This window comes from Eurosta solidaginis, chromosome 5 (genome assembly GCF_040869045.1).
Source record: "Eurosta solidaginis isolate ZX-2024a chromosome 5, ASM4086904v1, whole genome shotgun sequence".
Lineage (NCBI taxonomy): Eukaryota > Metazoa > Arthropoda > Insecta > Diptera > Tephritidae > Eurosta > Eurosta solidaginis.
The window spans coordinates 113,885,738-113,957,826 of record NC_090323.1 but is presented as its reverse complement, the minus strand read 5'-3'; the positions used below and the strand labels follow the sequence as shown (position 1 = coordinate 113,957,826).

General features: G+C 39.3%; 1 pseudogene; it reads right to left on the bottom strand.

Moving 5' to 3' along the window:
• Positions 1 to 54,863: 54,863 nt before the first annotated feature.
• Positions 54,864 to 56,339, bottom strand: LOC137254257 (aladin-like; annotated as a pseudogene).
• Between the last annotated feature and the right edge of the window lie 15,750 nt (positions 56,340 to 72,089).

Below are 72,089 nucleotides of genomic sequence, written 5' to 3'. Positions count from 1 at the left end.
ATCCGACTATGACCACGCTCACTTTTTACGAAATATGAAAAATATGACATAATTCTATACCAAATACGAGAAAAGGGATGAAACATGGTAATTGAATTGGATTATTGACACAAAATATAACTTTAGAAAAAACTTTGTAAAATGTGTGTGACACGTACCATATTTAGTAGAAAAAGTTCTGCAGGGCGAAATCAAAAGCCCTTAGAATCTTGGCAGGGATACTGTTCGTGGTATTACATATATAAATAAATTAGCGGTACCCGACAGATGATGTTCTGGGTCACCCTGGACAACATTTTGGTCGATATCTCGAAAACGCCTTCACATATACAACTATCACCACTCCCTTTTAAATCCCTCATTAATACCTTTATTTGATACCCATATCGTACAAACAAATTCTAGAGTCACCCGTGGTCCACCTTTATGGCGATATCTCGAAAAGGCGTCCACCTATTGAACTAAGCCCACGCCCTTTTAAAATACTCATTAACACCTTTCATTTGATACCCATATCGTACAAACAAAATCTAGAGACAGCCCTGGTCCACCTTTATGGCGATATCCCTAAATGGCGTCCACCTAGAGAACTATGGCCCACTCCCTCTTAAAATACTATTTAATACCTTCCATTTGATACGCATTTCATACAAACACATTCCAGGGTTATTCTAGGTTCATTTTCCTACATGGTGATTTTCCCTTATTTTGTCTCCATAGCTCTCAGCTGAGTATGTAATGTTCGGTTACACCCGAACTTAGCCATTTTTACTTGTTAAATTTGCTAGTGTCAAAGCTCTGTCATCATTTCGAACGTAAAAATTATAACGAAAATTTATCAAAAAAACTTGTCTCTGTTTAGCGTTTGAGTAACTTCAACAATTTGAATTTGACAAAACAACTTCTTTCGTTTGAAGTTCTTTTGTTAAATGCGTGCTTAAAAAAACTTCTCAATTTGAACAAGCTGATCATTCACTTTAGAAAAAACTTTGTAAAATGTGTGTGACACGTACCATATTTAGTAGAAAAAGTTCTGCAGGGCGAAATCAAAAGCCTTTAGAATCTTGGCAGGAATACTGTTCGTGGTATTACATATATAAATAAATTAGCGGTACCCGACAGATGATGTTCTGGGTCACCCTGGACAACATTTTGGTCGATATCTTGAAAACGCCTTCACATATACAACTATCACCACTCCCTTTTAAATCCCTCATTAATACCTTTATTTGATACCCATATCGTATAAACACATTATAGAGTCACCCCTGGTCCACCTTTATGGCGATATCTCGAAAAGGCGTCCACCTATAGAACTAAGGCCCACGCCCTTTTAAAATACTCATTAACACCTTCCATTTAATACCCATATCGTACAAACAAATTCTAGAGTCACTCCTGGTCCACCTTTATGGCGATATCTCGAAAATGCGTCCACCTATAGAACTAAAGCACACTCCCTTTTAAAATACTCATTAACAACTTTCATTTGATACCCATATCGTACAAACAAATTCTAGAGTCACCCGTGGTCCACCTTTATGGCGATATCTCGAAAAGGCGTCCACCTATTGAACTAAGCCCACGCCCTTTTAAAATACTCATTAACACCTTTCATTTGATACCCATATCGTACAAACAAAATCTAGAGTCAGCCCTGGTCCACCTTTATGGCGATATCCCTAAATGGCGTCCACCTATAGAACTATGGTCCACTCCCTCTTAAAATACTATTTAATACCTTCCATTTGATACGCATTTCATACAAACACATTCCAGGGTTATTCTAGGTTCATCCTACATGGTGATTTTCCCTTATTTTGTCTCCATAGCTCTCAGCTGAGTATGTAATGTTCGGTTACACCCGAACTTAGCCATCTTTACTTGTTAAATTTGCTAGTGTCAAAGCTCTGTCATCATTTCGAACGTAAAAATTATAACGAAAATTTATCAAAAAAACTTGTCTCTGTTTAGCGTTTGAGTAACTTCAACAATTTGAATTTGACAAAACAACTTCTTTCGTTTGAAGTTCTTTTGTCAAATGCGTGCTTAAAAAAACTTCTCAATTTGAACAAGCTGATCATTCAGTTGCCAAATGAAATTGTGACATAACATCTTGCATCAATACAGGTTATTTATTGCGAAAAAAAAGTGTAAAAAGTGAAATCTTATTTGCAGAGATGTGCTTTAGCCAAATTTATAAAAGTAGAATAAGCAATATTAAGCTACTTTTCGAAAGTAACACAATTTTATTGAAAAAAATGGGAAGAGGTAAAAATTAGTGGCTTAAGCCAAAAAAATAAGTGACCTCCAATATAAGCCCTAGTGAAAGTGTGCAAAATAAAAAAATAGTTCATCCGTTTAGCTTCGTTGATGGTGAAGTGTTGAATGAACTCCCAAATGAGTTCATCCTATAATGTGCAAATACTTCCCAATGTAGGAGCATTGAAAGCGACCACTCAGAAGAAGATATATTTCATGAAACTGATTACAACGAGCATTTCTGTTCATAATACTACATCGGAAAGTATCAGAATGATTGAAGACGTTATTGGATCAAACCTTAGCGATACAGCTTCACCACAATTTAATGAGGAACTACTTCTGAATAATCAAAAGCCAACAAATTTTAAGAAAACTAATAAACTAAACTAAAATGTGGGAAAAGAATATGTTACATGGAAGAATAAGACAATGCCAGCAAAGAAAACCGAAAAATTAGTCGATTGCTTTAAAATTTGTAATACAAAAATCACCGTGGACCAACAGGAAAAAATATTCAAAGCCTACTGGAAACGTGGGGATTATAACAAGCGATGCTATTATATTGCTCGTATGATACACATAGAGCCCAAAAAAAGTGAGACGCTTAAAAAAGTCCCAAATCCAAGAAATCTACAGTTTGTTTATTTTTATCACTTTGAAATTAATGGACAAACAACTCGAGTATGCAAAAAGTTTTTTTTTTTTTAAATATTTGCGGAAACGGATCAAAGTATTAAAACTGTATGTCGTCAAAAGATCAAAGGCCATTTTGGTGGAGATGTCGCAAATGATCAACGAGGCAAGCATTCTCCTAATCATAAGTTGTCAATCGAAAAATATAATGAAATACTTGCACATATACACAGTATACCTAAGTACCAAAGCCATTACAGTCGTTGTCACACTAGTTAGCTATACTTCCAACGTGGACTAAACCTTGTTCACTTATATAGATTGTATAAAGAAATGTACTCCGAACCGGTTTCAGAAAGAAAATGTCAAGAAATATTTCAACAATTAGATATAAAGTTTAAGAAGCCTCAAGTTGACCTTTGCAATAAATGTGAAACCCTAAAATCCCGTGTAGAAAACACGATGGAGGAAAATGAAAAGGAAGAACTCTTAATGGAACAAAAAGGACATCACGATGATGCAGATTTTGCATATAACTGCAAAAAAACCGACAAAGAGATGACCATTAACCATGGGAATGTAAAAATGTTTTCGTTTGACTTACAGCAATGTTTGCCAACTCCGTACCTAAATGCTTCAATGTTTTTTTATAAACGTCCATTATGGACTTTCAATTTAACAGTGCACGACGGAGAAACGAAAAAAACGAACTGTTACATACGGCAAGAAGTAATTGCAGAACGTGGAGCAAATGATATTGGCTCCTGCATTTTTATATGTTTGATGAGCCTGTCAAAATCTATTACTCATGTTATTATGTACAGATATTGTGCACAGATTGAAAGGAAAAAGAAAAATATGTCAGGAGCCATTCAGCATCCGCACTTATAGCTGCTACGAGTAGTAAATACGTCGTACATGAAATGAAGCAGGAAGAGTTTTTTCTTTCAGTGCCTTCCTTAAAATGAACTACACTTGGAGAACGACAAGCTCAAAAGGTAAATTTCAAATCATAACATATAAATTTCAAACTGTTTTGTTATTAAATATATAATGTTACTTATTTATATGTATATATTTAGTCTATTTATTTAATCTCGTCAATTTCAGGTGACAAGTTTGAGTGGAAAAACGTTCGCTGGATGCGCTATGAGAAACAAAAGCCTGGAGTATTACAATATAAGACGTCTTTATAACCAGAAGGGGAATTTAATAAGTTAAACATCAACCCACGTCGTCCAGGAAAGTCGAATTCCTCTATTGCCTACGAGCTATACATTTTTGTTGACTATAACAAAAGACAAAAAGCAAGATTTATTGGATATGCTGCCCATGACAACACCGATTTTCATAACTTTTATAGACATTTACGAGCAGAAGGTGAATGCGAAGTCGAAGCTGATTCGGACCTAGATGGTATAGAGCATATTTAATAATAATTATTATTATTTTCTATACTTATATGCAAATAATAATTTAACATTATACACGATGTTTTTGAATTTTTTAATTAAAAATAAATGGAATATTTTATTTTATCTTAAAACAAATTCATTAATAAAATTAATTCAAAGATAAGTGTCGCTTGAGAAAAGCTTGTTTTGGCTTTCTTAAATTGGCGTTCGTCAAAAAAACTTTTTTCGATATAAGACAAAAAAACCATGTCCTATTTTACAAAAATTAAATTTGAAAAAAAAAACAGCTTGTATGAGGTAGGATTTGACAAAACAGCATATTTATTTGTTTTGTATTTATTTAAAAATGTAAAAGGTTTAATATAAATCAACTGATTGAAGAATACTTCGTTAACTACCAGTATCCAGGTTTAAGTGATTTTTTCCTTTATATGTAAGGAATCTTTATAGTGGAAGGCCCGAAACACGGATTTTAAACGGTTTTATTTAGATTGACTTGACAGGCTGCACGGCCGTTGTGAATGAATTTTGTAATTAAAAGTTAAGTAACTTCCCGATAAGCTACAACCTAGAAACTTGGAATATAGTTCAGAGCCCGATGACAATGCAATAATAAGAAAAAATCGTCGCTAGGTGGCGCAAGGATCGAGATATTCACAAAAATCGCATTTGTGGTCCGATTTGGCTCATATTTGAAGCTCATAATATATACAAGAATAGAAAGCGATCTATGAAAAAATCTCCGCTAGGTGGCGCAAGGATCGAGATATTCACAAAAATCGTATTTGTGGTCCGATTTGGCTCACATTTGGAACACATAATACATACAAGAATATAAAGCGACCTATCGAAAAAAATCGCCGCTATGTGGCGGAAATATCGAGATATTCAAAGAAATCCTATAATACATACATGAATAGAAAGCGACCTATGTCCGATTTGGCTCATATTTGGAACAAATATTACATACAGTCCGGTAGAAGTGACATTAAACTATTTTGGACTTAGAGGAGGGACAAGCATACGTGGCGCAGAGTCGAGTAAAGTCTTTGGAAGGATTATGTATTGAGGACTTAGATTGTAAAAAATTTTCAGGAAAGAGTCCTTATAATAATGAGTCACTAAATGAACTAAATAGAATGAGAAATAATAGGCAATTAAATAAAGACTAAAAAGTTGAAAAAAAAATAATTAAAAACAAATTTTAAGTTAAACGGTTTTATTGAAAACAATACTTACATGAAATAATAATAATATTAAAAGCTAGAAAATAATTAGGTAGGTCCTAGGTACTAGTCATCACACTCCTCATCAATCTAGGGCGTTGATCAGACAATTAAATAAAAGCATTGGACGCGCCAAATTTCTATTGATAGTCATATATAAGACCAACTGAACCTTAATCAGGTTATGCTACGCCTCGCATTTTTAGAAATTTCACGCGCCCAACGCTTTTATTTAATTGTCTGATCAACGACCTACATTGATGAGGAGTGTGATGTCTAGTATCTAGGACCAACCTAATTATTTTCTAGCTTTTAGTATTAGTTCATGTAAGTATTGTTTTCAATAAAACCGTTTACCTTAAAATTGTTTTTTTTAATTATTTTATTTGCTCTCCTGAAAAGTTTGCATTTTTGAAACAGGTTACTTTGTCAAATGTGCACAGATATATATGGCCGAAAATTTTCACTGCCACGCTACATTCGTACATTGATTTTGTCCATATCTTTTAAACTATTTTTCTAAAGCAGAAGTTTCTAAGCGCCTTTCGAAATTATTCCAAAAGGCATTATATTTTTATATTTTTATTGAAATTTCGATGTTGCTTTAAAGTAATGGTGGATTTTGTTGCACTGTCACGCTACACAATTTTGGAAGGGTGATAAGATGTTACTACACTTTTTCGGAAAAATCTGCGAAATAGTACAAGGGATATGATTCCCTCTTCTGTATGCCGTAGACAAGATATCAAGCCAAGGCCAGAGACTTGCTATATCGTTATAAACGAGTTTCAGTATATCTTATGGGAGTATTTCTGGCCACTGCCACGCTACAACAAATCAATGTCATAAACTGTTGAGAACTATTTATTTATTAAAATAGCCGAACCTAAGGTTTGTAGTCTGACAAAACTTAAAATGACTATTCTTCAATTTCTTTTATTGACTACAAAATAAGTTTGTAAAATAAAAAAACACACTGATACACTAAAAACATATATTTTTTATTGGCACAACAAATGCATTTCGGACCGACCTGCTGGCCATCATCAGCGATGCGCTACTAAAACAAAAAAGTCAAGAATATAAACAAAAAACCTAAAATAGAAAAAATTTTCAAAATTATAAAAATTACAAAACAACGTACATATGTATGTATTAAATTAAAGAAAAAGGAGGGAATTTATGTTCCCGTTGTCAGCATTCATGGCGATCTTGGTTTTTGCAAATATTATCGAAAAGCAAAGATGTTGCAGGGACGAAAAATCGTGTGAAGTAAGCGTCACAAAACTTCTAGTAGGTCACATTCACCACTTACCACAGCAGAATTTGTTAACTACCACTGCCTGTATTGTTATTTAACTTCTACTCTCTAAAACTCCAATCAGTGTATTTCTGTGCTTAAATTATGTTAAAAATTGTGTTAAAGTTTTTGGTGTGGTGAAAGTGACCTACTAGAATTTTGTTACGCTCCGCCGCTTTCCACCGAAGTACTTCTAGTAGGTCACATTCACCACTTACCACAGCAGAATTTGTTAACTACCACTGCCTGTATTGTTATTTAACTTCTACTCTCTAAAACTCCAATCAGTGTATTTCTGTGCTTAAATTATGTTAAAAATTGTGTTAAAGTTTTTGGTGTGGTGAAAGTGACCTACTAGAATTTTGTTACGCTCCGCCGCTTTCCACCGAAGTACTTCTAGTAGGTCACATTCACCACTTACCACAGCAGAATTTGTTAACTACCACTGCCTGTATTGTTATTTAACTTCTACTCTCTAAAACTCCAATCAGTGTATTTCTGTGCTTAAATTATGTTAAAAATTGTGTTAAAGTTTTTGGTGTGGTGAAAGTGACCTACTAGAATTTTGTTACGCTCCGCCGCTTTCCACCGAAGTACTTCTAGTAGGTCACATTCACCACTTACCACAGCAGAATTTGTTAACTACCACTGCCTGTATTGTTATTTAACTTCTACTCTCTAAAACTCCAATCAGTGTATTTCTGTGCTTAAATTATGTTAAAAATTGTGTTAAAGTTTTTGGTGTGGTGAAAGTGACCTACTAGAATTTTGTTACGCTCCGCCGCTTTCCACCGAAGTTTGCGCCGGCAACATCTTTACTTTTCGATAATCTTCGGTTTTTGTGATGTAGAGAGCTGCGTAAGCGTATAACTTTCTGTTGTTTTGCACCGCTTTTCTCGAAGAGAGTAGATAACAAATATTATCGAAAAGTAAAGATGTTGCAGGCGCAAACTTCGGTGGAAAGCAGCGGAGCGTAACAAAATTCTAGTAGGTCACTTTCACCACACCAAAAACTTTCACACAATTTTTAACATAATTTAAGCACAGAAATACACTGATTGGAGTTTTAGAGAGTAAAAGTTAAAATTCTGAACACGTTACCTGAATAAAAAGTGTAGAAATAATTCTGCTGTGCTAAGTGGTGAATGTGACCTACTAGAAGTTTTGTGAAGCTTGCTTCACACGATTTTTCATCCCTGCAACATCTTAACTTTTCGATAATCTTTGTAGATAATAAGAGGCACCAGCTGATCATGTCGGGCAGAATTACAATTTGCCAATGTACCTATTTCTTGGGCTCGGCCATTCCGTCTCTTCATATTTTTCGTAAATTGTTGTCTCATATTTTTTGTTGTTGATTTATTTTTCAGCTTTTGAGCTTTTTGAAGTTTTGTTTACTTTTGTACAAACAAAATTTTGCAATTTTCATGCAAAATGATATGTTACTACTTTTGTACAAATACTACTTAAAATATTTATGCACAATTTATGCACAATATTTATGCAATAATGAAAGGTTTTATGACTTTAAATAAATAAATTATATAATAGGTCAATTTAAATAATCAGAGGGAGGTGTTGCGTATTGCCGACGGCAAACCATATTATTGTTAACTAAAATTTACATGCATTGCATAAAGTACATACATACATATGCACATATGTAGTACGTACATATATATATATAGGAAATAAAAATGTAATTATTTTATTCGCAAACAATACGAACTAAGCATTTCATTGGGATTGGGGGTGGTTGCAAGGCTGCATTTAAATCCATGGTCATATGGACATGCGTAAGCTGCCATTGAACATATATGCATGTGCAAAAACATATATCTAATTATAAATACAAATTTACGTATACGAATGGCGAAGTTGTCGGCTATCAAAAGTGTTGCCGTTTACAGCTTGGAGAAAATGGGAGACAAAAAAGGTAATTTAATATTTGCTAGAATTAACTAAATTCTAGCTGTTTTCATTAATAAGGCTATTTAAGTCATCCATACTATTCTGGAAAAACTGTTCGCAACCTTCTTTTGTATTTTATATTATAAAATTAGGGCAAATTTGCCCTTTAACGAAAAAAATAGCAACAAATGCAAATTTTGACATCGACGTGTCAGTGCGAATTTGTGCCATAACAGGGCAAACTAGAAATTCTTCAGCCGGTTTGAATTTATTTGAATGAAATGAAAATGGAATAAAAATTATTTGCGAAAAACGCTTTAAATATATTTTTTTTTATTCCTCAAATTAAAATAAGCATAGAAAAAATTAAAAAAACAGAAAATACTTAAACAAGTAAGGAAGGTTAAGTTCGGGTGTAACCGAACATTACATACTCAGTTGAGAGCTATGGTGGCAACATAAGGGAAAATAACCTTGTAGGAAAATGAACCGAGGGCAACCCTGGAATGTGTTTGTATGACATGTGTATCAAATGAAAGGTATTAAAGAGTATTTTAAGAGGGAGTGGGCCATAGTTCTATAGGTGGACGCCATTTAGGGATATCGCCATAAAGGTGAATCAGGGTTGACTCTAGAATTTGTTTGTACGATATGGGTATCAAATGAAAGGTGTTAATGAATATTTTAAAAGGGAGTGATCCTTATTTCCATAGGTGGACGCCGTTTCGTGATATTGCCATAAAGGGGACCAGGGGTGACTCTAGAATGCGTTTGTACAATATGGGTGTCAAATGAAAGGTATTAATGAGTATTTTAAGAGGGCGTGGGCCCTAGTTCTATATGTGGACGCCTTTTCGAGATATCGCCATAAAGGTGGACCAGGGGTGACTCTAGAATTTGTTTGTACTATAAGGGTATCAAATGAAAGGTGTTAATAAGTATTTTAAAAGGGAGTGGGCCTTAGTTCTATAGGCGGACGCCTTTTCGGAATATCGTTATAAAAGTGGACCAGGGTTGACTCTAGAATGCGTTTGTACAATATGGGTGTCAAATGAAAGGTGTTAATGAGTATTTTAAAAGGGCGTGGGCCTTAGTTCTATAGGTGGACGCCTTTTCGAGATATCGCCATAAAGGTGGACCAGGGGTGACTCTAGAATTTGTTTGTACTATATGGGTATCAAATGAAAGGTGTTAATGAGTATTTTAAAAGGGAGTGGGCCTTAGTTCTATAGGTGGACGCCTTTTCGGAATATCGTTATAAAAGTGGACCAGGGTTGACTCTAGAATTCGTTTGTACAATATGGGTAGCAAACGAAAGGTTTTAATAAGTGTTTTAAAAGGGAGTGGACCTTAGTTCTATGGGTGGACGCCTTTTCGGGATATCGCCATAAACGTGAACCAGGGGTGACTCTAGAATGCGTTTGTACAATATGGGTGTCAAATGAAAGGTGTTAATGATTATTTTAAAAGGGCGTGGGCCTTAGTTCTATAGGTGGACGCCTTTTCGAGATATCGCCATAAAGGTGGACCAGGGGTGACTTTAGAATTTGTTTGTACATTATGGGTATCAAATGAAAGGTGTTAATGAGTATTTTAAAAGGGCGTGGGCCTTAGTTCTATAGGTGGACGCTTTTTCGAGATATCGCCATAAAGGTGGACCAGGGGTGACTCTAGAATTTGTTTGTACGATATGGGTATCAAATTAAAGGAGTTAATGAGTATTTTAAAAGGGAGTGGGCCTTAGTTCCATAGGTCGATGTCTTTTCGAGATATCGCCATAAAGGTGGGCCAGGGGTGACTCTAGAATTTTTGTTTACGATATGGGTATCAAATGAAAGGTGTTAATGAGTATTTTAAAAAAGAGTGGGCCTTAGTTCTATATGTGGACGCCTTTTCGAGATATCGCCATAAACGTGGACCAGGGGTGACTCTAGAATGTGTTTGTACGATATGGGTATCAAATTAAAGGTATTAATGAGGGTTTTAAAAGGGAGTGGCCCTTAGTTGTATATGTGAAGGCGTTTTCGAGATATCGACCAAAATGTGGACCAGGGTGATCCAGAACTTCATCTGTCGGGTACCGCTAATTTATTTATATATGTAATACCACGAACAGTATTCTTTCCAAGATTCCAAGGGCTTTTGATTTCGCCCTGCAAAAATTTTTCATTTTCTTCTACTTAATATGGTAGGTGTCACACCCATTTTACCAAGTTTTTTTCTAAAGTTATATTTTGCGTCAATAGACCAATACAATTACCATGTTTCATCCCTTTTTTCGTATTTGGTATACAATTATGGCATTTTTTTCATTTTTCGTAATATTCGATATCGAAAAAGTGGGCGTGGTCATAGTCGGATTTCGGCCATTTTTTACACCAATACAAAGTGAGTTCAGGTAAGTACGTGAACTAAGTTTAGTAAAGATATATCGACGTTTGCTCAAGTTATCGTGTTAACGGCCGAGTGGAAGGACAGACGGTCGACCGTGTATAAAAACTGGGCGTGGCTTCAACCGATTTCGCCCTTTTGCACAGAAAATAGTTATCGTCCTATAGTCTAAGCCTCTACCAAATTTCACAAGGATTGGTAAATTTTTGTTCGACTTATGGCATTAAAAGTATCCTAGACAAATTAAATGAAAAAGGGCGGAGCCACGCCCATTTTGAAATTTTCTTTAATTTTTGTATTTCGTTGCACCATATCATTACTGGAGTTGAATGTTGACATAATTTACTTATATACTGTAAAGATATTAACTTTTCTTTTAAAATTTGAATTTAAAAAAAAAAAATGTTTAAAAAGTGGGCGTGGACGTTCTCCGATTTTGCTAATTTTTATTAAGCAGACATACAGTAATAAGAGTAACGTTCCTGCCAAATTTCATCATGATATCTTCAAGGACTGCCAAATTACAGCTTGCAAAACTTCTAAATTACCTTCTTTTAAAAGTGGGCGGTGCCACGCCGATTGTCCAAAATTTTACTATTTTTCTATTCTGCGTCATAAGTTCAACTAACGTACCAAATTTCATCGCTTAATACGTATTTGGTAATGAATTATCGCACTTTTTCGATTTTTCGAAATTTTCGATATCGAAAAAGTGGGCGTGGTTATTGTCCGATATCGTTCATTTTAAATAGCGATCTGAGATGAGTGCCCAGGAACCTACATACCAAATTTCATCAAGATACCTCAAAATTTACTCAAGTTATCGTGTTAACGGACAGACGGACGGACGGACGGATGGACGGACGGACGGACATGGCTCAATCGAATTTTTTTTCGATACTGATGATTTTGATATATGGAAGTCTATATCTATCTCGATTCCTTTATACCTGTACAACCAACCGTTATCCAATCAAAGTTAATATACTCTGTGAGCTCTGCTTAACTGAGTATAAACAAGTAAGGAAGGCTAAGTTCGGGTGTAACCGAACATTACATACTCAGTTGAGAGCTGTGGAGACAAAGTAAGGGAAAATCACCATGTTGTAAAAAGAACCTAGGGTAACCCTGGAATGTGTTTGAATGACATGTGTATCAAATGGAAGGTATTAAAGAGTATTTTAAGAGGAAGTGGGCCATAGTTCTATAGATGGACGCCATTTAGGGATATCGCCATAAAGGTGGACCAGGCCTGACTCTAGAATTTGTTTGTACGATATGGGATCAAATGAAAGGTATTAATGAGTATTTTAAAAGGGCGTGGGCCTAAGTTCTATAGATGGACGCCGTTTCGAGATATCGCCATAAAGATGGACCAGGGGTGACTCTAGAATTTGTTTGTACGATATGGGCATCAAACGAAAGGTGCTAATAAGTGTTTTAAAAGGGAGCGGGCCTTAGTTCTATAGGTGGACGCCTTTTCGGAATATCGTTATAAAAGGGGACTAGGGGTGACTCTAGAATGCGTTTGTATGGGTATCAAATGAAAGGTGTTAATGAGTATTTTAAAAGGGCGTGGGCCTTAGTTCTATAGGTGGATGCCTTTTCGAGATATCGCCATAAACGTGGACCAAGAGTGACTCTAGAATTTGTTTGTACGATATGGGTATCAAATGAAAGATGTTAATGAGTATTTTAAAAGGGCGTAGGCCTTAGTTCAATAGGTGGACGCCTTTTCGAAATATCACCATAAAGGTGGACCAGGGGTGACTCTAGAATTTGTTTGTACTATATGGGTATCAAATGAAAGGTGTTAATGAGTATTTTAAAAGGGCGTAGGGCTTAGTTCTATAGGTGGATGCCTTTTCGAGATATCGCCATAAACGTGGACCAGGGGTGACTCTAGAATTTGTTTGTACGGTATGGGTATCAAACGAAATGTGTTAATGAGTATTTTAAAAGGACGTGGGCCTTAGTTCTATGTGTGGACGCCTTTTCGAGATATCGCCATAAAGGTGGACCAGGGGTGACTCTAGAATTTTTTTATACGATATGGGTATCAAATGAAAGGTGTTAATGAGTATTTTAAAAGGGAGTGGACCTTAGTTCTATAGGTGGACGCCTTTTCGAAATATCACCATAAAGGTGGACCAGGGGTGACCATAGAATTTGTTTGTACTATATGGGTATCAAAAGAAAGGTGTTAATGAGTATTTTAAAAGGGCGTGGGCCTTAGTTCTATAGGTGGACGCCTTTTCGAAATATCGCCATAAAGGTGGGCCAGGGGTGACCCTAGAATTTTTTTGTACGATATGGGTATCAAATTAAAGGTGTTAATGAGTATTTTAAAAAGGAGTGGGCCTTAGTTATATATGTGGAAGCCTTTTCGAGATATCGCCATAAACGTGGGCCAGGGGTGACTCTAGAATGTGTTTGTACGATATGGGTATCAAATTAAAGGTATTAATGAGGGTTTTAAAAGGGAGTGGCCCTTAGTTGTATATGTGAAGGCGTTTTCGCGATATCGACCAAAATGTAGACCAGGGTGATCCAGAACATTAACTGTTGGGTAACGCTAATTTATTTATATATGTAATACCACGAACAGTATTCCTTCCAAGATTCCAAGGGCTTTTGATTTCGCTCTGCAAAGCTTTTTCATTTTCTTCTACTTAATATGGTAGGTGTCACACTCATTTTACCAAGTTTTTTTCTAAAGTTATATTTTGCGTCAATAGACCAATACAATTACCATGTTTCATCCCTTTTTTCGTATTTGGTATATAATTATGGCATTTTTTTCATTATTCGTAATTTTCGATATCGAAAAAGTGGGCGTGGTCATAGTCGGATTTCGGCCATTTTTTACACCAATACAAGGTGAGTTCAGGTAAGTACGTGAACTAAGTTTAGTAAAGATATATCGACGTTTGCTCAAGTTATCGTGTTAACGGCCGAGCGGAAGGACAGACGGTCGACTGTGTATAAAAACTGGGCGTGGCTTCAACCGATTTCGCCCTTTTGCACAGAAAATAGTTATCGTCCTAGAGTCTAAGCCTCTACCAAATTTCACAAGGATTGGTAAATTTTTGTTCGACTTATGGCATTAAAAGTATCCTAGACAAATTAAATGAAAAAGGGCGGAGCCACTCCCATTTTGAAATTTTCTTTTATTTTTGTATTTTGTTGCACCATATCATTACTGGAGTTGAATGTTGACATAATTTACTTATATACTGTAAAGATATTAACTTTTCTTTTAAAATTTGAATTTAAAAAAAAAAAAAATTAAAAAGTGGGCGTGGTCGTTCTCCTATTTTGCTAATTTTTATTAAACAGATATATAGTAATAAGAGTAACGTTCCTGCCTAATTTCATCATGATATCTTCAACGACTGCCAAATTACAGCTTGCAAAACTTCTAAATTACCTTCTTTTAAAAGTGGGCGGTGCCACGCCCATTGTCCAAAATTTTACTAGTTTTCTATTCTGCGTCATAAGTTCAACTCACCTGCAAAGTTTCATCGCTTTATCCGTCTTTGGTAATGAATTATCGCACTTTTTCGATTTTTCGAAATTTCGATATCGAAAAGTGGGCGTGGTTATAGTCCGATATCGTTCATTTTAAAGAGCGATCTGAGATGAGTGCCCAGGAACCTACATACCAAATTTCATCAGGATACCTCAAAATTTACTCAAGTTATCGTGTTAACGGACAGACGGACGGACGGACATGGCTCAATCGAATTTTTTTTCGATACTGATGATTTTGATATATGGAAGTCTATATCTATCTCGATTCCTTTATACCTGTACAACCAACCGTTATCCAATCAAAGTTAATATACTCTGTGAGCTCTGCTCAACTGAGTATAAAAAGAAAAAGAAACATTTTAAAAATTGAAGATAAAGTAAAAACAAGTAAGGAAGGCTAAGTTCGGGTGTTACATACTCAGTTGAGAGCTATGGAGACAAAGTAAGGGAAAATCACCATGTAGGAAAATTAACCTATGGTAACCCCGGAATGTGTTTGTATGACATGTGTATCAAATGGATGGTATTAAAGAGTATTGTAAGATGGTCATGGTTCTATAGGTGGACGCCATTTAGGGATATCGCCATAAAGGTGGACCAGGGCTGACTCCAGAATTTGTTTGTACGATATGGGTATCAAATGAAATGTGTTAATGAGTATTTTAAAATGGAGTGGGCCTTAGTTCTATAGGTGGATGCCTTTTCCAGATATCGCCATAAAGGTGGAATAGGGGTGACTCTACAATGCGTTTGTACAATATGGGTACCAAACGAAAGGTGTTAATGAGTATTTTAAAAGGGAGCGGGCCTTAGTTCTATGGGTTGACGCCTTTTCGAGATATCGTCATAAAGGTAGGCCAGGGGTGACTCTAGAATGCGTTTGTACAATATGGGTATCAAATGAAAGGTGTTAATGAGTATTTTAAAAGAGAGTGGGCCTTAGTTCTATAGGTGTTCGCCTTTTGGAGATATCGCCAGAGAGGTGGACCAGAGGTGACTCTAGAATTTGTTTGTACGATATGGGTATCAAATGAAAGGTGTAAATGAGTATTTTAAAAGGGCGCGGGCCTTAGTTCTATAGGTAGACTCCTGTTTGAGATATCGCCATAAAGGTGGACCAGGGGTGACTCTAGAATTTGTTTGTACGATATGGGTATCAAATGAAAGGTGTTAATGAGTATTTTAAAAGGGAGTGGGCCTTAGTTTTATAGGTGGACGTCTTTTCGGTATATCGCCATAAAGGTGGACCAGGGGTGACTCTAGAATGCGTTTGTACATTATGGATATCAAATGAAAGGTGTTAATGAGTATTTTAAAAGGGAGTGGGCCTTAGTTCTATATGTGAAAGCCTTTTCGAGATATCGCCATAAAGGTGGACCAGGGGTGACTCTAGAATGCGTTTGTACAATATGGGTATCAAATGAAAGGTGTTGATGAGTATTTTAAAAGGGAGTGGGCCTTAGTTCTATAGGTGAACGCCTTTTCGAGATATCGCCATAAAGGTGGACCAGGGGTGACTCTAGAATGCGTTTGTACAATATGGGTATCAAATGAGAGGTGTTAATGAGTATTTTAAAAGCGAGTGGGCCTTCGGTGTATAGGTGGCCGCCTTTTCGAGATATCGCCATAAAGGTGGACCAAGGGTGACTCTAGAATGTTTGTACGATATGGGTATCAAATTAAAGGTATTGATGAGGGTTTTAAAAGCGAGTGGCCCTTAGATGTATATGTGAAGGCGTTTTCGAGATATCGACCAAAATGTGGACCAGTGTGATCCAGTGAATCATCTGTCGGTTAGTGCTAATTTATTTATATATGCAATACCACGAACAGTATTCATGCCAAGATTCCAAGGGCATTTGATTTCGCCCTGCAAAAGTTTTTCATTTTTTTCTACTTAATATGGTAGGTGTCACACCCATTTTACAAAGTTTTTCTAAAGTTATATTTTGCGTCAGTAAACCTATCAAATTACCATGTTTCATCCCTTTTTTCGTATTTGGTATAGAATTATGGCATTTTTTTCATTTTTCATAATTTTCGATATCCAAAAAGTGGGCGTGGTTATAGTCGGATTTCTGCCATTTTTTTTACCAAGATAAAGTGACTTCAGATAAGTACGTGGACTAAGTTTAGTAAATATATATGGGTTTTTTCTCAAGTTATCGTGTTAACGGCCGAGTGGAAGGACAGACGGTGGACTGTGTGTAAAAAGTGGGCGTCGCTTCAACCGATTTCGCCCATTTTCACAGAAAACAGTTACCGTCATAGAATCTATGCCTCTACCAAATTTAAGAAGGATTGGTAAATTTTTGTTCGACTTATGGCATTAAAAGTATTCTAGACAAACTAAATGAAAATGGGCGGAGCCACGCGCATTTTGAAATTTTCTTTTATTTTTGTATTTTGTAGCACCATATCATTACTGGAGTTGAATGTTGACATACTTTACTTATATACAGTAAAGATATTAAATTTTTTGTTAAAATTTGACTTTTAAAAAATTTTTTTTTAAAAAGTCATCCAATTTTGCAAATTTTTATTTAGCACATATATAGTAATAGTAGTAACGTTTCTGCCAAATTACAGCTTGCAAAACTTTTAAATTACCTTCTTTTAAAAGTGGGCGGTACCACGCCCATTGTCCAAAATCTTACTAATTTTCTATTCTGCGTCATAAGGTCAACCCACCTACCAAGTTTCATCGCATTAACTGTCTTTGGCAATGAATTATCGCAATTTTTCGGTTTTGCGAAATTTTCGATATCGAAAAAGTGGGCGTGGTTATAGTCCGATATCGTTCATTTTAAATAGCGATCTGAGATGATTGCCCAGGAATCTACATACCAAATTTCATCAAGATACCTCAAAATTTACTCAAGTTATCGTGTTAACGGACAGACGGACGGACATGGCTCCATCAAGTTTTTTTCGATACTGATGATTTTGATATATGGAAGTCTATATCTATCTCGGTTCCTTTATACCTGTACAACCAACCATTATCCAATCAAAGTTAATATACTCTGTGAGCTTTGCTCAACTGAGTATAATAATTAACGAGCATTTGCAAAATAGTGTGAGTGTCAAAATTATAGCTCAAAAATACGAAGTTGGGATGCAGACCGTTTATGACATTTTAAAAAGCAAAGACAAGCTTTTAAAGTTTTGTGCAGAGAGTGATTCGGTGGTTGGATTTCGTAACCGAAAAACTTTAAAGACAGCTGAAGAACCAAAAGTAGATTTGGCACTTTACGAATGGTTCAGACAAGAGCGTTTTAAAGGCACTCCAATTACAGGACTGATGATAAGAGAAAAGGCTAAAATATACCACACAAAACTAAACATTGATTCTGCGTGTGAATACTCCAACGGGTGGTTGCAAAATTTTAAGAATAGACATGGAATAAAAAGACTTCATGCTGAAGGAGCAAAATCTTCAGCAGACTATGTAAGTGTCACAATGTTTGTAGAACAATTAAATGAATTGATATCAACGGAAAATCTTACCAGTGACCAAATTTATAATGCGGACGAGACAGGCCTTTTTTCGAAGTGTTTGCCCGAGACCAGTTTGGTTTGTCATAATGAAAGATTCATAGATGGACATAAGGTGCGAAAGAAAACTAGCCACTTCAGTTTGTGCTAATGCTGCTGGTACACACAAGTTCAAAGCTTTAGTTATTGGTAAAATGTATTCGACCTTCCCGTAATTTATTAGGCCAATTCAAAAGCACGGGTAACGCAAACAATATTTTTAGAATGGTTTACCAAAAACTTTGTGCCAGAGGTAAAAGAGCGTCTTAAGAAAATCGGTCTTACGGATGACAGCAAAATCCTTCTGTTATTGGGCAACTGCCCAGCACGTTCACGGTTTTAAGGCTAAAAACGTTATTGCAAAATATTTGCCACCGAATTGCACGTCCTTGATCCAACCGATGGATCAGGGTGTAATATGAAGTTTTAAATGCCATTATCGTAAAACTATAGTGCACAAACTAGTCTCGTCAAATAATAGAGAAGATTTTAAGAAAGCCCTGTGGTTCATTTATAATGCTTGGGACGCTGTTACTTCTGAAGTTTTGAAGAACGCTTGGAATAACTTGTTATGCCCAGATAATGAAGGTGCGTAGGCATATTTTTATAATTTTATAAAATATTTTCATTTAAAAATTCATTGATTTTTGTTATAGGTATGGACATATCGAATACGCACGTGAATGTGGCACAAATGATCAATATTACGGATGACTTTACTACAGAGGATATAGAGACATGGCTGAAATATGATGAAAATGCCTCCCAATTTGCTGTTTTGCCAAATGAAGAAATTATAAGCATGGCAAACAGTAACTCAGATGAACCTGAGCGAGACAATGGATTGGAAGACACTGATGAGGACGATGTAATTGTTTCAGAAACCACCTTAAAAGAAGCGATAGAGGCATCAAGCACATTGCTGAATTTCCTGGATATCCCTGGTTGTCCCGGAATTACAGAGCAGAATAAAATTCAAGTTTATCGCATACAAGAAAATCTTATAAAAGAAAATTATAAATAGGAAAATATTAGACAAACACCATTACACGACTTTTTTTAAGAAATTGTATTCTTTTTTTGCTTGAAGTCATTTTTTTGCCTCATGTTTTCAGTAGAAAATTTCATGTATACATACAATGTATTTAATATAAAAATGTACATAATTTTCTTGAATAAATTTTTTTTAATGTAAATATGTATGTACACCAATGTTCACTTGTTAAATAATAAAAATATTAAAAAACTATAATCAAAATTGTTATTCCATTAACCGTGAAAATCGATTATCCGTAATGCTTCTGGTCCCGACCGTCACGGATAATCGAGGCCCGACTGTACTCATTAACACCTTTGGGTTGATACCCATATTGTACAAATGAATTCTAGAGTCACCCCTGGTCCACCTTTATGGCAATATCTCGAAAAGACGTCCACCTATAGAACTAAGGCCCACACCCTTTTAAAATACTCATTAACACCTTTCATTTGATACCCATATCGTACAAACAAATTCTAGAGTCACCCCTGGTCCACCTTTATGGCGATATCTCGAAAAGGCGTCCACCTATAGAACTAAGGCCCACTCCTTTTTAAAATACTCATTAACACTATTCATTTGATACCCATATTGTACAAACAAATTCTAAAGTCACCCCTGGTCCACCTTTATGGCGATATCTCGAAAAAGCGTCCACCTATAGAACTAAGCTCACGCCCTTTTAAAATACTCATTAACACCCTTCATTTGAAACCCATATCGTACAAATAAATTATAGAGTCAGTCCTGGTCCACCTTTATGGCGATATCCCTAAATAGCTTCCACCCATAGAACTCTGGCCTACTCCCTCTTATAATACTCTTTAATACCTTCCATTTGATACACATGTCATACAAACACATTCCAGGTGTTGAACCAAGGAGGATTTTCCTGGGTTACATGAAACTTAGGTAGTGGGGGTGTGCGACTGTTGACCAGTGGGTATATATATACTTGCCCGCGAATATAACTATACAGCGACTAAAATGCAAAAACGAACCGTTCACGTTAAGATGATGATTTGCAATGATTTATTGGAAAACAATTATGTAGGTACAACCAAAGGCAAAAGTGAGATTGAGAATGAGTGCAATAGTTAATGCTTAATGTTAGGTGTGTGTGTGTGTGTGTATGAACATGTTTACAAAGAGTGCGTTTCGTATAAATTGAGAGTAGTTAGCAGCTACTTAATAAGTGTTTTTAATATTTGCTATAAATGCTATTAGGGTGATCCAACATCCCGGCCCCGTTGAAGGAACCCTCTTCAAGTTACAGGTAGGATAGCTAATTTGTGTATCGGGCGGCAACAAGACCCATTAGCAGTACGGAGGTGCGCAACACGAACATGACCATCTTTACCAGGTACTGTAGATTCGACGCGACCAAGTTTCCAGCGCAAGGGTGGCAAATTGTCGTCGTGAATTATTACTAGGGCTCCAACATTGAGATTCGGTTCAGGAGTCGTCCACTTGACCCGTGAGCGGAGTTCATTAATGTAGTCTAGACCAACGACGCCAAAATCGTTGTTTAATTGAGGAGATCATCTCGAAATGATCCAAATTAGATAGATTTTTATGTTCCAGGCAGCGCTCAGGTAAACCACGTAGGGACTCACCAACCAAGAAGTGTCCAGCAGTAAGAGCTCCGAAATCGTTTGGGTCTGAATACAACGGCGATAGTGGACGAGAGTTGAGTATAGCTTCAATTTCAGCAGCGACAGTACTTAGCTCTTCAAATGTTAATTTGGTGTTTGCTAACGTGCGATTTAGCAAACCCTTTGCGCTTTTTACGGCTGTTTCCCAGAGCCCGCCAAAATGAGGTGACCTGGGAGGAATAAAATGAAAATTAATGAAGTCTGATGAACAAAATTTGAAAATTTCTTTTTGTATATCAGGATTAAACAGAAATTGCTTAAGCTCCTTTAGGTGATTGGCTGCTCCGACGAAATTCGTAGCGTTATCGCAATGTATATCGCATGGCATTTTTCGACGACTACCCATACGTTTAAGTGCATTTAAAAATGCCTTTGTTGACAGGTCCGTTACTACCTCAATATGAACTGCTTTGGTGACCAAGCACACGAATACGGCCAGATACGACTTGTTGGGTGGCTTTCCACGAATCCGCAAGTATGTGTTGATGGGTCCACAGAAGTCAACCCCACAGCGTTCAAATGGACGAGAAGGTGTGAGACGTGCAGGTGGCAGCGGTCCCATAATCTGTTGCAACAGCTTTGGTCTGTAACGGACGCAATGGACACACGAGCGAACAATGCGGCGAGCGACGTCTCTAGCGTTGACTATCCAGAATTGGAGTCGAATTAAGGCTACCAATGCCTTGGGGCTTGCATGATAATTTTGCATATGTAAGTAGCGAACGTATTTTGTTAGAAATTGCGAGTTGCTAGGTAGTAAGATTGGATGCTTTTGATCGTTCGGTAGATCTGCGCTGTCCAATCGGCCACCAACCTTAATAAGTTCAAAGCCGCTTGAATTGTCTAAAAATGGTGTTAAATATTTTAAGGTGCCTTTCAATGGCAGATTTTTTCTGATCAAACGGATGTCGTCGGCGAAGTGCTGCTGTTGAATCATCCAAACGATAGAATATAATGCATGCCGCAGCTCTTGAGGTGTTGGCGAAGAAGTCGTTTGTCTGGACCTTTTTCTGCATATGTCACTGAACCTAAACATCCAAGCAACGAGTCGAAGACAGCGTATGTATGAGCTAACTTCCTCGATGGTTTTTAGGATGTCATTTGTTTCTACAATGGGAGCAAACAAGCTTTTTCGCTTTTCAGCGTTGACTATGTTAATATCTACGTCGAATTTTTCTCCCTTAGCAGGCCATTTCGCCACGTCTTCACGCAGGAACCGTGGACCTGAAAACCAGTTCGATGTTTTCAAGTCATCGACCGTGCAGCCGCGAGATACCAAGTCTGCGGGATTTTGTTGAGTTGGCACGAATCTCCAATGGCCCTTCGCTGTTAACTCCTGTATATCAGAGACTCTGTTGCCTACAAACGTTGTCACCGAGTGTTGTTGCAGCCAATGAAGCACTAGTTGCGAATCAGTCCAAAAGAATGCGAAAATTGGTTTCTTTGAAAAAATGTTTTTTACCTTATTGTACAGTTGAGCGAGAAGATGCGCACCGCAGAGCTCGAGTTTCGGAAGCGATTGTTTTTTGAATGGAGCCACACGTGACTTTGATGTAAGTAAGTGAACAGCAATATTCCCATCGGCATCTTCGGTGCGCAAATACAATGCGCAACCATATGCTCGAATTGATGCGTCGCAAAAGCCGTGGAGTTGAAGATTGCATGTGTTCGGCTGCAGGCAATAACGAGGCACCGCAAGCGTTGTTAGCAAACCGAGTGATAACAGACATTTGTTCCAAGCTTGCTGCAGGTTTTGTGGAACGGACTCGTCCCAATCGATCTTTAAGAGCCACAATTCTTGCAATATGATTTTGGATGTGATCAGAAGTGGTGACAGCAATCCGAGTGGGTCGAAGAGTGACGATGCAGTCGAAAGGATCGTACATTTTGTAACCGCAGTATGGACTTGCTTTGGTAAGAAAGCGAATAAAAACATATCACTGTGTTGATTCCATGTTACACCAAGTGTGCTGGTAACGAAGTCTTCTGTAAAGTTGAGCTCCTTTGAAGTTTGGCATTCTCTGAAATCTGGGTGGTTGGAGTGCCATTTGGATAAAGGAAAGTTGCCTCGCTTGAGTACAGAAATTACTTCAGTTTTTACTGTGTTCAAGGCGTCAACATCGTCAGCTCCACACAACATATCGTCCACATAGAAAGACGACCTTACCACATGAGCACCAACTGGGAACTCGTGCATGTATTTGTCTGCCAAATAGTGTAGGCTGCGCACTGCAAGGTATGGCGCTGAAGCTGTTCCATATGTGACGGTATTTAGCTTATACGTACGGAGTTCTACATCTGGCGAAGCTCGCCAAAGAATATAATGGTATTTACGATCATTATTATTCAAAAGTACTTGCCTATACATCTTTGTGACGTCTGCGGTTATGGCGTATCGAAACAAGCGAAAACGTAGCAAAGGTATGTACAGCTCTGTTTCAATTGTTGGTCCAACTAGTAGTAAATCATTTAATGATTTTTGCGATGTCGTCTTACATGAAGCATCGAACACAACACGAAGTTTTGTTGATTCGCTGCTGGGCTTAAAGACACAATGATGTGGTATGAAAAAATGAGATTCATCTAGAATCGGGTTTGTAACAACGGACATGTGGCCGAGAGTTTCGTATTCGGCCATAAATGATATGTATTGCGATCTAATCTCAGGCGATTTTAATAGCCGTCTCTCGACCGACATGAATCGACGACGCGCTGTTTCGAAAGAGTTCCCCAGACAAGTAGGACTATCTTTGAAAGGCAGACTTACGGTTATGCGTCCAGTGGCATCATGATAAGTGTTGGCTAAAAAGTGGTCTTCGCATATGCTGTGCTCCGGTTGAATTTGCTTGTGTGGTGCGTTGACAGCTTCGAGTTTCCAAAGCTGCTGTAATTGGTCGTCGATGGAGTCTTCGCATGACATCAAACAAGTAGATGTATTCGCTTGACGCTCTTGCTGATATCGGCCAGACACGATCCACCCGAACAACGTTTTTTGTAATGTTGGTAAATTAGCTCCTAACCGGATTTGGCCAACTGCAAGCGCTTCGAAAAATGCCTCTGTCCCAAGCAGGAGATCAATGCGGCGCGGCTTGTAGAATTCTTCGTCTGCCAAAGTTGTGTTGCGTGGAAGGTTCCATCTCGAAGTGTCGATTTCAGCATCCGGTTGGCAGGCGATGTGCGTTGTAATGCCGAATTGTAGGGACAAATTAAAGTCCGATGTCCGTGACTTGACGGTTGTAGTTGTGCGTGCCTTCAGGTTTGTAAGTGAGTTTCCGATGCTACGTATTCCAACGTGGTGTTTTTCACGACCAAGACGAAGTTTTTGGGCGAAGTCGTCCGTGATGAAATTCACTTGCGTGACTAGAACCATTGCCGTTGCTAGTATTACTTGCCCGCTTTCCGACGTTCCCATATGTGAATGTGTTGCAGCTTGCGAAGAATGCGGTTCGGCATAAGATTGAGGTCTAAAAGTAGCGTTTGTTGGTTGCCAAGTTGGTGCAGCAGACTGCGAAATATGCGTGATGTGTGTTGGTTGCTGTGTCGATGACGTGGCTTGCGATGAATTGCCATGATGTAACATCGTGTGATGGCCTTTTTTGCATATTCGACAGCGACTTTTTGATGGACATTGAGCTAATCTATGCCCATTGCCAAGGCAGTTGATACATAAGTCATGCTTTTTCATTGTATCGAAGCGCTGATTTGAAGTCATCTCCTTGAATGTAGGGCAACCAGTGAGTCTATGTTTAGAGCTGGCACAGAGAACACAATTGGAACTGGATACAGCAAACGATGATTGCTGGTTGCTATTCGTCCCACGATAATGCTTGCCAGATTCTGACTTGCGTTTGACTGACGAATCAGATGAATGCAAAAACTGGCTGTGGCGTTCTAAGACCTGCGAGCATTTGGACCAAGTCGGAAGGGATTTGTAGTCGAGGGACTCGTTCCATTTATTGCGAGTCTGCTGGTCACATTTGCCCATAACTGTATAAATCAACATGGCTTGCGCAATCTCGGAGCTTGTACCCAGTGATTCCAGCGAGCTGTAGATAGCGGATGCTTTGTCTACGAGACTTCTCAACTGCTGAGCGTTCGACTTGTCTGCTGGCTGCAGCGTAAAAAGTGTGGCGATTCCTTCTTAAAATATCAAAGTCGGATTGTCAAATCGTTCTTTGAGTCTGTCTAATGCCTTGGGATAATTCTCACTGGTTACTTGAAATGCCTTCACTGTTTCTAGGGCTGAGCCTTTCAAGCAGGATAAAAGGTAGTTAAAACGCTCTATATTTGATAGTCGAGACTCACGTGAGATAATTTGAGTGAAAGACGTTATAAAGTTCTTATACTCAGCGTAGTCTCCACTGAAGGTAGGCAGCGACAACCTTGGGAGATGCGACGACGTAACGACAGGTGCAGGTGTACCCGTATCAGTATAATTTACTGTGGTATTACCATCATCCCCAAGTCGTGCCTGTATGCTGAGCTTTACAGCCACGTAGCTGTCTTCTAAGTCAGCTCGACCGTTATCGGAAGGGTCTAAATCCTCTATATCTGCTTGCACGGAAAGTGCTTGTTTGAAGTAGGACTCCAAAATCCCTAGTCGACATTGGAGTTCGGCGTGCGCCGGCTTTTCATCCGTATCCTTAATTGCCTCTACAATGGACTTTATACGCGAAATATTTCGTTTAATATTGGAGCGCTTGCGTTTACATTCTTCTAGGGACATGGTGACTTGCGACGTGGTATACGACCTGAATGATTCTTCAGTTGTCTGGTGGGTTGTGCTAATATTGATTGCGAAGAAAAATGCTGCTTGTCAAGTGATGACGTAGGCAGGGCAAGCGAAAATGACGAAACGAGCAGAGCAACGTCAGCTTAGACGTGGGTGTATACGCTAGCGGCGCAGCAATCAACAACGAAAATGACGAAACGAGCAGAGCAACGTCAGCTTAGACGTGGGTGTATACGCTAGCGGCGCAGCAATCAACAAAAAAATTATTTGCAATGAACCGCAACAGCGAATATGAATGCAAACTCAAATAATGCAAAAAAGGTGGCTGTGACAAAAATAATAATTTTATGCATACATACGATTTCCAAAGGGCAGTTGATAGCGGCAAACGGTTTACATGTACAGATGATTATTTGTATACAGTGCTGCCGATTGTCCACGGGAAATGTACAGCACAATTACGGCCGATGAACTGCTGACTGCGGGATCGGCGGTTGTTGTTGTGTTCTACGGTTGATAGCTCCCAATCTGGACTATGAAGTTGCACACAAGCTCCACGTTTGGGCGCCAAAATGTTGAACCAAGGAGGATTTTCCTGGGTTACATGAAACTTAGGTAGTGGGGGTGTGCGACTGTTGACCAGTGGGTATATATATACTTGCCCGCGAATATAACTATACAGCGACTAAAATGCAAAAACGAACCGTTCACGTTAAGATGATGATTTGCAATGATTTATTGGAAAACAATTGTGTAGGTACAACCAAAGGCATAAGTGAGATTGAGAATGAGTGCAATAGTTAATGCTTAATGTTAGGTGTGTGTGTGTGTGTGTATGAACATGTTTACAAAGAGTGCGTTTCGTATAAATTGAGAGTAGTTAGCAGCTACTTAATAAGTGTTTTTAATATTTGCTATAAATGCTATTAGGGTGATCCAACACCAGGGTTACCCGAGTTTCATTTTCCTACATGGTGATTTTCCCTTATTTTGTCTCCATAGCTCTCAGCTGAGTATGTAATGTTCGGTTACACCCGAACTTAGCCTTCCTTACTTGTTTTATTTATTTTTTGTCAGTTCATTGCGGCTGCTGAGTAGAGTATCATCCCATGTCGGCAGCCAGTTCGGGATCGTCCTCTCTCAAAATATTTTTTTAAAATTTCCCCATTTCAGGGTTTGTCACAAAACCCCCTCTAATATCAAAATGCATTGAACTTATAATCAAATGGGGAGTTTTTAAAACAAATTTTGTGGTAGTGTATTTTTGAATAAAATTCTAACGTACGGACATCTTCAAACAAATTCTGAATGAAAGACCAAACCAACATAACTCTTTATCAATTCACGAAATATTAAGTAGAAAATGAATTATTTCCCCAGAACCTGTTGGCATTTACTAATTTATTATCACTGCTAATATACTTCTAGAGATACTTTTCTACTACAATTTTCACTAAAGGAGATTGAATTATTTCCAGTTTCCCTTACTTCGTAAAGGAACTCGTCCAAATTTTTATACTCAGTTGAGCAGAGCTCCCAGAGTATATTAACTTTTATTGGATAACGGTTGGTTATACAGGTATAAAGGAATCGAGATAGATATAGACTTCCATATATCAAAATCATCAGTATCGAAAAAAAATTTGATTGAGCCATATCCGTCCTTCTGTCCGTTAACACGATAATTTGAGTAAGTTTAGAGGTATCTTGATGAAATTTAGTAAAAATTGTATAGTTCCTTGGCACTCATCTCAGATCGCTATTTAAAATGAACGATATCGGACTATAACCACACCCACTTTTTCGATATCGAAAATTTCGAAAAACCGAAAAAGTGCGATAATTCATTATCAAAGACGGATAAAGCGATGAAACTTGGTAGGTGAGTTGAACCTATGACGCAAAATAGAAAATTAGTAAAATTTTGGACAATGGGCGTGGCACCGCCCACTTTTAAAAGAAGGTAATTTAAAAGTTTTGCAAGCTGTAATTTGGCAGTCGTTGAAGATATCATGATGAAATTTGGCAGGAACGTTACTCCTATTACTATATGTATGCTTAATAAAAATTAACAAAATCGGAGAACGACCACGCCTACTTAAAAAAAAAAATTTTTTAAGTCAAATTTTAACAAAAAATTTAATATCTTTGCAGTATATAAGTCAATTAGGTCAACATTCAACTCCAGTAATGATATGGTGCAACAAAATACAAAAATAAAAGAAAATTTTAAAATGGGTGTGGCTCCGCCCTTTTTCATTTAATTTGTCTAGGATACATTTAATGCCATAAGTCGAACAAAAATTTACAAATCCTTGTGAAATTTGGTAGGGGCTTAGATTCTAGGACGATACCTGTTTTCTGTGAAATCGGTTGAAGCCACGCCCAGTTTAAATACACAGTCGACCGTCTGTCCTTCCGCTCGGCCCTTAACACGATAACTTGAGCAAAAATCGATATATCTTTACTAAACTTAGTTCACGTACTTATCTGAGCTCACTTTGTATTGGTATAAAAAATGGCCGAAATCCGACTATGACCACGCTCACTTTTTACGAAATATGAAAACTATGACATAATTCTATACCAAATACGAAAAAAGGGATGAAACATGGTAATTGAATTGGATTATTGACACAAAATATAACTTTAGAAAAAACTTTGTAAAATGTGTGTGACACGTACCATATTTAGTAGAAAAAGTTCTGCAGGGCGAAATCAAAAGCCATTAGAATCTTGGCAGGGATACTGTTCGTGGTATTACATATATAAATAAATTAGCGGTACCCGACAGATGATGTTCTGGGTCACCCTGGACAACATTTTGGTCGATATCTCGAAAACGCCTTCACATATACAACTATCACCACTCCTGTCTGTTTGTATGATTTTAATAATCGGGGATTGCCCATATTGCTTTTTCAAATGTATGAAAACATTTATTTGAAGCAATTTTTTTAATTTTATAATTTATTTAATAATTTGGGAAAAATTTAAACAACGTGACATCAGGACGGACAAGGCGACAGCTGTTTCGATTATACCTTGTAAATCTCTTCAAAGCCTTTTCTCCCGGGAGTGGGAGTCGAACTCGCACTCCTACGATAGTCGAAATGGTTGTAAACGCATTCAGTTACGTCATGCCTGTTGTAAAGTTCTTCCCAATTGCCTTCTTTTTGCATATTTTAATCTTTTACACATTGCATACTTCGTATGCAATTATGTGTTAAAGCTATGCTTGGTACGGCGGTTTTCAAAGAAACTTTGGTTTTTGTTGCTGTTTTCGTTCTATTTATAGAACTACAACGAATTAACCAATTTTGTCTGTTTGTATGATTTTAATAATCGGGGATTGCCCATATTGCTTTTTCAAATGTATGAAAACATTTATTTGAAGCAATTTTTTTAATTTTATAATTTATTTAATAGAACGAAAACAGCAACAAAAACCAAAGCTTCTTTGAAAACCGCCATACCAAGCATAGCTTTAACACATAATTGCATACGAAGTATGCAATGTGTAAAAGATTAAAATATGCAAAAAGAAGGCAATTGGGAAGAACTTTACAACAGGCATGACGTAGCTGAATGCGTTTACAACCATTTCAACTATCGTAGGAGTGCGAGTTCGACTCCCACTCCCGGGAGAAAAGGCTTTGAAGAGATTTACAAGGTATAATCGAAACAGCTGTCGCCTTGTCCGTCCTGATGTCACGTTGTTTAAATTTTTCCCAAATTATTAAATAAATCACCACTCCCTTTTAAATCCCCCATTAATACCTTTATTTGATACCCATATCGTACAAACACATTATAGAGTCACCCCTGGTCCACCTTTATGGCGATATCTCGAAAAGGCGTCCACCTATAGAACTAAGGCCCACGCCCTTTTAAAATACTCATTAACACCTTTCATTTAATACCCATATCGTACAAACAAATTCTAGAATCACTCTGGTCCACCTTTATGGCGATATCTCGAAAATGCGTCCACCTATAGAACTAAAGCACACTCCCTTTTAAAATACTCATTAACAACTTTCATTTGATACCCATATCGTACAAACAAATTCTAGAGTCACCCGTGGTCCACCTTTATGGCGATATCTCGAAAAGGCGTCCACCTATTGAACTAAGCCCACGCCCTTTTAAAATACTCATTAACACCTTTCATTTGATACCCATATCGTACAAACAAAATCTAGAGTCAGCCCTGGTCCACCTTTATGGCGATATCCCTAAATGGCGTCCACCTATAGAACTATGGCCCACTCCCTCTTAAAATACTATTTAATACCTTCCATTTGATACGCATTTCATACAAACACATTCCAGGGTTATTCTAAGTTCATTTTCCTACATGGTGATTTTCCCTTATTTTGTCTCCATAGCTCTCAGCTGAGTATGTAATGTTCGGTTACACCCGAACTTAGCCATCTTTACTTGTTAAATTTGCTAGTGTCAAAGCTCTGTCATCATTTCGAACGTAAAAATTATAACGAAAATTTATCAAAAAAACTTGTCTCTGTTTAGCGTTTGAGTAACTTCAACAATTTGAATTTGACAAAACAACTTCTTTCGTTTGAAGTTCTTTTGTCAAATGCGTGCTTAAAAAAACTTCTCAATTTGAACAAGCTGATCATTCAGTTGCCAAATGAAATTGTGACATAACATCTTGCATCAATACAGGTTATTTATTGCGAAAAAAAAGTGTAAAAAGTGAAATCTTATTTGCAGAGAAGTGCTTTAGCCAAATTTATAAAAGTAAAATAAGCAATATTAAGCTACTTTTCGAAAGTAACACAATTTTATTGAAAACAAGTAGCGAAGGCTAAGTTCGGGTGCAACCGAACATTACATACTCAGTTGAGAGCTATGGAGACAAAATAAGGAAAATCACCATGTAGGAAAATGAACCTAGGGAACCCTGGAATATGGTTGTATGACATGTGTATCAAATGGAAGGTATTAAAGAGTATTTTAAGAGAGAGTAGGCCATAGTTCTATGGATGGACGCCATTTAGGGATATCGCCAAAAAGGTGGACCAGGGCTGACTCTAGAATTTGTTTGTACGATATGGGTATCAAACGAAAAGTGTTACTGAGCATTTTAAGAGGGAGTGGGCAATAGGTCTATAGGTGGACGCCTTTTCGAAATGTCGCCATTAGGGTGGGCCAGGGGTGACTCTAGAATGTGCTTGTATGATACGGGTATCAAATGAAAATGGTAATGAGTATTTTAAAAGGGAGTAATCCTTAGTTCTATAGGTGGACGCCTTTTCGAGATATCGCCATAAAGGTGGACCAAGGGTGACTCTAGAATGTTTGTACGATATGGGTATCAAACGAAAGGTGTTACTGAGCATTTTAAGAGGGAGTGGGCATTAGGTCTATAAGTGGACGCCTTTTCGAGATATCGTCATTAGGGTGGGCCAGGGGTGACTCTAGAATGTGTTTGTACGATATGGGTATCAAACGAAAGGTTTTACTGAGCATTTTAAGAGGGAGTGGGTATTAGGTCTATTGGTGGATGCCTTTTCGAGATATCGCCATTAGTGTGGGCCAGGGGTGACTCTATAATGTTTGTACGATATGGGTATCAAACGAAAGGTGTTACTGAGCATTTTAAGAGTGAGTGGGCATTAGGTCTATAGCTGGACGCCTTTTCGAGATATCGCCTTTAGGGTAGGCCAGGGGTGACTCTAGAATGTGTTTGTACGATATGGGTATCAAATGAAAGGTGGTAATGAGTATTTTAAAAGGGAGTAATCCTTAGTTCTATATGTGGACGCCTTTTCGAGATATCGCCATAAAGGTGGACCAAGGGTGACTCTAGAATGTTTGTACGATATGGGTATCAAACGAAAGGTGTTACTGAGCATTTTAAGAGGGAGTGGGCATTAGGTCTATAGGTGGACGCCTTTTAGAGATATCGCCATTAGGGTGGGCCAGGGTGACTCGAATGTTTTTGTACGATATGAGTATTAAATGAAAGGTGGTAATGAGTATTTTAAAAGGGAGTAATCCTTAGTTCTATAGGTGAAAGCCTTTTCGAGATATCGCTATAAAGGTGGACCAAGGGTGCCTCTAGAATGTTTGTACGATATGGGTATCAAACGAAAGGTGTTACTGAGCATTTTAAGAGGGAGTGGGCATTAGGTCTATAGGTGGACGCCTTTTCGAGATATCGCCATTAGGGTGGGCCAGGGGTGACTCTAGAATGTTTGTACGATATGGGTATCAAACGAAATGTGTTACTGAGCATTTTAAGAGGGAGTGGGCATTAGGTCTATAGGTGGACGCCTTTTAGAGATATCGCCATTAGGGTGGGCCAGGGTGACTCTATTATGTGTTTGTACGATATGGGTATTAAATGAAAGGTGGTAATGAGTATTTTAAAAGGGAGTAATCCTTAGTTCTATAGGTGGACGCCTTTTCGAGATATCGCCATAAAGGTGGACCAAGGGTGACTCTAGAATGTTTGTACGATATGGGTATCACACGAAAGGTGTTACTGAGCATTTTAAGAGGGAGTGGACATTAGGTCTATAGGTGGACGCCTTTTCGAGATATCGCCATTAGGGTGGGCCAGAGGTGACTCTAGAATGTTTGTACGATATGGGTATCAAACGAAAGGTGTTACTGAGCATTTTAAGAGGGAGTGGACATTAGGTCTATAGGTGGACGCCTTTTCGAGATATCGCCATTAGGGTGGGCCAGAGGTGACTCTAGAATGTTTGTACGATATGGGTATCAAACGAAAGGTGTTACTGAGCATTTTAAGAGGGAGTGGGCATTAGGTCTATAGGTGGACGCCTTTTCGAGATATCGCCATTAGGGTGGGCCAGGGGTGACTCTAGAATGTGTTTGTACGATATGGATATCAAATTAAAGGTATTAATGAGGGTTTTAAAAGCGAGTGGCCCTTAGATGTATATGTGAAGGTGTTCTCGCGATATCGACCAAAATGTGGACCAGGTGATCCAGAAAACCATCTATCGGGTTCTGCTAATTTATTTATATATGCAATACCACTAACAGTATTCCTGCCAAGATTCCAAGGGCTGTTGATTTCGCCTTGTAGAACTTTTTCATTTTCTTCTACTTAATATGGTAGGTGTCACACCCATTTTACAAAGTTTTTTCCAAAGTTATATTTTGCGTCAATAAACCAATCCAGTTACCATGTTTCATCTCTTTTTTCGTATTTGGTATAGAATTATGGCATTTTTTTCATTTTCCGTAATTTTCTATATCGATAAAGTGGGCGTGGTTATGGTCGGATTTCGGCCATTTTTTATACCAAGATAAAGTGAGATCAGATAAGTAGGTGGGCTAAGTTTAGTAAAGATATATCGTTGTTTGCTCAAGTTATTGTGTTAACGGCCGAGCGGAAGGACAGACGGTGGACTGTGTATAAAAACTGGGCGTGGCTTCCACCGATTTCGCCCATTTTCACAGAGAACAGTTACCGTCATAGAGTCTATGTCCCTACCAAATTTGAGAAGGATTGGTAAATTTTTGTTCGACTTATGGCATTAAAAGTATTCTAGACAAACTAAATGAAACTGGGCGGAGCCACGCCCATTTTGAAATTTTCTTTTATTTTTGTATTTTGTTGCATCATATCATTACAGGAGTTGAATTTTGACTTAATTTACTTATATACAGTAAAGATATTAAATTTTTTGTTAAAATTTGAATTTAAAAAAAATTTTTTTTAAAAAGTGGGCGTGTTCTTCATATAATTTTGCTAATTTTTATTTAGCACATATATAGTAATAGTAGTAGCGTTCCTGCCAAATTTCATCATGATATCTTCAACGACTGCCAAATTACAGCTTACAAAACTTTTAAATAACCTTCTTGTAAAAGTGGGCGGTGCCACGCCGATTGTCCAAAATCTTACTAATTTTCTATTCTGTGTCATAACGTCAACCCATTTGCCAAGTTTCATCGCTTTAACCGCCTTTGGCAATGAATTATCGCATTTTTTCGGTTTTTCGAAATTTTCGATATCGAAAAAGTGGGCGTGGTTATAGTCCGATATCGTTCATTTTAAACAGCGATCAGAGATGAGTGCCCAGGAATCTACATACCAAATTTCATCAAGATACCTCAAAATTTACTCAAGTTATCGTGTTAACGGACGGACGGACGGACGGACGGACATGGCTCAATCAAATTTTTTTTCGATCCTGATTATTTTGATATATGGAAGTCTATATCTATCTCGATTCCTTTATATATGTACAACCAACCGTTATCCAATCAAACTTAATATACTCTGTGAGCTCTGCTCAACTGAGTATAAAAATGGGAAGAGGTAAAAATTAGTGGCTTAAGCCAAAAAAATAAGTGACCTCCAATATATGCCCTAGTGAAAGTGTGCAAAATAAAAAAATAGTTCATCCGTTTAGCTTCGTTGATGGTGAAGTGTTGAATGAACTCCCAAATGAGTTCATCCTATAATGTGCAAATACTTGACAATGTAGGAGCATTGAAAGCGACCACTCAGAAGAAGATATATTTCATGAAACTGATTACAGCGAGCATTTCTGTTCATAATACTACATCGGAAAGTATCAGAATGATTGAAGACGTTATTGAATCAAACCTTAGCGATACAGCTTCACCAGAATTTAATGAGGAACTACTTCTGAATAATCAAAAGCCAACAAATTTTAAGAAAACTAATAAACTAAACTAAAATGTGGGAAAAGAATATGTTACATGGAAGAATAAGACAATGCAGCAAAGAAACCCGAAAAATTAGTCGATTGCTTTAAAATTTGTAATACAAAAATTACCGTGGACCAACAGGAAAAAATATTCAAAGCCTACTGGAAACGTGGGGATTATAACAAGCGACGCTATTATATTGCTCGTATGATACACATAGAGCCCAAAAAAAGTGAGACGCTTAAAAAAGTCCCAAATCCAAGAAATCTACAGTTTGTTTATTTTTATCACTTTGAAATTAATGGACAAACAACTCGAGTATGCAAAAAGTTTTTTTTTTTTTAAATATTTGCGGAAACGGATCAAAGTATTAAAACTGTATGTCGTCAAAAGATCAAAGGCCATTTTGGTGGAGATGTCGCAAATGATCAACGAGGCAAGCATTCTCCTAATCATAAGTTGTCAATCGAAAAATATAATGAAATACTTGCACATATACACAGTATACCTAAGTACCAAAGCCATTACAGTCGTTGTCACACTAGTTAGCTATACTTCCAACGTGGACTAAACCTTGTTCACTTATATAGATTGTATAAAGAAATGTACTCCGAACCGGTTTCAGAAAAAAAATGTCAAGAAATATTTCAACAATTAGATATAAAGTTTAAGAAGCCTCAAGTTGACCTTTGCAATAAATGTGAAACCCTAAAATCCCGTGTAGAAAATACGATGGAGGAAAATGAAAAGGAAGAACTCTTAATGGAACAAAAAGGACATCACGACGATGCAGATTTTGCATATAACTGCAAAAGAACCGACAAAGAGATGACCATTAACCATGGGAATGTAAAAATGTTTTCGTTTGACTTACAGCAATGTTTGCCAACTCCGTACCTACATGCTTCAATGTTTTTTTATAAACGTCCATTATGGACTTTCAATTTAACAGTGCACGACGGAGAAACGAAAAAAGCGAACTGTTACGTACGGCAAGAAGTAATTGCAAAACGTGGAGCAAATGATATTGGCTCCTGCATTTTTATATGTTTGATGAGCCTGTCAAAATCTATTACTCATGTTATTATGTACAGATATTGTGCACAGATTGAAAGGAAAAAGAAAAATATGTCAGGAGCCATTCAGCATCCGCACTTATAGCTGCTACGAGTAGTAAATACGTCGTACATGAAATGAAGCAGGAAGAGTTTTTTCTTTCAGTGCCTTCCTTAAAATGAACTACACTTGGAGAACGACAAGCTCAAAAGGTAAATTTCAAATCATAACATATAAATTTCAAACTGTTTTGTTATTAAATATATAATGTTACTTATTTATATGTATATATTTAGTCTATTTATTTAATCTCGTCAATTTCAGGTGACAAGTTTGAGTGGAAAAACGTTCGCTGGATGCGCTATGAGAAACAAAAGCCTGGAGTATTACAATATAAGACGTCTTTGAAACCAGAAGTGGAATTTAATAAGTTAAACATCAACCCACGTCGTCCAGGAAAGTCGAATTCCTCTATTGCCTACGAGCTATACATTTTTGTTGACTATAACAAAAGACAAAAAGCAAGATTTATTGGATATGCTGCCCATGACAACACCGATTTTCATAACTTTTATAGACATTTACGAGCAGAAGGTGAATGCGAAGTCGAAGCTGATTCGGACCTAGATGGTATAGAGCATATTTAATAATAATTATTATTATTTTCTATACTTATATGCAAATAATAATTTAACATTATACACGATGTTTTTGAATTTTTTAATTAAAAATAAATGGAATATTTTATTTTATCTTAAAACAAATTCATTAATAAAATTAATTCAAAGATAAGTGTCGCTTGAGAAAAGCTTGTTTTGGCTTTTTTTAAATTTCGTCAAAAAAACTTGTTTCGATATAAGACAAAAAAACCAAGACATATTTTACAAAAATTAAATTTGAAAATAAACAGCTTGTATGAGGTAGGATTTGACAAAACAACATATTTATTTGTTTTGTATTTATTTAAAAATGTAAAAGGTTTAATATAAATCAACTGATTGAAGAATACTTCGTTAACTACCAGTATCCAGGTTTAAGTGATTTTTTTCCTTTATATGTAAGGAATCTTTATAGTGGAAGGCCCTAAACACGGATTTTAAACGGTTTTATTTAGATTGACTTGACAGGCTGCACGGCCGTTGTGAATGAATTTTGTAATTAAAAGTTAAGTAACTTCCCGATAAGCTACAACCTAGAAACTTGGAATATAGTTCAGAGCCCGATGACAATGCAATAATAAGAAAAAATCGTCGCTAGGTGGCGCAAGGATCGAGATATTCACAAAAATCGCATTTGTGGTCCGATTTGGCTCATATTTGAATCTCATAATACATAGAGGAATATAAAGCGACCTATCGAAAAAAATCGCCGCTATGTGGCGGAAATATCGAGATATTCAAAGAAATCCTATAATACATACATGAATAGAAAGCGACCTATGTCCGATTTGGCTCATATTTGGAACAAATATTACATACAGTCCGGTAGAAGTGACATTAAAATATTTTGGACTTAGAGGAGGGACAAGCATACGTGGCGCAGAGTCGAGTAAAGTCTTTGGAAGGATTATGTATTGAGGACTTAGATTGTAAAAAATTTTCAGGAAAGAGTCCTTATAATAATAAGTCACTAAATGAACTAAATAGAATGAGAAATAATAGGCAATTAAATAAAGACTAAAAAGTTGAAAAAAAAATAATTAAAAAAAAATTTTAAGTTAAACGGTTTTATTGAAAACAATACTTACATGAAATAATAATAATATTAAAAGCTAGAAAATAATTAGGTAGGTCCTAGGTACTAGTCATCACACTCCTCATCAATCTAGGGCGTTGATCAGACAATTAAATAAAAGCATTGGACGCGTCAAATTTCTATTGATAGTCATATATAAGACCAACTGAACCTTAATCAGGTTATGCTACGCCTCACATTTTTAGAAATTTCACGCGCCCAACGCTTTTATTTAATTGTCTGATCAACGACCTACATTGATGAGGAGTGTGATGTCTAGTATCTAGGACCAACCTAATTATTTTCTAGCTTTTAGTATTAGTTCATGTAAGTATTGTTTTCAATAAAACCGTTTACCTTAAAATTGTTTTTTTTAATTATTTTATTTGCTCTCCTGAAAAGTTTGCATTTTTGAAACAGGTTACTTTGTCAAATGTGCACAGATATATATGGCCGAAATTTTCACTGCCACGCTACATTCGTACATTGATTTTGTCCATATCTTTTAAACTATTTTTCTAAAGCAGAAGTTTCTAAGCGCCTTTCGAAATTATTCCAAAAGGCATTATATTTTTATATTTTTATTGAAATTTCGATGTGGCTTTAAAGTAATGGTGGATTTTGTTGCACTGTCACGCTACACAATTTTGGAAGGGTGATAAGATGTTACTACACTTTTTCGGAAAAATCTGCGAAATAGTACAAGGGATACGATTCCCTCTTCTGTATGCCGTAGACAAGATATCAAGCCAAGGCCAGAGACTTGCTATATCGTTATAAACGAGTTTCAGTATATCTTATGGGAGTATTTCTGGCCACTGCCACGCTACAACAAATCAATGTCATAAACTGTTGAGAACTATTTATTTATTAAAATAGCCGAACCTAAGGTTTGTAGTCTGACAAAACTTAAAATGACTATTCTTCAATTTCCTTTATTGACTACAAAATAAGTTTGTAAAATAAAAAAACACACTGATACACTAAAAACATATATTTTTTATTGGCACAACAAATGCATTTCGGACCGACCTGCTGGCCATCATCAGCGATGCGCTACTAAAACAAAAAAGTCAAGAATATAAACAAAAAACCTAAAATAGAAAAAATTTGCAAAATTATAACAATTACAAAACAACGTACATATGTATGTATTAAATTAAAGAAAAAGGAGGGAATTTATGTTCCCGTTGTCAGCATTCATGGCGATCTTGGCTTTTGCAAATATTATCGAAAAGCAAAGATGTTGCAGGGACGAAAAATCGTGTGAAGTAAGCGTCACAAAACTTCTAGTAGGTCACATTCACCACTTACCACAGCAGAATTTGTTAACTACCACTGCCTGTATTGTTATTTAACTTCTACTCTCTAAAACTCCAATCAGTGTATTTCTGTGCTTAAATTATGTTAAAAATTGTGTTAAAGTTTTTGGTGTGGTGAAAGTGACCTACTAGAATTTTGTTACGCTCCGCCGCTTTCCACCGAAGTTTGCGCCGGCAACATCTATTTTACTTTTCGGTAATATTCGGTTTTTGTGATGTAGAGAGCTGCGTAAGCGTATAACTTTCTGTTGTTTTGCACCGCTTTTCTCAAAGAGAGTAGATAACAAATATTATCGAAAAGTAAAGATGTTGCAGGCGCAAACTTCGGTGGAAAGCAGCGGAGCGTAACAAAATTCTAGTAGGTCACTTTCACCACACCAAAAACTTTCACACAATTTTTAACATAATTTAAGCACAGAAATACACTGATTGGAGTTTTAGAGAGTAAAAGTTAAAATTCTGAACACGTTACCTGAATAAATAGTGTAGAAATAATTCTGCTGTGCTAAGTGGTGAATGTGACCTACTAGAAGTTTTGTGAAGCTTGCTTCACACGATTTTTCATCCCTGCAACATCTTAACTTTTCGATAATCTTTGTAGATAATAAGAGGCACCAGCTGATCATGTCGGGCAGAATTACAATTTGCCAATGTACCTATTTCTTGGGCTCGGCCATTCCGTCTCTTCCTATTTTTCGTAAATTGTTGTCTCATATTTTTTGTTGTTGATTTATTTTTCAGCTTTTGAGCTTTTTGAAGTTTTGTTTACTTTTGTACAAACAAAATTTTGCAATTTTCATGCAAAATGATATGTTACTACTTTTGTACAAATACTACTTAAAATATTTATGCACAATATTTATGCAATAATGAAAGGTTTTATGACTTTAAATAAATAAATTATATAATAGGTCAATTTAAATAATCAGAGGGAGGTGTTGCGTATTGCCGACGGCAAACCATATTATTGTTAACTAAAATTTACATGCATTGCATAAAGTACATACATACATATGCACATATGTAGTACGTACATATATATATATATAGGAAATAAAAATGTAATTATTTTATTCGCAAACGATACGAACTAAGCATTTCATTGGGATTGGGGGTGGTTGCAAGGCTGCATTTAAATCCATGGTCATATGGACATGCGTAAGCTGCCATTGAACATATATGCATGTGCAAAAACATATATCTAATTATAAATACAAATTTACGTATACGAATGGCGAAGTTGTCGGCTATCAAAAGTGTTGCCGTTTACAGCTTGGAGAAAATGGGAGACAAAAAAGGTAATTTAATATTTGCTAGAATTAACTAAATTCTAGCTGTTTTCATTAATAAGGCTATTTAAGTCATCCATACCATTTTGACATCGACGTGTCAGCGCGAATTTGTGCCATAACAGGGTAAACTAGAAATTCTTCAGCCGGTTTGAATTTATTTGAATGAAATGAAAATGGAATAAAAATTATTTGCGAAAAACGCTTTAAATATATTTTTTTTATTCCTCAAATTAAAATAAGCATAGAAAAAATTAAAAAAACAGAAAATACTTAAACAAGTAAGGAAGGTTAAGTTCGGGTGTAACCGAACATTACATACTCAGTTGAGAGCTATGGTGGCAACATAAGGGAAAATAACCTTGTAGGAAAATGAACCGAGGGCAACCCTGGAATGTGTTACTCTAGAATTTGTTTGTACTATAAGGGTATCAAATGAAAGGTGTTAATGAGTATTTTAAAAGGGAGTGGGCCTTAGTTCTATAGGCGGACGCCTTTTCGGAATATCGTTATAAAAGTGGACCAGGGTTGACTCTAGAATGCGTTTGTACAATATGGGTGTCAAATGAAAGGTGTTAATGAGTATTTTAAAAGGGCGTGGGCCTTAGTTCTATAGGTGGACGCCTTTTCGAGATATCGCCATAAAGGTGGACCAGGGGTGACTCTAGAATTTGTTTGTACTATATGGGTATCAAATGAAAGGTGTTAATGAGTATTTTAAAAGGGAGTGGGCCTTAGTTCTATAGGTGGACGCCTTTTCGGAATATCGTTATAAAAGTGGACCAGGGTTGACTCTAGAATGCGTTTGTACAATATGGGTATCAAACGAAAGGTGTTAATAAGTGTTTTAAAAGGGAGTGGGCCTTAGTGGGTGGACACCTTTTTGGGATATCGCCATAAACGTGGACCAGGGGTGACTCTAGAATGCGTTTGTACAATATGGGTGTCAAATGAAAGGTGTTAATGATTATTTTAAAAGGGCGTGGGGCTTAGTTCTATAGGTGGACGCCTTTTCGAGATATCGCCATAAAGGTGGAACAGGGGTGACTCTAGAATTTGTTTGTACGATATGGGTATCAAATGAAAGGTGTTAATGAGTATTTTAAAAGGGCGTGAGCCTTAGTTCTATAGGTGGACGCTTTTTCGAGATATCGCCATAAAGGTGGACCAGGGGTGACTCTAGAATGCGTTTGTACAATATGGGTATCAAATGAAAGGTGTTAATGAGTATTTTAAAAGGGCGTGGGCCTTAGTTCTATAGGTGGACGCTTTTTCGAGATATCGCCATAAAGGTGGACCAGGGGTGACTCTAGAATTTGTTTGTACGATATGGGTATCAAATGAAAGGTGTTAATGAGTATTTTAAAAGGGAGTGGGCCTTAGTTCCATAGGTCGATGCGTTTTCGAGATATCGCCATAAAGGTGGGCCAGGGGTGACTCTAGAATTTTTGTTTACGATATGGGTATCAAATGAAAGGTGTTAAAAACAAAACTTTTTCATTTTCTTCTACTTAATATGGTAGGTGTCACACCCATTTTACCAAGTTTTTTTCTAAAGTTATATTTTGCGTCAATAGACCAATACAATTACCATGTTTCACCCCTTTTTTCGTATTTGGTATATAATTATGGCATTTTTTTCATTTTTCGTAATATTCGATATCGAAAAGGTGGGCGTGGTCATAGTCGGATTTCGGCCATTTTTTACACCAATACAAAGTGAGTTCAGATAAGTACGTGAACTAAGTTTAGTAAAGATATATCGACGTTTGCTCAAGTTATCGTGTTAACGGCCGAGCGGAAGGACAGACGGTCGACCGTGTATAAAAACTGGGCGTGGCTTCAACCGATTTCGCCCTTTTGCACAGAAAATAGTTATCGTCCTAGAGTCTAAGCCTCTACCAAATTTCACAAGGATTGGTAAATTTTTGTTCGACTTATGGCATTAAAAGTATCCTAGACAAATTAAATGAAAAAGGGCGGAGCCACGCCCATTTTGAAATTTTCTTTTATTTTTGTATTTTGTTGCACCATATCATTACTGGAGTTGAATGTTGACATAATTTACTTATATACTTTAAAGATATTAACTTTTCTTTTAAAATTTGAATTTAAAAAAAAAAATTTTTAAAAAGTGGGCGTGGTCGTTCTCCGATTTTGCTAATTTTTATTAAGCAGACATACAGTAATAAGAGTAACGTTCCTGCCAAATTTCATCATGATATCTCCAACGACTGCCAAATTACAGCTTGCAGAAGGTAATTTTTCTTTTAAAAGTGGGCGGTGCCACGCCGATTGTCCAAAATTTTACTATTTTTCCATTCTGCGTCATAAGTTCAACTAACTTACCAAATTTCATCGCTTAATACGTATGTGGTAATGAATTATCGCACTTTTTCGATTTTTCGAAATTTTCGATATCGAAAAAGTGGGCGTGGTTATTGTCAGATATCGTTCATTTTAAATAGCGATCTGAGATGAGTGCCCAGGAACCTACATACCAAATTTCATCAAGATACCTCAAAATTTACTCAAGTTACCGTGTTAACGGACAGACGGACGGACGGACGGATGGACGGACGGACGGACATGGCTCAATCGAATTTTTTTTCGATACTGATGATTTTGATATATGGAAGTCTATATCTATCTCGATTCCTTTATACCTGTACAACCAACCGTTATCCAATCAAAGTTAATATACTCTGTGAGCTCTGCTCAACTGAGTATAAACAAGTAAGGAAGGCTAAGTTCGGGTGTAACCGAACATTACATACTCAGTTGAGAGCTGTGGAGAAAAAGTAAGAAAAATCACCATGTTGTAAAAAGAACCTAGGGTAACCCTGGAATGTGTTTGAATGACATGTGTATCAAATGGAAGGTATTAAAGAGTATTTCAAGAGGAAGTGGGCCATAGTTCTATAGATGGACGCCATTTAGGGATATCGCCATAAAGGTGGACCAGGCCTGACTCTAGAATTTGTTTGTACGATATGGGTATCAAATGAAAGGTATTAATGAGTATTTTAAAAGGGCTTGGCCTAAGTTCTATAGATGGACGCCGTTTCGAGATATCGCCATAAAGATGGACCAGGGGTGACTCTAGAATTTGTTTGTACGATATGGGCATCAAACGAAAGGTGCTAATAAGTGTTTTAAAAGGGAGCGGGCCTTAGTTCTATAGGTGGACGCCTTTTCGGAATATCGTTATAAAAGGGGACCAGGGGTGACTCTAGAATGCGTTTGTATGGGTATCAAATGAAAGGTGTTAATGAGTATTTTAAAAGGGCGTGCGCCTTAGTTCTATAGGTGGATGCCTTTTCGAGATATCGCCATAAACGTGGACCAAGAGTGACTCTAGAATTTGTTTGTACGATATGGGTATCAAATGAAAGGTGTTAATGAGTATTTTAAAAGGGCGTAGGCCTTAGTTCAATAGGTGGACGCCTTTTCGAAATATCACCATAAAGGTGGACCAGGGGTGACCCTAGAATTTGTTTGTACTATATGGGTATCAAATGAAAGGTGTTAATGAGTATTTTAAAAGGGCGTAGGGCTTAGTTCTATAGGTGGATGCCTTTTCGAGATATCGCCATAAACGTGGACCAGGGGTGACTCTAGAATTTGTGTTTAGGCAGGATGCCTAACTTTTCCGCAACTGATTGCGACCCCCCCCCCCCCCAATGCAACTCTGCAAATCGATACTCGATACTCGACTTAATTTACAACCACCCACACCATCACCCTCATGCATGTGCATGCATGTACATGCACGTGTATGTGTGCTTTTTGTCAGCACTCATGCATATGCATGTCGGGGTTGATGTGTGGGTGCCTTTCCCCTCCAAAACGGAGGATTTTGCGGGTCAACGGTTGTAGCTTGCTATACAACCGGCCTCTTTGATTTCAACAGCCAACCAGCTAACATCTGCCGCCAGCGATCTCCACTGTGTTCCAGCATATTCAGGTAATATTGTAACAAGTTTATTTTACCTCTACCCAATAAAGTGCATTTTTATAACGAGGAAACTCCTCCCGTGTTCTTCTTTATTTCCTTTTGAGTGCATCATCCATTGAGCGAGATCGACCCTTGTGCGCCTACCCACTGCCGGTTTACGACGCACTCAGGCCGACCATTTGGTCCTTCTCACCAGGAATTAGAACAGAGCGCCTATATACAGTCCACATCCACACAAAATCTTCTATATACACTTTGATGGTAAAATTCTTTTAAGAAGCTGAAATACACGTTTGGTGGTACACTTTGGTGGTAAAATTCTTTTGGTGACATTAAAATCATAGCTGATCGCACACACTTAAAAATTCCTCATAAAAAATTTATCCGGGAAAAAAGTATTATTTTCACATCAGCGTCAATGACTGAGCAATCGACAGCGAGCGGAAGCCACTGCAAGACATCAAGCCATCTTACCACATAAGCACCACTATACAAATCGCTATAAAAAGCCAGAGTAAGTGCAATATTTCTGGCAAAATTTTTGTGGTTGGTTAAAAACAATAAATAAAAAGTGGGAAAAATCATTTAAAGTGCCATACGTGATTGTAGTTAACCGCGAAAAGTGTGAAAAAACTGTGTAGTGCCAAAAAAGAAAATAAGTGCAAACGCGTTGCATTAACGTCGGTTAAGATTCCTTGTGACTATCTGGTCTGTCCCCCCACCAGCGGTAAGGCTCTCCAGACACAGCACAGGGAAGAGGTGCACATAACCTCACTTTCACAAAAATTTCACGCCATTTGACTGCGGCAAAATTTAATTTCTTTTGCGTCACTATTATTTTCACTAATTTCCTTAATCAATCTTGTTACACAGTTTTTTTTGTTCTTTGTTGCATAAGATCTATTTCACGGTTTCACACTTTTCGTCGAGTTTTTATATCAACGCGCGCACTTAGTTTTAGAATAAAATTGACGATTGAAGTGGCGAGTGGCCCCCTCTACTTCGCACAATACACATTGGTGTTGATTCCCCCTGCTCCTTGTTTTAAGGCACAAATAATCTGCAAAGTCAGACAAAAATAAACAAATTAAGAGAAATAAATCAATTTTGCGTAATTTTAATAGTTGTTGTTTGGGTGATTCGCTCAGGTTTTCAAGTTTTATATCCCTTGGTTAATTCGCTCTCCACTTTTCAACCATGAACATGGACTCCTACATTAGATTGGCCGATCGAATAATCGAATTCGAGGCCGATTTTAATGATATAAATGCGGCTCTGCACACTGTACACACTCTTGCAATACAGCAAAAAGAGTTGCAAGCTAAGTGGGAAAAAGCAGAGAACGCCCTAGAAGAGTTGCTTGGCTCTGACACGCTCGATGCTAAGAAAATTGCAGCGGTCAAGATCAAGCATAAAGCGGCATATGCCGTATTCCTGAGATGCATGTCGAACATGGCTGAAATTCAAACTAAATTGAAGGAGGAAAAAGATAGGGCAGTCAAACCTGAGGGAGAACGCGCTCGCGAACATAGTATCCGCCTGCCAGCTTGTGATACTGAGGTGTTCAAGGGCGACTACCTATCTTGGCCAATGTTTCGTGACCTGTTCACAGCCATATACAAAAACAACAGTCGCCTAAGCCCGGTAGAAACGTTGTTCCACCTCAATCAGAAAACTCAAGGTGAGGCAAAGGACATTGTCAAGAAATGTCCCTTGACAAATGAAGGCTTCGAAACAGCCTGGAAAAACCTATGTGAGAGATACGAGAATAAACGGATTCTCGTGAACTCACAACTACAAATTTTGTTTAATCTAAAAAAGATAGATAGCGAGTGCGGCAGCTCTATCAAAACCTTACAGCGCGACATAAATAATTGCTTGGCATCTTTAAAAACACATCAGATCGGTGTTTCAAATTGGGATGCGTTTATTACCTATTTATGTTCGACAAAATTACCTGAAAATACGTTGGCTCTATGGGAGCAGAGCATTGACCACAAGACGGACATATCCAAGTGGGAGGATATGGACAAATTCTTGTCAAATCGTTTCCAGACACTTGAAACCGTGTCTGGTTTTACAGGGAATGCCACTTCTAAAGTGCAAAAATCAAACACGTCGCGCCAGTCGACAGAAAACCCTACAAAAAGACTTGGTGCTTTTCAAACCAAAGTAACCAAGCAAACAACAAAATCAATGTGTAAAATGTGCAAATCTACGGAGCACAGATTACGCAACTGTTCACGTTTTTGCGATTTAAACCCAGTAGAAAGGATTAAATTCGTCAAATCCACAAATGGCTGCCTGAATTGTTTATCCCCAGGACACACAGTGACGAGGTGCACCAGTTCATACAACTGTTCCAAATGCCACTCTCGTCACCACACGCTCCTGCATGCGGACACACTTCAGCAACCGGCGGTACGAAATCCCTTCAAAGATGCGGATAATGCCCCATCAACTTCGGCACAGGCAAGGAAAAGACAGGAATCGGGACAACCACCTTCCTCTGCGAATCAGAATGTCAAATCCTGCCATGCCAATTCCAGCACAGGCGTGCTATTAGGAACTGCTCGCGTACACATTCACCATAATGGTACCGACTTCTCGGCGCGGGCATTAATTGATTCTGGGTCTGAATGTTCCTTTATAACTGAAAGACTGAAACGCAGAATCAATTTGCCAGCATCAGGCATCACAAATGCGGTGTCAGCTCAGGTGAAAGAAGCATCCAAGATCGAACTACGTTCACCAGTGGATCCCTGCTTCAGCCTGACTACACCCGTACTAGTTCTAACGAAACTCACTGGGAATCTTCCATCCTGCCATATCAACGCAATGACTATGCAGGCATTCCCAGACTTGATTTTGGCAGACAAGAGGTTCTACGTCAACGAAGAGGTAGACCTCATACTGGGCGGAGACATATATCCCCACATTATAATGAGCGGTATAAAGAAGAATGTGCTAAACACACTCTTAGCCCAAGAGACAGTGTTCGGTTGGATACTAACCGGTCGTATCGAATCACCGAATCCAACGAAGAGCATTATGTCTTTTTACAACGAGGTTGCGTTAGACAATCAACTCAAAGCTTTCTGGGAGGTAGAAAATGTACCCAAAAATAAAATATTGAATGAGGATGAAAGGTACTGTGAACAACTATTTAAAGAAACAACGCAGCGAAGTGAGAATGGAAGGTACACCGTGTCACTACCATTCCGGCAGGATTACCCTAACAATATTAACTTAGGACCATCCCTGAAGCGTGCATGCTCTCAATTCTTCCGGAATGAGGGGCGGCTAATAAAAAACCCAGATTTAGGAAAAGAATATGTTCGAGTGTTGTCAGAATATGAAACGCTCGGACATATGAGAAAAATTGAAAAGAATATTCCATCCGACGATTCGGATAATTATTTCCTGCCCCACCACGCCGTTGTAAAAGCAGAAAGTACAACCACCAAGGTACGCTTAGTATTTAACGCCTCGAGCCCTACGGCCAACGGCAATAGCTTAAACGATATTCTCCTCCCAGGCCCAGTTCTACAAGCCGATATACCCATACTTATCTTACGATGGAGACTATGCCGCTTCGTATTCAATAGCGACATCGAAAAGATGTATCGACAAATTTGGGTGAACGAAAATCACACCAAATTTCAACGTATTGTGCATCGCACTTCCCCGAATGACCCTATTAGTCTTTACGAATTAAAGACGGTTACCTTCGGAGTGAATTGCGCTCCATATCTCGCGATAAGAACGCTCCTACAACTAGCAGACGACGTCTCAAACTCGCACCCTACAGCGGCTAGCATACTGCGAGAATACATGTATGTAGATGATGTGTTAGCGGGTGGACATACGATCACATCGACTATTAAAGCCAGAGATGAAATTCGTCAAGTCCTACAATCAGCGGGCTTTCCACTTCGCAAATGGACCTCCAACTCAGAGGACATTCTAAGGGACATCCCCAAAGCAGACCTGCTCAATGAAAACTTCCTGGCATTCGAAGATACCAGTTCAGTGAAAGCATTAGGTATTCGATGGAATGCCCACTCCGATTTATTTTATTTTAAAGCAGGGACGCTGGACAACCCGGAAAACATTACGAAGAGAGCAGTCCTATCCGCTATAGCCAAACTTTTCAATCCTTTAGGCTGGCTTGCGCCAATGGTTATTGTGGCAAAAATACTCATGCAGAGTATTTGGCTAGAAGGCACCGCTTGGGACGAACCAGTATCGAGGGATTCAAGGGGTTGTGTAGCGCAATATATAGCTTCTCCAACCCAATTGTCAACCTCACCTTCGAGCGGCGAATCCCGTTTTACTAACAGACGAGGCTCTGGCGACCCCAAGCTCCTCATGGAACTTGGGGGTGGGGAGGGAGGGATGGCCTGAAGGTTCAATGTGGCCATATAAATCGTTCCCGAGATGGTCGGGCCAGCACCTTAATGGTGCTGTGTTACCGGAGCGTATCGGATCTGTATCCGACAAAGGACCATCACATCGATAACACACCCCAAAGCCTTCGGGGAGTAACCTAATCGCTACAACAACAACAACAACAACCAGTATCGACCAGTACGTTGGAACAATGGAGAACTTTCACCGACCAATACCATGAGATCGATAGAATCAGGATACCTAGATGGGTCAACTTCTCTCCAGGAACCGACATCGAGATTCATGGATTTTGTGACGCATCCGAAAAGGCTTATGCAGCAGCCGTTTACATGCGTGTCAAAACGGATGTTGATGTCGGCACAAACCTGCTGCTATCTAAAACGCGAGTAGCCCCAGTGAAAACTCTCTCTCTCCCACGTTTGGAACTTTGCGGAGCTGTGCTGTTAACGGAAATCACCGAATCACTTTTCAGGAACCTCAAATTGGGACCAGTGAAAGTCCACCTTTGGACGGATTCAACTATCGTCCTCGCATGGATAAGGAAACCGCCCTGTTCCTGGTCCACTTTCGTCGCACATCGGATCACCAAGATCATCGACATGGTCGGTAGCAAGGACTGGCTTCACGTGAACTCGGAGTCAAACCCAGCCGATTTAGGCAGCAGAGGACTACCTGCCTCTGACTTGGTCGACAATTCGTTGTGGTGGCAGGGACCTTCTTGGCTGCAAGAAGACAATTCCCACTGGCCAGCACAAGACACCGAATACAACACGTCAATTGAGGAAAAGCGGATAAAGGTTCATTCAGCGTCAGTGAACAACAACCCTAACATCCTTGATAGGTTCTCCGACCTTTCAAGGGCGCTGCGGGTTATATCTTACATTTTTCGATTTGCCCGCAGAACACATCCCAAAACTAGAGTTTCCTTCAATAGGCAGTCTCATACAATCGCACCTGATGAAATCGAAACTACGTCACTACGATTGGTAGCTATATGCCAAAGGAAATATTATCAAGCAGAGTATGCCAACTTGAAGTCAGGGAAACCAATTCATGCGAAGAGTGAAATTTTACCCTTAAACCCATTTATCGATTCTGATGGTATAATCAGAACTGGTGGTAGGATTGACGCATCCAAAGATATGCGCTACAACGAACGACACCCAATTATCCTGCCGTACACTTGTAGGCTATCCAGACTCCTAGTTGAGTTTATACATAAGATCTCCCTCCATGGAGAAAACCAGCTGATGCTGCGCTTTATTCGCACTCAGCACTGGATACCGCGTGTTAAAACCATGATTAGGTCTGTCATCCACAAATGTAAAGTGTGTACTATTTACAAGAAGCGGGCACAAACTCAACTCATGGGCATCCTTCCCAAGGAGCGCACCACTTTTGCCAGGGCCTTCACAAATACAGGGGTAGATTTCGCCGGACCTTTTGACATAAAGTCCTACCGAGGGAGAGGGTGTCGGACCTCAAAGGGATATGTATGTTTGTTCGTCTGCTTTTTAACGAAAGCTATTCATCTTGAAGCGACAAACGACCTTAGTACCGGGTCCTTCTTGGCTGCCTTTTCCAGATTTGTATCCAGACGAGGATGCCCAAAAAACGTCTACTGCGACAACGGTACAAACTTTGTCGGAGCTTCACGATCCTTACGATCGGAGTTCAAGGCATTTCTTCGGGAAGCGAGGGACGATACCATGAATAAATATAGCCACCAAACTCTCGCATGGCATTTCATACCCCCAGGTGCTCCTCACATGGGAGGCTTGTGGGAGGCAGGGGTAAAAAGTTTTAAAACCCATTATAAAAAAATCGCGTCCGACCATAAATATACCTTCGAGGAGTTTACGACCCTGTTATGCCGAATAGAGGCATGTCTTAACTCTAGACCACTGAGTCCCTCATCAAATGAACCTTCCGGCCTGGAGCCGCTTACTCCAGGCCATTTTCTCGTGGGTGGGCATCTGTTAGCTCCACCCGAACTCGACTGTGACGAGAATCATGCCTCAATAGTCAACAGATGGCAAAAAATGAAGGCCTTGCATCATACTTTCTGCCAAAGATGGAAATCGGAATATCTCACCGAGATCCAGAAACGATATAAGTGGAAACATCCACAATCCAATTTAAAATCCGGAGACCTGGTCGTTATCAAGGAGGATAACCTCCAACCTAACGAGTGGAGAATGGGGAGGATCGTCAACATACACCCAGGCTCTGACAACCGTGTGCGTGTTGTTGACGTCCAGACAACCAAGGGACAAATAACTAGACCAATTTCGAAATTGGTACTCCTTCCGTCCCACGACCAGGAGGAGGAAATGTAAGGGGCAAAATTCCGCCTCACAAAACCCCAGAAAACCACAACACTATTTCCCCCGACTACCTACAATTAGAGGCCCACGGTTAGTGATAGCATCGAAAGCATATTAAGGAACCCACGTCTTCGTGTCTCTCTATCCCTAAGCTTGTGTTTCTCCCGAACCATATATTATCATCAACCCCCCGGTCTCGTGAGGGTGCGAGTCTACCGGAGGGGAAACCTAAAGCGTACTACGCGATGGCAATGGGGAAAGGGAGCGCGGGACATAAAGACGCGTTCAACCACGCGCCGTGATGCCCCGCTATCCCTAAGCTTGCGTCGCTCCCGAGGCCCTAATTATAATCAACCACCCCGGTCTCGTGATGGTGCGAGTCTACCGGAGGGCGATCCTACATCTTGTCTTTCTTGTTTTTCTCACCCCCGGTCTCGTACCGAGTCTGCCGGAGGGGGAATCCTACACCTAGCTACTTGTGGGCAATGGGGAAAGGGAGCTAGAGACACGAGGACGCATGGGAGCTTACCAAAAGCTCGCAAAACTAAAAGCAAAACTGAGGCTTCATAATAATACTAACCGGGGGCCCCTGGCAAAAACCACCCCAAATTCACTCGCTCACCCAGAGCGAGGACACCAGAAAACATCCCATTCACTCGTTATCCCATAACGAGGACATCATGAAAGCCTACCGCAGAAGGGCGAACCGATCTGCCACAGAATCTAAGGGCTTTCGGCCCTTGGTATATTTTAAATTTCCCAAAGTCACTCGCTTCCCCCAGCGAGGATACCAGAACCCTAATACCGACCCACGGTCTGCCCCAGAACACATATGCACTCGGTCAAATGCACGAGGCCAACAGCACCGAAGCGGGCCTAGCAATCAGGACTCCAATAGTTATAATTCATAAGAACAAAGTACACGTCATGTAGGAAGTCTATAATAAAAGCTTTCCCAAACAAACATTAAGCTTACAAAGCGTTGATGTTTGTTCACAAATTGTGTAAACAAAAATAAATAAAACCTCATAAAAATTTACTAAAAGAAAGCATGTTATAAGTGGCCTCCCAAAAGCCTTTATAACTAACAATTCTTTTTAGACGGATTGTCAAAAGGTTTTGAACATTGATTTCTTGAATAACTTTCAAAAGGTCTTCAAACATTTCTCCAATTAAGGTGAATTTCAGTTTAAGCATAAACACCGAAAGTCTTTGCTCACAATTTGTTTAAGAAAACCATTCCATTCATAAATATGTGCGTTCGTGCTAACGATAATCGAACAAAGACCAGTATTATCAAACTACAAACGCACTAAAGTAGATACTGATTGTTGCCTTGTTTTAGAAATTTTATACATATTATAGTTTGTTGGAGAACTTGGTAGTTACTTGGGCTGCTGAGTAGCTTCTCACCCCATGTCGCCTACATCTTCGAATCATGCTATCTCAATGTCAAAAAGTTCCCAATTCAGGACTTTTCTCCAAACCGCCCTATCTTAGAGTAGGAGTGAAGAACACTTCATCCCGGAATGTATTTCATTAACAAAAATGCTTTGAACTTATGCTCGTAGAGGGAGTTTTTTTTGGCAACATAGTGCATTTTTTGAATAAAAGTCCAACGTGCGGCATTTTCTAAACAATGTCTGAAAGAGTGACCCACCCAACATGACCTTATCAATCACGAAATGTTCAGTAGAAACCGAATCCTTTCCCCCACGACATATTGGCACTTGCAAAACCATTATCACTACTACTGGACTACTAGGTTCTTCCCGCTTACTGGATTACGAATGGGAATTTCAAAAACCCCAATCAAAAAAGGAATCGTTTCGTAATTTCACATAAGTCAAAAAAAATTTGGAAGTGGGAAAAGGTTCCCTAACCTTGAGCAGTATCCGGCACCCCTTACCACTGGTGGGGGGAAGTGCCAGACTTTCAAAAGGTCGTTGAAAGCGGGAGGGCATCCCACCGGGTGGATACTCCCCTTACCTCGAACAGTATCTGATACCCCTTACCACTGGTGGGGGGAAGTGTCAGATCTGAGCGAGGCCTTAACTAACAAAGCCAAATACATCACGCAGTATCTGCCACCCCTTACCACTGGTGGGGGGAAGTAGCAGACTGACGCAACGTTTTCCCTACCTAACGCAATCCCCACGTTAGAAAAGAGTAATCAGTATTCTTATTAACCCCACCAAAGTAAAACCATTTATATATATTAACCCAATTGATCGTTTCGCACGGAATGCGCTACATACATACGAAGAATCAATGTGGGTGTGGGGTTTTTATGAGGAACTAGATGTGCACTTGGGGTAAACAAGTGTCAATTCAATACCTTAAACACAATTGTGGTGCCTCCACTCCGTTGCCGAGTTTGCGACACACCACAATTGTTTTCCATACGCACAGATATATGTCTACATACACACTTACATGATTACGCAAAGCATCTCCTGATCAAAATCATTGCCAGCAACGAAAACACCCTTAAATTCGGCCAATTCAATAAGACCAGGTACAAACGTATTTTGTGGTGAGCCATTAATGTAAGTTACGCCCTCGTCAATGCTGGCCCTTGCAAACATAGTTGATGGTGATATTTCTGCCTTATTCGCTTTCAACGACGCCTCTAACTCAGCCATGATTGTATTCAAGCCCTCCTTTATTTCACAAAAACGTTCTGTATCCAGCGAACCACCCAATTCGTAGCATTGTTATCTGTTTATTACAAAAGTAAAAAAAGATGAATTGTAAAATATTTTGTGGACCAAGCATATGTATATGTGTTAAATATTTGGGGATTGTTTTGGACAAGAAACTGTCCTGGAGACCCAATGTGGAAGATCGGGCCAGGAAGGCCGCCATTGCCTTGTACTGCTTCAGAGGAGCTATCGGAAAGAGATGGGGACTCTCGCCAAGAATAGTACACTGGCTTTATGAGATGGTGGTCAAACCGATTCTGCTATATGGGGTGCTGGTCTGGTGGAAAGCACTGGACACGGCGAGCACCTCCAAAATGTTAGTGTCAGTGCAACGGACGGCGCTGATCGGTATCAGTGGCGCTCTCAGAACAATGCCTACCTTGGCACTGAACGTCATGCTGAACATATACCCAGTAGATATTGCGGGAAAGGCGGCCGCGGCAAGGTCGTTGGTCAGGCTTCGTGATATGGGATATAGACTTTCTGACCGCGGACACTCTAGCCTTCTTACCAGTTTCGACTTCATCCCGGACAGAACGGACTACTGTATGCCGATAACAGCTCCCTATACAACCTTCACCCCAGTTATTCCAGAGAGAGAGGATTGGGGAAGAGGAATTATCTGGGGCATGGGACCGGTTAACTTGTTCACGGATGGGTCAAAGCTGGATGGGAAGGTTGGTGGGGGGTCTTTTGTCAAGAGCTAAATTTAAGCCGCAAGTTTAAGTTGGATGATCACTGCAGTGTATTCCAAGCGGAAATTGCTGCGATTAAGGATGCGGTGGATGGAATGCTATCCAGTGCTACCACGGTTAGGGAATTTAACATCTACTCTGATAGCCAATCGGCTATCAAGGCCTTGAGCTCAACTACAGTGCGATCGAGGGTGGTCTGGGAGTGCCTGACCTCGCTTGCGATTGCATCGAATTATTTTACAATTAAGATTATCTGGGTCCCGGGCCATAGTGATATCCCGGGTAACTGTCAAGCGGATCTCTTAGCCCGCATCGGTACAACTGAACCGGATGAAGATGGATGTAGGGACTTCGGGATCCCGCTGGCCACCTGTGGATGGCTCCTCCATAGCTGGGCCTCGAATCAGCTCAGCAAACGTTGGGCGGATACCACGTCTTGCAGGGTAGCAAGATCTTTCTGGCCGAAAGTGGATGGCAGGAGGTCTGCTGAAATAATTGGGTTCACTAAGGCTCACCTATCAATGGTCATTGGGGTTTTGACAGGGCACTGTCCCATGGGTATCCATGCGGTACGTCTCAATATACTGGAAACTCCATCCTGCTGCAGCTGTATGGAGGATGATGAGGTGGAATCACCAAATCACTTTATGCTTGATTGTCCAGCTTTTGCCAGAATTAGGCGAAAGTACTTTGGTCGCGACTCACTTGGATCTCCCGAGGATATATCCAAAGTTGAGATCGGTATCATTCGGAGCTTTATCGTTGCTACCCAACGATTCTCTAAGTAGCTGGATCTAGGTCACCGTTATTTTTGGTGTATGTGGTATCACAACGGACCTTCGTGTTGTCCAAGTGAGCTATCCTAATCAGGGCAGCTACCACCTAACTTATCCTATCCTATATGTATATGTAGCAATTTACCTCATATACTATATATATATATATAGAGGTTATGTATTACATATATAGTTAAATAAAAAAAATATATATGTATTTATGTACCTACAGAACAGAAAACACCAGTCTTATTTATTTAGAATTAATTCACATACTTCCAAACGGAAAGTATTCTATACGCCCACTCGACCAGCCATTTGTTAAACCCGTATCCGTATTACGCTTTGTTTTACTTTGGAAGCAAACATATGAAGGATATTCTGTATTTATGCCAGTTAGAAAACATAATGGTGAAATTGTCATATCAAATTTTTTCAAACAAGTATTGAAGAGTGCTATACAGGGTGTATCTTTGAATATCACAGCCAAATAACCACCATCTGCACCCCATGCTAATACTTGTGGTTTGCCACCAACCTCACGACGACCAGCATTAAATTTGGTAAGATCGGCTATTTTTAAAGCTTCTTTAGGTGAAGCGCCAGATGCAAAAATTTGTTCATCCTGAAAAAGTAAACGATATAAAATACTATCGCCGGTTGTAACAAAAAGCAAAAAATTGCCGCACGGTGACCAGCAAGCCGATTGTACTACACCAAAATTGATTGTCCAGCGTTCAGGCGTCCATTTTTTATTTGCCGACCATACACGAAATACATTACCAACAGTGGCAGAAAATAGATTCGCAGCATCGGGTGACCATTTCAGCAATGAGCAAGGCGGACCAACACGACGAAGTGGAGTATTTAGTTGTCTATCGACATCCCATAATAAAATATCAGTATCGCTAATGGGTGCGGTTGCAAGCCATGTACCATTGGCATTCCATTGTACCGAAGTAATTGGGCAGTGGCCTGGATGTTTTAAGAATACTGCTTGTGTAGCGCTACGTGTTATATGCATATTTGTATCCATAGTCCAAAGGCAAACACCTTTTTGACGACCCACTGCCAACCCTGCAGCGGTTAGTGGACGCCAAGCCATTGAAGTAATCCATTTTTTGTAAAACACTCCTGAGCACAGGCACCACTGCCGGTTCATCCGTGTATATACGCACAATATCATCTGATCCTGCAACGGCAATTTTGAAACAATTTGGATGCCATACAATGCAACGTATATAAGAGCGTAACCAATCTCGCGTCTCTGACCACTCGGCCTCATTATTAATGCTCACTTCACGCGTATGAGGAAAGACTTTTGTTTTCAATCCTTTTACAAATTGCAACATATCAAACGTATATTGTGCAATTGTACATATGACCGGGCTAACGGTGGCGGTTTGTTTAGCACGCGCTTCATTTAGTGCCTCCGTAAAGCCACGTAAGTAGCTGTGAACCTGAAATGAAATAAAAGAATACAAAATTAGGAAAATTTACAAAAGAATAAAAAAGGGAACGACACATCAAACCCATCCACTGTCCTAAATCTCCATCACCAGTCACCTGAAAAATGGAAGGAAATGCATTAAAAATCTGAAATAACATAGAAAATATTTATTGAAATAAAATTATTGCAAAATATTTTACTACTTACCCTTTTGTCCAGCAACGCGTAAATTCCACATGAATTAAAGCAAAAACGGTAAAATAAATCTTTCGATTCATTTTCGTTTTGCTTCATTCTCTATACTGGAATGTTCAACCAACGTATGTACATATGTATGTATGATACATACAAGAAAACGAGAAACGACACAGTTGCCATGTTACCCAACTCGACCACCCAATGGTGCGTTTCTTGTTTGCGTCTGTCTAAGAGTAGAGAAGACAACACAAGGTTAAATCACAAGAGCCCCCCCCAACCCAACTAATCAGGTCGAAATCATATGAAGTATAATATAAATCCATTTATTATTTTTTTTTTTTTTTCAAACAAATATTAAATTAAATTACTTCACAGCCGTAACTGAGTGGCACAGAAACCCACTTCAGTGGCGAAGACGGCGATGCACGGAGAGCGCTGCGGACGACGCATACCGCTTGGGGCAACTCCAACACCTATATGGGTAAAATTGCATATGCCCATTTAAATGGGCAATCAAGCCTCCAAACGACCGAAGATGCCGTTGGCACACACGACATCGATACCCCCCCCCCCCCCCCGAGGCGTTGGACCCTGTGCTGGCTGCGGCTCCCACAACACGTTCTCGTGCGCATTATGGAACCTGGCGTACCAGGCGGTGGTGCTCCCGCGTAACTTAACCACCAGAGGCGTCTGCAGGGCCCGGAGCACACAGGGCCTAACTTGTCGCAACACCTCCTCCACCGCCTGCTGCACCAACTCGTTCGGCGCGTGGCAGATATAGGAGCCGCTCCGCCGCTCCGGGTATTGAATATCCGCCACCACCTGGATTGGCTCCTCTTCCCCAGCCTCCAAACACACTATAAGTAGTTGCATCGGTTCCATCTGAAACGAAAAAAAAAATCCATTATAGAAAAAAAATTATCAAAAAATCCGTTAGGAATGTGTCATATTTACGTTTTACCAGCTTGAAAATCCTTTTCCAAATAACAATGTGGTGAGGGTAATTTATCCACCACAATCCTACATTAATGTATCCTGGAAAATTCCTGTTACGGGAAAACAACTGGATGGCAACCCGCAACATACCAACGGCAGCCTCATTAGTGCTGTCATATTAAGAAAGAAAAAAAGCGGATACCGATAACTACACCAAAGCAGTACCGAAAACCGCAAAACATCAGAATCGGTACTGACGTGTTTTTGCCGAATATAGGCATCTACTGCAATACCAAGCAGTCATACACAACAAAGGAACCCAAAAAAAGGGGAGGACAAAACAAAGAAAACAACCTTTCCTTGCAAAAGATTCACATTTTTTTTACAAGGAAATTTTTTTTTGTTGTTTTTTTTACCCTTTCCGTTTTTTGGGCACGGTTTTCTGGCTGGGGGCAGGTCTGGTTGTTTTTCAACAACAAACATCACAAACAGTCATTATAAGGGCTCGGTACAAAAACAATCCGAGTCCCGAAATTAAAGAATCCCGACAAGACCAATTCCCGAAATTAGAAAAAGTCAACTGTTTCTACCGGCCTAGTGTGCTACTGCCCCAGTGACCTAGTTTTTTTTTCAAGGGCAAGCAAATACATATATGTATATATATACTCGCACACCACAAATTCACCATACCAGCTGTCAGCTAACCAAGAAATACACGACAGAGTTGCATGGTACATTTAGCATAATGGTACGTGCAGATAGAACGCGTCGTGAAGAACGCATCGCCAATCTGCATGTAAGCACCGGCAGTTGGTACATTTTCCAATTTAATTACGATGTTCGCTATTCGGCATGGGCTGTCGCATAAAATTAAATCAATACCGTCGCCAGCCTCTACGGTTCGTTTTAAACTCGGTTTATTCATACATTTTAACGTACGTTTGTTAATAAAACGCCACGCGTATCACGAAAACAAGTAATTTTGCGCGGGTGGCTTGGAATCACGTCCGCTCCAACCTCCCACACACCGCAATCTTGCTGGTTATGTTGAAATATCTAAGCTGCTCGAAATCACAGCACTAACTATTTTGCAAAAACGCTCTCGTCACTCCACGTCATTTGACTAGTCATTTTACGGTGACAGGTTATATTCGTAGTCACATTTGCATGGGCGTGGGGAGATTTGTGACCAGGTGTTTTGTAGGGTAATAATATAATACACAACTGACGAAATACATGCGCTGCAGCGAAAACGCGCATCACCCAACCAACCTCACGGCCACTCGCCCTGGCACATCCATAAAAGGCCACAGTCGCCCCTAGAGCGACACGATACAATAGACGCTGGAACGGAGACCGCGGCCTCTTCGTCCAGCCCAGAATAAACCCAAACAAAAATAATGCGAGTCTGGAACGGAGACCTCTGCCTCTTCGTCCAACCAACACAAAAAACCGCAAATCTGGAATGGAGACCTCGGCCTCTCCATCCGAAACGACAAAAACCAAAGAATAACAAAAAATGGTGCCACTCTGGAACGGAGACCTCGGCCTCTTCGTCCAGCCTTACTGGCCATCGACTATAGATATATTACGTTCTGAATTTCTATATTTAAGAATTATGTATAATTCAATGGCAAGAAATATTCACTTCACTGTTCCTAACCGCTAATTTTTTCATCTTAGCTCAGGTGGCATGCTAAGCAAGTCGGAAAGGATTCCCGGCCATTTTGCGTCGCCGACGAACTCTTCATTTAGATTAAGTTTAGTGTGTAATAATAATGATTATTTTAAAAGGGCGTGGGGCTTAGTTCTATAGGTGGACGCCTTTTCGAGATATCGCCATAAAGGTGGAACAGGGGTGACTCTAGAATTTGTTTGTACGATATGGGTATCAAATGAAAGGTGTTAATGAGTATTTTAAAAGGGCGTGAGCCTTAGTTCTATAGGTGGACGCTTTTTCGAGATATCGCCATAAAGGTGGACCAGGGGTGACTCTAGAATGCGTTTGTACAATATGGGTATCAAATGAAAGGTGTTAATGAGTATTTTAAAAGGGCGTGGGCCTTAGTTCTATAGGTGGACGCTTTTTCGAGATATCGCCATAAAGGTGGACCAGGGGTGACTCTAGAATTTGTTTGTACGATATGGGCATCAAACGAAAGGTGCTAATAAGTGTTTTAAAAGGGAGCGGGCCTTAGTTCTATAGGTGGACGCCTTTTCGGAATATCGTTATAAAAGGGGACCAGGGGTGACTCTAGAATGCGTTTGTATGGGTATCAAATGAAAGGTGTTAATGAGTATTTTAAAAGGGCGTGGGCCTTAGTTCTATAGGTGGATGCCTTTTCGAGATATCGCCATAAACGTGGACCAAGAGTGACTCTAGAATTTGTTTGTACGATATGGGTATCAAATGAAAGGTGTTAATGAGTATTTTAAAAGGGCGTAGGCCTTAGTTCAATAGGTGGACGCCTTTTCGAAATATCACCATAAAGGTGGACCAGGGGTGACCCTAGAATTTGTTTGTACTATATGGGTATCAAATGAAAGGTGTTAATGAGTATTTTAAAAGGGCGTAGGGCTTAGTTCTATAGGTGGATGCCTTTTCGAGATATCGCCATAAACGTGGACCAGGGGTGACTCTAGAATTTGTGTTTAGGCAGGATGCCTAACTATTCCGCAACTGATTGCGACCCCCCCCCCCCCCCAATGCAACTCTGCAAATCGATACTCGATACTCGACTTAATTTACAACCACCCACACCATCACCCTCATGCATGTGCATGCATGTACATGCACGTGTATGTGTGCTTTTTGTCAGCACTCATGCATATGCATGTCGGGGTTGATGTGTGGGTGCCTTTCCCCTCCAAAACGGAGGATTTTGCGGGTCAACGGTTGTAAATTGCTATACAACCGGCCTCTTTGATTTCAACAGCCAACCAGCTAACATCTGCCGCCAGCGATCTCCACTGTGTTCCAGCATATTCAGGTAATATTGTAACAAGTTTATTTTACCTCTACCCAATAAAGTGCATTTTTATAACGAGGAAACTCCTCCCGTGTTCTTCTTTATTTCCTTTTGAGTGCATCATCCATTGAGCGAGATCGACCCTTGTGCGCCTACCCACTGCCGATTTACGACGCACTCAGGCCGACCAATTTGTTTGTACGGTATGGGTATCAAATGAAATGTGTTAATGAGTATCTTAAAAGGACGTGGGCCTTAGTTCTATGTGTGGACGCCTTTTCGAGATATCGCCATAAACGTGGACCAGGGGTGACTCTAGAATTTGTTTGTACTATATGGGTATCAAATGAAAGGTGTTAATGAGTATTTTAAAAGGGAGTGGGCCTTAGTTCTATAGGTGGACGCCTTTTCGGAATATCGTTATAAAAGTGGACCAGGGGTGACTCCCGAATGCGTTTGTACAATATGGCTATCAAATGAAAGGTGTTAATGAGTATTTTAAAAGGGCGTGGGCCTTAGTTCTATAGGTGGACGCCTTTTCGAAATATCGCCATAAAGGTGGACCAGGGGCGACTCTAGAATTTGTTTGTACGATATGGGTATCAAATGAAAGATGTTAATGAGTATTTTAAAAGGGCGTGGGCCTTAGTTCTATAGGTGGACGCCTTTCCGAAATATCGCCATAAAGGTGGACCAGGGGCGACTCTATAATTTGTTTGTACGATATGGGTATCAAATGAAAGGTATTAATGAGTATTTTAAAAGGGCGTGGGCCTAAGTTCTATAGATGGACGCCGTTTCGAGATATCGCCATAAAGATGTAACAGGGGTGACTCTAGAATTTGTTTGTACGATATGGGTATCAAACGAAAGGTGTTAATAAGTGTTTTAAAAGGGAGTGGGCCTTAGTTCTATAGGTGGACGCCTTTTCGGAATATCGTTATAAAAGTGGACCAGGGGTGACTCTAGAATGCGTTTGTATGGGTATCAAATGAAAGGTGTTAATGAGTATTTTAAAAGGGCGTGGTCCTTAGTTCTATAGGTGGACGCCTTTTCGAGATATCGCCATAAAGGTGGACCAGGGGTGACTCTAGAATTTGTTTGTACGATATGGGTATCAAATGAAAGGTGTTAATGAGTATTTTAAAAGGGCGTGGGCCTTAGTTCTATAGGTGGACGCCTTTTGGAAATATCGCCATAAAGGTGGACCAGGGGTGACTCTAGAATTTGTTTGTACGATATGGGTATCAAATGAAAAGTGTTAATGAGTATTTTAAAAGGGCGTGGGCCTTAGTTCTATACGTGGATGCCTTTTCGAGATATCGCCATAAACGTGGACCAATGGTGACTCTAGAATTTGTTTGTACGATAAGGGTATCAAATGAAAGGTGTTAATGAGTATTTAAAAGGGCGTAGGCCTTAGTTCTATAGGTGGACGCCTTTTCGAAATATCACCATAAAGGTGGACCAGGGGTGACTCTAGAATTTGTTTGTACTATATGGGTATCAAATGAAAGGTGTTAATGAGTATTTTAAAAGGGCGTGGGCCTTAGTTCTATAGGTGGATGCCTTTTCGAGATATCGCCATAAACGTGGACCAGGGGTGACTCTAGAATTTGTTTGTACGGTATGGGTATCAAATGAAAGGTGTTAATGAGTATTTTAAAAGGACGTGGGCCTAAGTTCTATAGGTGGACGCCTTTTCGGAATATCGTTATAAAAGTGGACCACGGGTGACTTCCGATTGCGTTTGTACAATATGGCTATCAAATGAAAGGTGTTAATGAGTATTTTAAAAGGGCGTGGGCCTTAGTTCTATAGGTGGACGCCTTTTCGAAATATCGCCATAAAGGTGGACCAGGGGCGACTCTAGAATTTGTTTGTACGATATGGGTATCAAATGAAAGGTGTTAATGAGTATTTTAAAAAGGAGTGGGCCTTAGTTCTATGTGTGGACGCCTTTTCGATATATCGCCATAAACGTGGACCAGGGGTGACTCTAGAATTTGTTTGTACTATATGGGTATGAAATGAAAGGTGTTAATGAGTATTTTAAAAGGGAGTGGGCCTTAGTTCTATAGGTGGACGCCTTTTCGGAATATCGTTATAAAAGTGGACCAGGGGTGACTCCCGATTGCGTTTGTACAATATGGCTATCAAATGAAAGGTGTTAATGAGTATTTTAAAAATGAGTGGGCCTTAGTCCTATGTGTGGACGCCTTTTCGAGATATCGCCATAAACGTGGACCAGGGGTGACTCTAGAATTTGTTTGTACTATATGGGTATGAAATGAAAGGTGTTAATGAGTATTTTAAAAGGGAGTGGGCCTTAGTTCTATAGGTGGACGCCTTTTCGGAATATCGTTATAAAAGTGGACCAGGGGTGACTCCCGATTGCGTTTGTACAATATGGCTATCAAATGAAAGGTGTTAATGAGTATTTTAAAAGGGCGTGGGCCTTAGTTCTATAGGTGGACGCCTTTTCGAAATATCGCCATAAAGGTGGACCAGGGGCGACTCTAGAATTTGTTTGTACGATATGGGTATCAAATGAAAGGTGTTAATGAGTATTTTAAAAAGGAGTGGGCCTTAGTTCTATGTGTGGACGCCTTTTCGATATATCGCCATAAACGTGGACCAGGGGTGACTCTAGAATTTGTTTGTACTATATGGGTATCAAATGAAAGGTGTTAATGAGTATTTTCAAAGGGCGTGGGCCTTAGTTCTATAGGTGGACGCCTTTTCGAAATATCGCCATAAAGGTGGGCCAGGGGTGACCCTAGAATTTTTTTGTACGATATGGGTATCAAATTAAAGGTGTTAATGAGCATTTTAAAAAGGAGTGGGCCTTAGTTCTATATGTGGACGCCTTTCGAGATATCGCCATAAACGTGGACCAGGGGTGACTCTAGAATGTGTTTGTACGATATGGGTATCAAATTAAAGGTATTAATGAGAGTTTTAAAAGGGAGTGGCCCTTAGTTGTATATGTGAAGGCGTTTTCGCGATATCGACCAAAATGTGGACCAGGGTGATCCAGAACATCATCTGTTTGGTAACGCTAATTTATTTATATATGTAATACCACGAACAGTATTTCTTCCAAGATTCCAAGGGTTTTTGATTTCGCCCTGCAAAACTTTTTCATTTTCTTCTACTTAATATGGTAGGTGTCACACTCATTTTACCAAGTTTTTTTCTAAAGTTATATTTTGCGTCAATAGACCAATACAATTACCATGTTTCATCCCTTTTTTCGTATTTGGTATATAATTATGGCATTTTTTTCATTTTTCGTAATTTTCGATATCGAAAAAGTGGGCGTGGTCATAGTCGGATTTCGGCCATTTTTTACACCAATATAAAGTGAGTTCAGATAAGTACGTGAACTAAGTTTAGTAAAGATATATCGACGTTTGCTCAAGTTATCGTGTTAACGGCCGAGCGGAAGGACAGACGGTAGAATGTGTATAAAAACTGGGCGTGGCTTCAACCGATTTCGCCCTTTTGCACAGAAAATAGTTATCGTCCTAGAGTCTAAGCTTCTACCAAATTTCACAAGGATTGGTAAATTTTTGTTCGACTTATGGCATTAAAAGTATCCTAGACAAATTAAATGAAAAAGGGCGGAGCCACGCCCATTTTGAAATTTTCTTTTATTTTTGTATTTTGTTGCACCATATCATTACTGGAGTTGAATGTTGACATAATTTACTTATATACTGTAAAAATATTAACTTTTCTTTTAAAATTTGAATTTAAAAAAAAAAAAATTTTAAAAGTGGGCGAGGTCGTTCTCCGATTTTGCTTATTTTTATTAAGCAGACATATAGTAATAAGAGTAACGTTCCTGCCAAATTTCATCATGATATCTTCAACGACTGCCAAATTACAGCTTGCAAAACTTCTAAATTACCTTCTTTTAAAAGTGGGCGGTGCCACGCCCATTGTCCAAAATTTTACTAGTTTTCTATTCTATTTGGTAATGAATTATCGCACTTTTTCGATTTTTCGAAATTTTCGACATCGAAAAAGTAGGCGTGGTTATTGTCCGATATCGTTCAGTTTAAATAGCGATCTGAGATGAGTGCCCAGGAACCTACATACCAAATTTCATCAAGATACCTCAAAATTTACTCAAGTTATCGTGTTAACGGACAGACGGACGGACGGACGGACGGACGGACGGACATGGCTCAATCTAATTTTTTTTCGATACTGATGATTTTGATATATGGAAGTCTATATCTATCTCGATTCCTTTATACCTGTACAACCAACCGTTATCCAATCAAAGTTAATATACTCTGTGAGCTCTGCTCAACTGAGTATAAAAACATCGAACTCTATGTGGCGCTGCTAAGATTCGAACCTACACACTTTGGGATTTTCTATAAAAATTGCTAGCGGCGTTTTAGCAAGCTCAGCGACAATACCCCTAACGTTATGTTGACAAAATACAATGCTATATTATTTGACCAATGTATGAGTAAATTGTGATTTTGGTGAATTTCGTTGATATGGTGAATTGTTTTTGTGACTTTCGTTTACTGAATAGCGAAATCATCTCAAGTCACAAAAATTGTCTCTAAAGGAAAATCTCAAATTTAGAGACTTGAGATGAGACTGAATTACAGAATTCAGCCGCTTATCTAATATCTATATATTAATACGCTAACAAAATTTCCATACAATCAATTGACAGGCTGTTTCGCATACTTAGCATGCGTAAAATCATATAAAAGTTATATGAATCGATTCGTATTGATCAGCCGCAGTGCATAGGCCTATTTTGTTAACAAATATTACTCTATTTGTTTATAATTAATAGAAAAAGTTTTTTGTAAATTCGAAAATCTGTGAAACTACCGAATTTCCATCTGTAGGACGCATTATGTTCACAAACCTCCCTGAGTAAATAGCTCCAAATTCTCAATTGTTGCGTTGCTCAAATGTTTCATCTCTACATATGTATATATTTGTACACGCCAAACGGTGAGAGAACTACTGCTTCGCTCATTTTCTGTTGAAATAAAATATTGTTTCCCATTGTTTCCAATTACCTACATTGGTTTGTACCAAAATTTTTAAAGAAAACGACCCAAAAACGTTTTCGATTTTAGCTCGAAATATTGCATAGGCCGCATATCACTCTACTATCTATATATTAATACGCTAACAAAATTTTCATACAATCAATTGGCAGGCTGTTTCGCATACTTAGCATACGTAAAATCATATAAAAGTTATATGAATCGATTCGTATTTATCAGCCGCAGTGCATAGGCCTATCTTTGTTAACAAATATTACTCTATTTGTTTATAATTAATAGAAAAAGTTTTTTGTAAATTCGAAAATCTGTGCAACTATAGAAATTGCCATCTGTAGGACGCATTATGTTCACAAACCCCCCTGAGTACATAGCTCCAAATCCTCAATGGTTCCGTTGCTCAAATGTTTCATCTCTACGTATGTATATATTTGTACACGCCAAACGGTGAGAGAACTACTGCTTCGCTCATTTTCTGTTGAAATAAAATATTGTTTCTCATTGTTTCCAATTACCTATATTGGTTTGTACCAAAATCCTTAAAAAATTGTTCTAAAATAATTGTTTTATTATATTATCTTTTATTTCAACTTAGTTTATTATTATTTAAATGCAACTTAATTGAATCGGAAAATTTCACGTTGTATATTAAACGAAAAAAAACGACCCAAAAACGTTTTAGATTTTAGGTCGAAATACTGCATGGGCAGTATATTACCCACTATATTTATTATTAGGCTAACTTTGTTTGATTATATGCCCATTAATCGGATGCTTAAATCCCATAATCCTAATTTGTTTATGTCGCTATATCCGAATATTAGAATCTTCACATTTCCACAATGATAACATTAAAACCCGGAAAAAGGTCCAAGTGCACTTATTGCGTTTTTATATGGAACTGTTTATTCAAATCACTTAATTTTTTCGCACTTTAAGTACTTTATTTTTTTTCTTTCATTTAAATTTTTTTAGTAAAATCTGCCTTCTTTCTCATTATATAATTTTTTTATATTTTTCCTCTATTCCTTTCGAAATTTTCGTTTTGTGTCAGACTTATGCACATACTAAATATGTATTTATACAAAATTAAACTCGGGTGGCGTGAAATAGGCTAAATTCTTAAGCACATTTCTTCGTTTTTAACAAAAAGTTCGTGTTTTTGAATTATGACACTATTGAAGTAAATGGGCGATATATGTATATGGGAGATATAGGCCTACTGGGGAACCGAGCATACAAAACTAACTTCGGTAGCGCCCCAACGGGGACCTCCCGGGTGGTGTGGAAAAACGTATTTTTCAATTTAATGACAAGTAATTTCACCTTAATTCTATGTCAATTTCTTTTGATTTTACATATTTTTTATATTTTTTATATTTTTGTTTGGTATGGCCAAAAGGTTATAATTACATTTGAAAATTTTGTAGAAAATTTAAGAAAATACAATAAAAATTACAATGTCCTAATGAAAAATTTAAGTAAGTTAGACCAGTGCGCTATATTTCCGCTCACTGCTTAACTATTAACGCATTATTTCACTACCCCCAACACTGGATGCCTAGACTGAGTTGAAAAAAATAAGAGTTGGTCGAATTTCGACCACAGGCGATACTAGTCTAATCTAATATCTAATATATATTATAAATGGGAAAGTTTGGATGTTAAGATGTTTGGATGTTTGGATGTTTGGATGTTTAGATGTTTGGATGTTTGGATGTTTGGATGTTTGGATGTTTGGATGTTTGTCCAGACGTTTGTCTTTGTGACTCAATAACGCAAGAACGGCTGGACCGATTTGGATGAAATTTTGCACACATATAGCCAATAGTCTAGAAGGATCTACTAGCTATATATTTTTCAAAAGGGGCGTGGTCCCCGCCTCCTAGGAACAGTTATAATTTAATTATTATATTTTTTCGTCTTTGCGACTGAATCACGCCAGAATGGCTACACGGATTTTGATGAAATTTGGGACACAGACAGTAGTCTACTAGCGTAATTTTTTTCGAACATGGAAAGAGGGGTAGGGGTACCACGACCCTTCGAGAAATTATTTTTCATAATTTTTACACATTATAACTTTACGTATACTGGCCTTCACCAATATCACAGACTCAAGGGGTCAAATAAGTCGAGGGCTTACAAAGTAAGCAGTGACACCCTCCGCCCGCCCCCTTTATCTCCCCCTCTGGTGTAAAATCCATAAATTGTTATAACTCAATCTAAATTTTCTCCTAAATCAATAGTTTTTGGTATCTGGTACATACAGAACGAGATCTAGACAATTTTGGAGGAACGATCAGTGGTCCTCTCCTCTACTCCCGCCATCCGCCCTCCATCAATTGTTTTTATTAGCGCGCTTTTATTAGCTTTACCTGTATGTTTCTATCTAACTTTTTATTCGCACCAATGCGCCTGCTGCCTTATTAACATGGTTTTATAATTAGCTTCACCTTATTTGTAATCCCGTAAGGGTCATATCGAGACCCTTCCGGGATCATTTCTGGATGGTTTTCGGGATCGGTCCGGGATTACGCCGGGGTAATTTCGGGACTTTTTCGGGACTATTTCGGGATCATTTTGGGACCCTTCCGGGATCATTTCTGTATAGTTTACGGGATCCGTCCGGGATCCCGTCGGGGTTATTTTGGAACATTTTCGGGACTATTTCGGAATCATTTCGGGACTATTTCGCGATCATTTGGGGACCCTTCCGGCATCATTTCTGGATGGTTTTCGGGATCCGTGCGGGATCTCGTCGGGGTCATATGGGGACTTTTTCGGGATCATTTGAGGGCTCTTCCGGCATCATTTCTGGATGGTTTTCGGGATCCGTCCGGGATATCGTCGGGGTCATTTGGGGACTTTTTCGGGATCATTTGGGGGCTTTTCCGGCATCATTTCTGGATGGTTTTCGGGAAACGTCCGGGATCTCGTCGGGGTCATTTGGGGACTTTTTCGGGATCATTTTGGGGCTCATCCGGCATCATTTCTGGATGGTTTTCGGGATCCGTCCGGGATCCCGTCGGGGTCATTTCGGGACTTTTTCGCGACTAATACGGGATCATTTGGGAAACCTTTCGGCATCATTTCTGGATGGTTTTCGGGATCCGTCCGGGATCCCGTCGGGGTCATTTCGGGACTTTTTCGCGACTAATACGGGATCATTTGGGAACCCTTTCGGCATCATTTCTGGATGGTTTTCGGGATCCGTCCGGGATCCCATTAGGGTAATTTCGGGACTATTAGGGGATCATTTGGGAACCTTTCCGGCATCATTTCTGGATAATTTTCGGGATCCGTCCGGGATGCCGACGAGGTCATTTCGGGACTATTTCGGGATCATTTGGGATACCTACCGGCATCATTTCTGGATGGTTTTTGGGATTCGTCCGGGATCCCGTCGTGTCCTTTCGGGACTTTTTTTCGACTAATACGGGATCATTTGCGGACCCTTTCGGCATCATTTCTGGATAGTTGTCGGGATCCCGTCACGGTCATTTCGGGACTATTAGGGGATCATTTGAGGACCTTTCCGGCATCATTTCTGTATTGTTTTCGGAATCCTTTCGGGATCCCGTCAGGGTCATTTTGGGACTTTTTTGGGGCTAATACGGGATCATTTGGGGATCCTCTAGGGGTCGTTTCGTGACTTTTTCTGTTTTATTTCGGGATCATTTGGGGACCCTTCCGGCATAATTTCTTGATGGTTTGCCGGATCCATCAGGGTCATTTCGGGACCATTTTGTGATCATTTGGGGACCCTTCCGAGATCATTTCTGGATCCGTCCGGGATGCCGTAGGAGCCATTTCGGGATTTTTTGTTACTTTTCCGGGATAGTTTTTGCACCCTTCCGGGATCATTTCTGGATCTGTGCGGGATCCCATCTGGGTCAATTCCGGACTATTTCGGGATCATTTTGGAATCCTTCCGGAATCATTTCTATATGGTTTTCGCGATCCATCGTGGATCCCCTCGGAGCCATTTCGGAACTTTTTCTGGAGTTAGTCGGGATAATTTAGGGACCCTTCCTGGATATTTTCTGGATGGTTTCTGAGATCCGTCCGGGAGCCCGTCAGGGTAATTTCGGAACTTTTTTCGGGACTATTTCGGGATCAATTTGGTACCCTTCAGGCATCATTTCTGTGTGGTTATCTGGATAAGTCTAGAATCGTGTCGTTGTCATTTCGGGTTTTTTTGGGACACTTCCGGGGCGTTTCTGGATGGTTTTCGGGATCCGTCCGCGATAGCGTCGGGGTCATTTCGTGGCTTTTTTTTGGATAATTTCGTTATCATTTTGGGATCCTATCAGGTTATCAGCTCATAAAGTTCTTTTTTTTACTCAATTACAAAAATAAAATGCATTAGACAGAAAAAAAATTTTAAACAGATAACTTTATAAGCAGGCTAACGTGAATAGCCCACATATTTCATTTTCTCCTTGCGGACGGGGCCGCGGGTAAAGGCTAGTATATTATAAATGGGAAAGTTTGGATGTTAAGATGTTTGGATGTTTGGATGTTTGTCCAGACGTTTGTCTTTGTGACTCAATAACGCAAGAACGGCTGGACCGATTTGGATGAAATTTTGCACACATATAGCCAATAGTCTAGAAGGATCTACTAGCTATATATTTTTCAAAAGGGGCGTGGTCCCCGCCCCCTAGGAACAGTTATAATTTAATTATTATATTTTTTCGTCTTTGCGACTGAATCACGCCAGAATGGCTACACGGATTTTAATGAAGTTTGGGACACAGACAGTAGTCTACTAGCGAAATTTTTTTCGAGCATGGAAAGAGGGGTGGGGGTCCCACGACCCCTTCGAGAAATTATTTTTCATAATTTTTACACATTATAACTTTACGTATACTGGCCTTCACCAATATCACAGACTCAAGGGGTCAAATAAGTCGAGGGCTTACAAAGTAAGCAGTGACACCCTCCGCCCGCCCCCCTTTATCCCCCCTCTGGTGTAAAATCCATAAATTGTTATAACTCAATCTAAATTTTCTCCTAAATCAATAGTTTTTGGTATCTGGTACATACAGAACGAGATCTAGACAATTTTGGAAGAACGATCAGTGGTCCTCTCCTCTACTCCCGCCATCCGCCCTCCATCAATTGTTTTTATTAGCACGCTTTTATTAGCTTTACCTGTATGTTTCTATCTAACTTTTTATTCGCTGCAATGCGCCTGCTGCCTTATTAACATGGTTTTATAATTAGCTTCACCTTATTTGTAATCCCGTAAGGGTCATATCGAGACCCTTCCGGGATCATTTCTGGATGGTTTTCGGGATCGGTCTGGGATTACGCCGGGGTAATTTCGGGACTATTTCGGGATCATTTTGGGACCCTTCCGGGATCATTTCTGTATAATTTACGAGATCCCGTCGGGGTTATTTTGGAACATTTTCGGGACTATTCCGGAATCATTTCGGGACTATTTCGCGATCTTTTGGGGACCCTTCCGGCATCATTTCTGGATGGTTTTCGGGATCCGTGCGGGATCTCGTCGGGGTCATATGGGGACTTTTTCGGGATCATTTGGGGGCTCTTCCGGCATCATTTCTGGATGGTTTTCGGGATCCGTCCGGGATATCGTCGGGGTCATTTGGGGACTTTTTCTGGATCATTTGGGGGCTCTTCCGGAATCATTTCTGGATGGTTTGTGGGATCCGTCCGGGATCTCGTCGGGGTCATTTGGGGACTTTTTCGGGATCATTTTGGGGCTCATCCGGCATCATTTCTGGATGGTTTTCGGGATCCGTCCGGGATCCCGTCGGGGTCATTTCGGGACTTTTTCGCGACTAATACGGGATCATTTGGGAACCCTTTCGGCATCATTTCTGGATGGTTTTCGGGATCCGTTCGGGATCCCGTCGGGGTCATTTCGGGACTTTTTCGCGACTAATACGGGATGATTTGGGAACCATTTCGGCATCATTTCTGGATGGTTTTCGGGATCCGTCCGGGATCCCATTAGGGTAATTTCGGGACTATTAGGGGATCATTTGGGAACCTTTCCGGCATCATTTCTGGATGGTTTTTGGGATTCGTCCGGGATCCCGTCGTGGTCCTTTCGGGACTTTTTTTCGACTAATACGGGATCATTTGCGGACCCTTTCGGCATCATATCTGGATAGTTGTCGGGATCCCGTCACGGTCATTTCGGGACTATTAGGGGATCATTTGAGGACCTTTCCGGCATCATTTCTGTATTGTTTTCGGAATCCTTTCGGGATCCCGTCAGGGTCATTTTGGGACTTTTTCGGGGCTAATACGGGATCACTGACTTTTTCTGTTTTATTTCGGTACCATTTGGGGACCCTTCCGGCATAATTTCTTGATGGTTTGCCGGATCCATCAGGGTCATTTCGGGACCATTTTGGGATCATTTGGGGACCCTTCCGAGATCATTTCTGGATCCGTCCGGGATGCCGTAGGAGCCATTTCGGGATTTTTTGTTACTTTTCCGGGATAGTTTTTGGACCCTTCCGTGATCATTTCTCGATCTGTGCGGGATTCCATCTGGGTCATTTCCGGACTATTTCGGGATCATTTTGGGATCCTTCCGGAATCATTTCTGTATGGTTTTCGCGATCCGTCATTGATTCCCTCGGAGCCATTTCGGAACCTTTTCTGGAGTATGTCGGGGTTTGGGGACCCTCTCGGCATTATTTCTGGATGCTTTTCGGGATCCGTCAGGAATCCCGTCGGGGTCATTTCGGGACTTTTTCGGGACTCATACGGGATAATTAGGGGAGCCTTTCGGCATCATTTCAGGATGGTTTTGGGATCCGTACGGGATCCTGCCAGGGTCATTTCTGGACTATTTCGGGATCATTTGGGGTACCTTCCGGCATCATTTCTATATGGTTTTG